This window comes from Podarcis erhardii (assembly GCF_964252035.2).
Source record: "Podarcis erhardii genome assembly, chromosome: 13".
Lineage (NCBI taxonomy): Eukaryota > Metazoa > Chordata > Lepidosauria > Squamata > Lacertidae > Podarcis > Podarcis erhardii.
This window is the reverse complement of record NC_138502.1, coordinates 41,165,104-41,237,192: the sequence shown is the minus strand read 5'-3', so window position 1 is coordinate 41,237,192 and position 72,089 is coordinate 41,165,104. Positions and strand designations below refer to the sequence as shown.

At 45.6% G+C, this 72,089-nt stretch overlaps 1 protein-coding gene across 1 annotated transcript; it reads right to left on the bottom strand.

Moving 5' to 3' along the window:
* Positions 1-48,247: 48,247 nt before the first annotated feature.
* Positions 48,248-64,704, bottom strand: LOC309328223 (amphiregulin-like). The gene is made up of 6 exons (XM_081838283.1): positions 64,458-64,704; positions 61,805-61,984; positions 56,375-56,552; positions 54,065-54,214; positions 51,353-51,452; positions 48,248-49,161 (listed from the first exon to the last, which is right to left on the bottom strand). Exons 1-5 carry the CDS (start codon positions 64,501-64,503, stop codon positions 51,365-51,367), a joined length of 642 nt encoding a protein of 213 aa, XP_081694409.1. The 5' UTR covers positions 64,504-64,704; the 3' UTR covers positions 48,248-49,161; positions 51,353-51,364.
* Between the last annotated feature and the right edge of the window lie 7,385 nt (positions 64,705-72,089).

Here is a 72,089-nt window from a genome sequence, read left to right as displayed (position 1 = left end):
GGCCTTTTCACCTGCTGTTTTATTGTTGGTATATTCATAGAATCACAGAATTGTAGAGTTGGAAGGGACAACAAGGATCAAGCCCCTGCAATACAGAAATCTTTTGCCCGCCATGGGGCTTTAAGCTATGACTCTGAGATTATTCTGCAGCATGTTCTGGGCACAATATCAGTGCACCAACAGCAGATTTATTCCGCTTTAGTTCTGTGATGCCTCTGCGATGATACCACGTTATTGCTGTCTGCAACGGCTATAGTGTAACAAAAGCAGGGTGTCGCAGGACACCCCCCCCGAATCATTCAGTTTGTACTAACTTCACACACACACACACACACACACAGACAGACACACACACCATACGCTACGCTTCTGTTATAAATTCATAGAAAATCAACCATACATCGGATCTGCACTGTTCCACTTTTATTTTACTCCATGAAGGAAGGACTACAAAATGGGGAAGGTTTGATACAGGCCAGCCATAATCCCTTGAGCATACCAGCACATCCACAGGAGCCCTGCCCAGTTGCTATGCCAACCCTGATGTTCCTAGACAGAAGACCATCAAGATCACAAAGAACTTGCATGTGGGAGTGGATTCAGCACGGACTGGAACAAAGGACAATGGTCAGCTCTTCCCTCTGGAGACAGGAAACTGCAAGCTCCCCTTTGTCACCTGGAAAGTACTCATGGGGAGGGGGGAAAGGAGGGACCAGCCAGGTGACAAGACACTCAGGTTACCACCACAACTCCTCCCTCTTTAAAAAAAAAAAAAATATTTATTAAGAGTTTAAAGATTACAAAAAGAAAGAAAAAGAATTAAACAAATCAATATAATACAAAAACAAAAACAAAAACAAAAACACTACATAAAACATTGAATTAACAAGACAAAACAAGAACAATTAAAAACACTTCCAATATTTTCAATCTTAACTTTCATTCACTTGTTTCATTGACTTCCTCACACCTCCCTTTTTGTATTCCACTTCAATTAACTGTTTCAGCAATTCCTTTCCATCTTCCTCTGTTTTCTGTCCTGTAATTAATCTTAACATAGTCTAACCTTGTTTTTTCCCCTTTAATACATTAACAATCTATCTGTACCTAGTTCCTTATAACATTTCTGCCAAAGCCATATAACTTCATTCCACCATTTTTCTAAAGCTCATTAATTTTACAATATTTCTGTAAATAATCTTTAATTTTTTTCCGATTTTCTTCCACCGACTTTTCTCCCTGGTCTCGGATTCTGCCAGTCATTTCCGCCAATTCCATATAGTCCATCAGCTTCATCTGCCATTCTTCCCGGGTGGGTAAATCTTGTGTCTTCCAATACTTCACGATGAGTATTCTTGCTGCTGTTGTTGCATACATAAAGAAAGTTCTGTCCTTCTTTGGCATCAATTGGCCAACCATGCCCAGGAGAAAGGCCTCTGGTTTCTTCAAAAAGGTATATTTAAATACCTTTTTCATTTCATTATATATCATCTCCCAGAATGTCTTAATCCTTGGGCATGTCCACCAAAGGTGAAAGAATGTACCTTCAATCTCTTTACATTTCCAACATTTATTATCGGGCAAATGATAAATTTTTGCAAGCTTGACTGGTGTCAAGTACCACCTGTAAATCATTTTCATTATATTCTCTCTTAAGGCATTACATGCCGTAAACTTCATACCTGTGGTCCATAACTTTTCCCAGTCAGCCATCATAATGTTATGTCCAACATCTTGTGCCCATTTAATCATAACAGATTTAACCATTTCATCCTGTGTATTCCATTTCAACAGCAAGTTATACATTCTTGACAAATTCTTAATTTTGGGATCTAACAATTCTGTTTCCAATTTTCCAGTGTTTTCAAGAAGCAGCCATTCTTTCAGCCAGCAAAAAGCGGCTGATTCATAGTAAAGTTTAAGGTCTGGCAGGGCAAATCCACCTCTTTCTTTAGCATCAGTTAATATCTTAAATTTTATTCGAGGCTTCTTGCCCTGCCAGACAAATCTGGAAATATCTCTCTGCCACTTCTTGAAACAATCCATCTTGTCTATAATTTGCAATGTTTGAAACAAGAACAACATCCTTGGCAATACATTCATTTTTATCGCAGCAATTCGACCTAACAATGATAGCTTAAAATTTGACCATATTTCTAAGTCCTTTTTCACTTCAATCCAACATTTTTCATAATTATCCTTAAACAGATTCACATTCTTGACAGTCATGTTAACCCCTAAATATTTCACTTTCTTGACCAATGTTAATCCTGTCTCCTCCTGGAACTTCTCTCTCTCATTCACAGTTAATTTTTTCTCTAAAACCTTAGTTTTCATTTTGTTTAACTTAAAACCTGCTACCTGTCCAAATTCTTGAATCAGTTCCAGTACCCTTTTAGTACTAGATTCTGGCTCCTGTAAAGTCAATACTAGGTCATCAGCAAATGCTTTCAGTTTATACTGTTTAGCTCCCACTTGTATACCTTTAATCAATTGGTCCTTTCTAATCATATTTAGCAAAACCTCCAGGACCGATATAAAAAGCAGTGGAGAGATTGGGCAACCTTGTCGTGTTCCTTTCTCAATCTTAAACTCTTCTGTAACTACATTGTTCACAATTAATTTTGCTTTTTGTTCTGAATAAATTGCACCTATACCATTTTCAAAACCTTGACCTACCCCCATCCCCTGTAAATTCTTCTTCATAAAACTCCAAGAAATATTATCGAAAGCTTTCTCCGCGTCCACAAATATCAAAACTGCCTTAGTATTAATATTCACTTGTAGTTTTTCTAAAATGTTAATTATGTTCCTCATATTGTCAGACAGATGTCTGCCCGGGAGAAAGCCCGCTTGGTCTTTATGAATTTCTTCTACTAACACCTTTTTTAATCTTTTAGCCAAAATATCTGCAAAAAAATTGTAATCCACATTAAGCAGCGATATGGAGCGGTAATTATTAAGCTGTGTCTTTTCAGTCTCTGTTTTTGGTATAAGTGTAATATAGGCTTCCTTCCACGACTCTGGTGCCCCTTTCCCTTCCAATATTTCATTACAGACTTGCTTCAATGGTTGTATTAGCCATTCTTTCAAAGATCTATAATATCTTGAAGTCAAACCATCCGGTCCTGGAGAATTACCCAATTGCATGTTCTGTATGGCCCCTTCCACTTCCTGATCCGTTATTTTATAATTCAACATTAACTTATTTTCTTGAGAGATTTTCTGTAGACCATTTGTTTTCAAAAATCGATCAGTGTCCATTTCTTTCTGCTTCTCCTGTGCATAAAGTTGTTTAAAATACCTCTGGAAGCACTTCCTGATCTCCACTGGGTTCTGTATATTTTTTCCTCCCACTTCCAAATTCGTAATAGTATTAAGTTTTTGTCTTTTTTTATTTGCCAGGCCAACAATTTCCCACACTTATTTGCTGATTCAAATGTCTTTTGTCTAAACTGTTTAATCTTCCATTCTATCTCTTGATTCATCAATTTCATATATTGTACTTGATATAACTTTATCTCTTTCAGGATCTCCTGTGATTTTGGTTTTGCTCTCAGTTTCTTCTCTCCTTCCTTTATTTTCTCCAGGATTTTATCATTTTTCTCATTTTGTGTTCTCTTCTTAATTGCATTCTGTTGTATCAAAAATCCTCTCATAACTGTAGTGTTCATATTTATCTCAAAATAGTCTCTCAAGGTTTTTTGGGCCTTCTTGGTTACTTCTTCATTCCTAAACAAAGTATCATTCATCCTCCATCTAAAGGAACCAATTGGCGTCAATTTCATCTCCATCTTCACAGGATTATGGTCAGAGCAAGTTTTGGGGCATATCTCCACCTTGCTAGTCTTTGGAACCAGACCTCTAGTTATCCAAATTTGGTCAATTCTTGTCTGTGTCATTTTAGCTTCAGAGAAAAAAGTTCCCTCTCTTCCCAAAGGATTCTTCATTCTCCAAATATCAACTAAATCCATATTTTCAGTCATGTCAAAAAAAGTTTTTGGTAGTCTACCATCTTTGGTGACTACCTGTCACTGTGCCTTATCCATATTTGTAGACACCACTCCATTCATGTCTCCCATCAAAATCATATTGTAATCCATATAGTCCATTAGAGTCTCATGTAACTTCTTAAAAAATTCCGATTTTCCTTCATTTGGTGCATAGATACCTACTATCAAAAATTTTTCTCCTTGTGATTGAATTTCAATTGCAACAAATCTTCCTTGTTCATCTTTAAACATAAATTTCAGGGAGAGGCTCTCCTTTGCATAAAGTACTACTCCTCTTTTTTTAAACTTTATCCGATAAAATAAATTCATGGCCCAATCTTTTATTGCTCAATATCTTCCTGTGTAGCCTTATCACATGTGTTTCTTGTAGACAAATCAAGTCCAAATGTTCTTTTTTCAATAAATGAAAGACTCTCCGCCTTTTTTCCGGGGAGTTCCAACTCAATACTTGCAACACCATGGTGTGATTACTCTGATTTTCCTCCAACTGCACCCAATGCTTGCTCTTCTTCTGTTGGTGGTGTTGGTGTCACATTCACTGGGGGATCCAGTCCAAAGGAAAATGTGGATATATCCAATATTCCCTTATTTGATGATCTTCTGTCCAATGCTCTTTGCTCTAGTCCTCTGTCTGGAGATCTTCTATCCAATGCTTCTGGCTCTTTCCCAAGTCCCTTCTGGAGATCTTCTTCGTATTTATCCAAAAACTTTACTTTATCTTCTACTGATCTTATTTTTGTCTTCCTTCCTTTGAAACTGAAAGATAGACCTTGGGGAAACTCCCACCTGAAGATAATTTTATTCCTTCTCAGCAGGTCAACCAAATCTCTATAGTTGGACCTAAGATCCAAAAGATGTTTCGGGACGTCTTTAAAAATTTCCACTCTTGACTGTTGTACTTCTAAAGTCTTCTGATAGTGCCAACCCAAAATTCTATCTCTCTCTTCTTTAGTTCGGAGGGTGATCAAACACTCTTATTCTACTCTTTTCTCCCCCCCCTCCAAGTCTGAAGGCACTCACAATTCTGAATTCCTCTTCCTCCAAGTCCAAATCCCAACAATCAGCAAATTCCTGCGTGAGAAATTCTATCAAACTGTCCTTCTCCAGTTCAGGTACAGCTCTAATCCTCAAATTTGTCTGTTTTTCTTTGAGCTCAATCATAGAAAGCGTCAGCTTGTGGTCTTCAAGTTGCCTCTGTAGATCTGGGACCCTCTCTGCCTCCAGTTGTGTTACTTTATCTTCTACAACAGCAACTTTTCCCCTAGCTTCCTCTGCGGTCTGTCGGATCAAAGTAGATTCCTGTATCAATTTCTGGATGGTTTCTGTATTAGTATTCACCTTTTGTCCCAAATTATTTATACTTTCTGTATTTAAATCAATTTTAATAGTTGCAGCATCCACTTTCGTATTTGTCGCGTCTGCTTTCTTGTTAAGCTGTTCCAATGCGTCATTAATCTTGCCCAATGCAGCCGCTAATGCTTCTTCTGTTGACATTCCTCTTGATTTAGAATGTACTGATGCAGCCGCTGAGGAAGCAGGGGGACGTGTTGTTGAGGCTCTCCTAGGTTGCTGTCAAGACTTCCCAGACCTTGTTGTTTTTTCTGGGATTGACTGGTCTATCTTTCCCTTTCCATCTGCCACAACACTTAAAGAATTCAAGTTCAGTCCCACAGTCCCACAGTTTTTATCTAACAGCTGGGAATTACCTAACCCAGCTCCTGTGACAGTTTCAAAAACTTCCTCTAGAGGGAAACAGTTGCAATTTGTAACAGTCCGTAATGTCCCCTTTTAAAATGCAGTTCAAGCAGTAAAGTTAGTTAGTTTCAGTTTTCAGTTACTTTTTAAAATCAGACGGAGACAGTCAAAACAATGTATCTCTCTTATTTGGCAAACTGTCAATGAACGTTCTATTTGCAGTGAATAAACATTTCAAAGCACGTCAATCTTACTGGCAGCCCGTTTCCAGGTTCAGAGTGGTAGTGTTTTAACTTCCTTCACTCTCTCCTGCAGGCATATATGATCCAACACTTCCCCCCTCTTCTCCTGCTTCCAAGGGGGGTTAGATTTTTTTACTGATGGAAATTTAGTCCTTTAGAGTAGGCTTTCCAAGACTTTAGCTTGCAGCCTCTTTGCTTCAGTCTCTTTACAAAAGGGGAAGACGGACTTCCTGTTTTGAACCTCCACCGTTCGATGCCAAATTAAGACGTTTTAAAAATCCAATTCTTCACTCTACTCACGGGTAGTTGCTTTGAAATCAAATTGTCCACAGGAAAATGTCAGCGCTCTCCGGCAACAGCTGTGCAGCTTCGCTCCGTGAAGAAAGCAGTCAGTTCGAAGCACCGCGCCGCTCACCCTGCGTTGCTCCGGATCCCCGAAACTGGGTTTCCCCGTGAGTAGGGGAGGCGCAGAAGGTGCCAGCCAAATCCCACGTTCACAGGCTTCACCCGCCTGTGATTTATAGTGGGTCTCCGCCTTCGCCATGGCGGCCAGACCCAAATTTCCATGAAGCAAATTCCTCCCAGTCAGAGGAATTCCGCCATTGCCGATGGCGCTAACCCGGAAGTCCACAACTCCTCCTTGTGATGTAGTCTTAGGGGTGTAGTTTGGGGGGGGATTAGTAACTAATAAAAGTTGGGGTCTTCTTTTGTTCTGGGCTTCCATTTTGCTTCATCTTGTTGCGGGTGGGAGTCCTGTCATGACAGTATTCAATAAAGGCCAAGCCTACAGGCTGCTGTTTTGCTCCAAGTTATCCTGGTTGGTGTCTTTGTTTTTGTCCAAGGGAGCCCTCGGATTTTTCTGTTAACAAGGGCAAAAATGAACCAGAACATTTCTGATATTAAAAGTTGTGGATTTCAGCAGGAAGTTACGGGATGTGCACTGACTGGATACAAAGCAGCGTGACCAGTATTGAAAGCAGGACTGCATACAACCACCCCAAACAAGTCTTTGGGGTTTGTCTTTTTTTGTTTCTGTAGTACATCCTTATACATTTTTTAAAATCCACATGTACCAAATCATAGAATCATAGAATCATAGAGTTGGAAGAGACCACAAGGGCCATCGAGTCCAACCCCCTGCCAAGCAGGAAGCACCATCAGAGCACTCCTGACATATGGTTGTCAAGCCTCTGTTTAAAGACCTCCAAAGAAGGAATAGAATCATAGAATAAAAATCCCCTCCCTGGAATTTCAAGATTGAAAACGCTTTTGCATGGAATGGCAAACAATTTGCAGGCATTATATTTTGGAATACTGCTTTTCAAATAAAAGATCCTGGGTGGGGAATGAAAGATGGGGAAATGTCATGAAAGGATAGGTCTTGCCACAACAGAAGCTAAAAATCCCTTGTTGGGAAAACTGGGATTAGGTAAGGCAGACAAAGAGAGGAATCAGCTGTTGTGAACAACAGGAGCGCATGGTTCACAGAACTGGTGAGAAAATCCTCCTCCTTCTGTTTCCTAGAAGTTTCTTCAGGAGTCAGGTTACACCATGGCCAGCCAATCGGGAGCCAATGTGATGCTCCACAAAGGAATCTTCTTCTGAGACAAGCTGGGCATTGAGACAAGCAAGAGGCAAGGTGAGGGAAACAATCAATACATCAGCCTCTATGGAGCCATCCAGTTTACTTACCCAGGCAAATGGGATGGCTCCACAGAGGCTTACATCATGTATTGCATACATCTTGGCCACATTAACCGTGAAACAGACAGACTAAAAAAATTTGCAGGATACAGAGGTCGGTTAGAAAAGAGAACAGACAAACTCTGCTGCCCTGGTTCTCTTAGGAAAATAACTTTGAGCTCAAATGTACCGTATTTTTCGCTCCATAAGGCACACCTAGTTTTTAGAGGGGGAATTCAAGAAAAAATATATTATTTAAAGGGAGCACTGAGCAGAGCCTGTATGCATCCCAGGCTCTGCTCAGCGCTCCCTTTCATGAGCCGCGTGGAGCGTGTGTGTGGCTCTTGGGGGCTTTTCTACGAGGAGGGAGAAGGGACTGACGTGGCCGCCAAAGGACCCGGATGAGATGGGCAGCCTGGCGTGGCCTACGAATTGCTGAGGAGCCTTGAGAGGAGAGCGAGGGCAACCATCAAGAAAGCAGTTCAGAGAGAGGTGGAGGCAGAGGCACGGGCAGGTGTTCCAAGGGCTAACCATAGAGGGGGAAAGCGGAGGAAGGACCACAAGTGCTTCTCCCATAGATTTGTAGTGGTAGACTAGCATACATGGTCTGATCTGCGGGTTTACTTCAGGCGCTATTCCCCCCCCTTCCTCCCGCCCCGCCTGATGGAACTGAGAGCTGCAGATGGAGCGCGAGAGAAAAGATACAGAACTGCAGCAGCATCTTCGTAGCTTGGACTTCGCTTTGCTCGAAAAGTAGTTGCTGCTTGTAGTTATTTACAATTGCAGTGTTTCATCGGCTGGTGTCTTGAGCAGCAACCTCTGGAAACGAAGGGCTAAAAACCGGTGCTGCTCTCCCAAATTATCTGGCCAACCTTTTAACTTCGTATTTCAGCTGGTTGACTAAAATCCCTTATTTTGGCTGCCGATCCCTTATTTTCGAGGCTGCTGGTCCCTTATTTTCAAATCTGTAAGTTGACAGCTATGGCTCCGTGCCCTCCTTGAGTGCTTTCGCCTGGCTGAACTGTGTCCTTGAACCGTGATAATGCCTCTTGCATGTATGGAGAGAGGGAGGAGATGCACGTCTGACATTTGCATGGCTGCAGTGCATCCATTTGCTCAAGGCGTTGAGACGCGCCCTTTGCTCCTCCCCCTTTTCCTTGGAAAAGTTGTCCATGAGGTAATGTGGGCCTTGGAAAAAAAAGTTCTCCACCCCTGGTCTTGGCAATAGAGGGATGTTTCCCCAAAGTCCTGACTCAGGTTTGGTTCTAGAGATGAAAGATTTGCATACAATGAAATGGCAAGGATCCCCAGAGATGTCTCTGTTTTGTGATGGAATTATAAGCCGGTGACTCGTTTGTCTAGCCAGCTAATAACTGTAATTAGTGCAAGAGGTAACAAGGCGGACCTTAGGTATTAGATATTTCATGAGCATGAAGGACATTTTATGGGGAGACAATTATGAAGAAAATGCTGGCTCCCTGGAAGGAATTCTGGGTTAGACATGATAGGCTCTAAAACTATCCTGAATGTTGTTATTCTGTTCTTCAACCAAGAGGTTTTCAGAATGAGTGGCTAATAGGAATGCAAAAACAGCAAAGGAACAATAAGATCATTAATTAAGAACAACTATAGCAGTGTTATTTTTTACTGTTGTTAGCCGCTCTGAGCCCAGCTTCGGCTGGGGAGGGTGGGATATAAATAAATTATTATTATTATTATTATTATTATTATTATTATTATTATTTAAGATTGCCAGAAGAAATCAACAATCAGATATGCAGATGGCACAAGCTTGATGGCAGAAAGTGAGGAGGAATTAAAGAACCTGTTAATGAGGGTGAAAGAGGAGAGCGCAAAATATGGTCTGAAGCTCAACATCAAAAAAACGAAGATCATGCCACTGGGCCCATCACCTCCTGGCAAATAGAAGGGGAAGAAATGGAGGCAGTGAGAGATTTTACTTTGTTGGGCTCCATGATCACTGCAGATGGTGACAGTAGTCACGAAATTAAAAGACGCCTGCTTCTTGGGAGAAAAGCAATGACAAACCTAGACAGCATCTTAAAAAGCAGAGACATTACCTTGCCAACAAAGGTCCGTATAGTTAAAGCTATGGTTTTCCCAGTCGTGATGTATGGAAGGGAGAGCTGGACCATAAAGAAGGCTGATTGCCGAAGAATGGATGCTTTTGAATTATGGTGCTGGAGGAGACTCTTGAGAGTCCCATGGACTGCAAGAAGATCAAACCTCTCCATTCTGAAGGAAATCAGCCCTGAGTGCTCACTGGAAGGACAGATCCTGAAGCTGAGGCTCCGATACTTTGGCCACCTCGTGAGAAGAGAAGACTCCCTGGAAAAGACCCTGATGTTGGGAAAGATGGAGGGCACAAGGAGAAGGGGACGACAGAGGACGAGATGGTTGGACAGTGTTCTCGAAGCTACAAACATGAGTCTGACCAAACTGCAGGAGGCAGTGGAAGACAGGAGTGCCTGGCGTGCTCTGGTCCAGGGGGTCACGAAGAGTCAGACACGACTAAACGACTAAACAACAACAATGCAATAACAACAGCCTAAAAACATAGAATTTCAAAGAGAGTCTTTCCAGTGTTTCGGCAATGTCCTTTTCAAGGAAATGACATCGTAGTGAAACAGAGGGTGCACATCCTCCTTTGTCTGGTGAGGGAAATCTTAGAGAGGTTGAAATTTCATGTGGCTAGATCTCAGTGAGGAGGATTTCCCTCCCTGCTGTCAAAAGACTTGTGTTTCACATTCACTACTACCCAAAGGATTATGTAAGACCAAGAGCTAAATGTTTCTGGTTGGTTAGCACACCTTCCCTCACCACTGTTCTCAGACTGCAAAACTTTCTTCAATTCCCAGAAGCTACTCCCTTTGGCACGACTTCCTCAATTATACTATGGGCAAAGACTCAGTTCCTAGAAGCCCTGCTGAGCTGACTACAAAAATCCCGCATCGTGTAAGGACTTTCTCTCATCCTCTTTTCTCTGGTGAGCATGAATGCAAGCAGGTTTTTAGAATGATTTCTAGAAAGCCCATATCAAGCAGATCTGGTGTTTGGATGGTATAGGTATAATTCAGAAATCAAAAGCAGCATCGGGGGGAAAAGATGTTTGATGGTTTAGCATCTGTGAACGACGTAACTAAAGATGATGCAATAATGTAACTTCATACCTGAACTTGCTCCCTATGATGGTTCACAAAGGAGATCCTAACAATCTGTCTAAATTACAGGGGTCAGCAACCTTTTTCAGCTGTGGGCCGTTCCACTGTCCCTCAGACCATGTGGTGGGTCGGACTATATATATATATATATATATATATATGGGGGAAAATGAACGAATTCCTAAACCAGAAATGCATTTTCAATAAAAGCACACATTCTACTCATGTAAAAAACACCATGCAGGCCCCACAAATAACCCAGAGATGCATTTTAAATGAAAGCACACATTCTACTCATGTAAAAACACGCTGATTCCCGGACCGTCCACGAGCTGGATTTAGAAGGCAATTGGGCCGCATATGGCCCACGGTCCTTAGGTTGCCTACCCCTGGTCTAAAAGCAAACTCTGGAAGTATGTGGGCTTTCCTGGAGAAAGCAGAGGACCAAAAGAGAGAAAAGAGGAAAGAATGGATGAACCCTGTGTCAAGAGAAATTGAGGCCATTGGTAAAACCTCAGCGCCTAGGACTTGCCGATCGCATGGTCGGCGGTTCGAATCCCCGCGGCGGGGTGCGCTCCCGTCGTTCGGCCCCAGCGCCTGCCCACCTAGCAGTTCGAAAGCACCCCCAGGTGCAAGTAGATAAATAGGGACCGCTTACCAGCGGGAAGGTAAATGGCGTTTCCGTGTGCTGCGCTGGCTCGCCAGATGCAGCTTGTCACGCTGGCCATGTGACCTGGAAGTGTCTGCGGACAGCGCTGGCTCCTGGCCTCTAGAGTGAGATGAGCGCAAAACCCTAGAGTCTGTCAAGACTGGCCTGTACGGGCAGGGGTACCTTTACCTTTACTATCAGCAAGTTTAGGTGAACCCCAACATTTGCAGAAGTACAATTTAAATAGAACTTAAGGGAACAACCCCCCAAACACAGCCTAATGAAGACCAGGCATGCTTAGACCTCAGGGAATGTTGAAAATTAACAAATGAGGGTGGAGGAAGCCTGAAGCAGGGCATAACCAGTTGCCTGAAACCCTGAACAAAAGTATGTGAGGGTATGCTGCAACATTTTGTTGCAGGTCCCACTTGTTGCCTTGAATTACGCCTTTTCCATCGTTAGGTCCATGGAATGGGATCTCAGTGTGACTAGGACACTTCATGTCCTCCATGCAAAACAAAAATCGCTGCCCATCACTGGCAACTCTCTCGCACAAATGTGTCATATAGCAGGGGTCAGCAAACTTTTTCAGCAGGGGGCCGGTCCACTGTCCCTCAGACCTTGTGGGGGGCCAGACTATATTTTGAAAGAAAAGAAAAGAACGAAATCCTGTGCCCCACAAATAACCCAGAAATGCATTTTAAAGAAAAGCACACATTCCACTCATGTAAAAACATGCTGATTCCCAGACTGTCCGTGGGCCGGATTGAGAAGGAGATTGGGCTGGATCCGGCCCCTGGGCCTTAGTTTGCCTACCCCTGTCATACAGCATTGAGAACTGGCTTATATAAATAGACATTGAATCCATTTTATATTATTTGTCCACTGACCCACTGCCTTGCGGGACATCTTCCAGAGAAGAAAAAGCTAAACCCTACACAAACTACCCAAAGGAGTCTCAAAGCGGCTAACATTCTCCTTTCCCTTCCTCCCCCACAACAAACACTCTGTGAGGTGAGTGAGGCGGAGAGACTTCAGAGAAGTGTGACTAGCCCAAGGTCCCCCAGCAGCTGCATGTGGAGGAGCGGGGAAGCGAACCCGGTTCACCAGATTACGAGTCCACTGCTCTTAACCACTACACCACATTGGGGAGGTTACTTCAGTGACACTAATGCATCAGTTTGACTTCACCCCGGGAGATACACTCCATTGTCTCTCGAGACAGACAGATGCCAACAACAACAATGCGATCTTAGTTTCACTAGTCAATGCTATCTAATTAAGTTTCTTCAGTTTACTGATGCAAGCTCTTTGTAATACGACTGGGGATGTCTTCTGGATAATCCGTTTCACTGTTTATTCAGCAAAACATGAGGCCAAAACATCTGGCAGGATCCAGCTAAAAGGGTGTTCTAGAGTCAAGGACAAAAGTGCAGCTGTGAGATGTGCTGCTCTGTGCAGCTGGAAAAAGAATAAAGAACAACAACACACCCAGAGCCTGAGAACCTTATTGAAATGCGAATTGTGACCCAATTGACTTTTGCTCTGATTCAGTGGCAGACAGTGGCATAACGCAGGTTGCCAGCTCTTCAGGCCCCACAGAGGGAGGGGAGGGCAGGAAACGGATGGAGTGTGCCTGCACATTCAACTGCCTAACAGCGTCCACATCACCCAGGAGATCACGGTCACAGAGATAATAAAAGAAGGGTCATTCCATTGTGTGGAGAGGTCACTTCCTGGTTTGCATGGAGAAGCCAATTTTAATGGAGACCAGTAATGGAAGCAAGCAGCTGTATTGAGGCAGTACCGGGTGTTGAATTTTTCCACCCCTAACAATTTTGCGCCTGGAGCAACCGCCCCCTTGCTCCCCATGCTACTCCACTGGTAGTAAAGATTGGGTTTCCCTGGGGGAAAGTGGAGGGACAAACAGAAGCCTGGCTGATACCGGAAGTGAGAGCTGGACCATAAAGAAGGCTGGTCGCCAAAGAATTGATGCTTTTGAATTATGATGCTGGAGGAGACTCTTGAGAGTCCCATGGACTGCAAGAAGATCAAACCTCTCCATTCTGAAGGAAATCAGCCCTGAGTGCTCACTGGAAGGACAGATCGTGAAGCTGAGGCTCTAATACTTTGGCCACCTCATGAGAAGAGAAGACTCCCTGGAAGAGACCCTGATGTTGGGAAAGACGGAGTGCACAAGGAGAAGGGGACTGCAGAAGACGAGATGGTTGAGCAGTGTTCTCGAAGCTACCAGCATGAGTTTGACCAAACTGTGGGAGGCAGTGGAAGACATGAGTGCCTGGCGTGCTCTGGTCCATGGGGTCACGAAGAGTCGGACACGACTAAACGACTAAACACCAACATTTATGGGGCCGGGTGTTTGATGGGAAGGTGGGGAATTGGACTACGGAAGATTGGAGAGGAAGAAAGGTACCACCGCTACAATAAAACAAGAGCCTACTGGATCAGGCCAATGGCCCTTGTAGTCTAGCATCCTATTCTCACAGTGGCCAACTGCTAACCAAAGAGTGGCAGCGGTCCACCACCTTTTTACCATGTGGCAAAAAGTTTGACGTTCGTGTACAGCTGTGCGTTGATGTGCCAACAGACAGTGCTTTGAACTTTTGTGCCAAAGCAACAAAAGCAACTTCTTAAAAAGGCAAAGGGCAGCTGAGGACCGGCGGCAGGGGGCCCACACTTCAGGAAAGGGAATGTCAGAGGTGTGAGCAGGTCAGGCAAGAAGGGAGCAGAAAAATGCGAAGTGATACGTCATCCGCCATGCCACTGCCTGCGTCACAGAGCACTGCACCGAAGGGAAGACAATAGAGCTACGCCACAGAGCCAAGGGTTGTGCTACAATCCCGTTGGAATCCCAAACAGCTGCCTCTCCACCCCTCAAAAAGGAGCGTTTGGAAAATACCAAAGTTAATTGGATTGAAGTCAGGGTTTGCAAGTACGTTTGAGAATTATGAACATAGTAGATCTGACTCCCGAACCAAGTGATTTTGTGTTTTGGCGACATTACTAGCCATCATTTGTTATAAGCTGTTCAGGGTTGCTTCCCACCCCTCCCCAAAGAAAGTAATGAAGCAATATATTCAATTAATTAAAATACTACAGAGGATCGGTTAAAGGCAAGGCTCTAATAATATATCCCAGACAGGGATGGATATTTATTTTGAGAAACTTTCAGGATTTCCACCTTTTCATATTTTCAGTACAGTGGTACCTCCAGTTGTGAACGGGATCCGTTCCAGAGGTCTGGCTGGATCCCGAGGTTTCCTTAACCCGAAGATCACTGCTCTGCACATGCGTGCGGCGGTAGACTGCTTCTGCGCATGCGCACGCGACGAAACCTGGTCCGATATTTCCGGGTTTGCCGCTTTCATTACATGAAGTTTATGTAACCAGAGGGTTACGTAAGCCGAGGTGCTACTGTAATTGCCATTATGGTTTTAAAATTCAAATCTACTGCGCCTCATACATTTCTAGACGTAAAGATCCTAACAATTTAAAATGTGTCAAATACCTACTCAGAAGTGAGTCCCATTGATTTAAATGGACCTGATCCATAGCTAATTGTGCATCCTAGGATTGCTGGATCCACTCTTGGTTTTGCCCCTAATCTTCAAATGCAGGGAAAGTCCTCAACTCATAGAAGGGCTTGAACCCCATCGGCTACCCTCACCTAGTTTAGCTGGCCAGTCGAAACCATTCCCAGGGTGTGGCTGCTGTCGCATGGTGACAGCTTCTAGGAGTCACAGGTGAGAGCTGAGTGCAGGGTAGGGGCCAAGGATGGAAAAACTACTCCATAAGGAGCACAATGTGTTCCTGACCAGAGGCATTGCCCCTCTCCTAATACGCCATGCACCCTAGTCATTATGACTAGGTATTTTATATAACAACAACAACAACAACAACAACAACAGCAACAATTTTTATTATTTACACCCCACCCAGCCACTCTGGGCTACTCTCAACAGAATAGTAGTAGTAGTAGCAGTAGTAATAATAATAGTAATAATAATAATAATAATAATAATAGTGATAAAACATCAAACATTAAAAACTTCTCTAAACAGGGCTGCCTTCAGATGTCTTCTAAAAGTCAGATAGTTGTTTCTTTCCTTGACATCTGATGGGAGGGCATTCCACAGGGCAGGTGCCACTACTGAGAAGGCTCTCTGCCTGGTTCCTTGTAACCTCACTTCTCACAGGGAGGGAACCGCCAGAAGGCCCTGGGAGATCGACCTCAGGGCACAATGATAGGGGTGGAGACGCTCCTTCAGGTATACTGGACTGAGGCCGTTTAGGGATTTAAAGGTCAGCATCAACACTTTGAATTGTGCTTGGAAACGTACTGGGAGCCAACGTAGGTCTTTCAGGTCCGGTGTTATGTGGTCTTGGCAGCCAGTCCCAGTCACCAGTCAAGCTGCCGCATTCTGGATTAGTTGTAGTTTCCAGGTCACCTTCAAAGGTAGCCCCACATAGAACGCATTTCAGTAGTCCAAGCGGGAGATAACCAGAGCATGCACCACTCTGGTGAGACAGTCCGTGGGCAGGTAGGTCTCAGCCTGTGTACCAGATGGAGCTGGTAGACAGCTGCCCTGAACACAGAATTAACCTGCGCCTGGTCCTTCAGGGGCACAGTTACCCCATTCAGGACCAGTGAACACGAGTCACGATGGAAGAACAGTGGGAGAGGACTATTGCCCTGCTTGTGGGTTTCGGGTTGTTCTAGGTAAGCCTTTGCTCTGATCCCGCAGGTCTCTTCTTATGACCCTCCCAACACAAAGAAGAACTTCAAAGGGAACCACTTTGGGCAGCAGCGGAAAGGGTTAAATTCCCACCCCTGCCTGCTGTGATCCTAGTAATTATCAGCCCACCTTTCCTTGAGGCTGCTATCTGCATTAAAAAAACAAACGCAAACACCAAGCAGGTTAAGTACAAAGAGGCATTTGACATCGCCTCTAATTTAGCCCTAAAGCTGCGTGTCTATACACTCTACCCAGAAGGAAGTTGACAGTTCAGTATCAAGTGGAAAAGCGCTTGGAGGGAGTGTAGCCATCTTGGTTGTATGAAGAGGTTGGCAAAGGGTGTGTGGAAAGTCATTTGAGTCCATGGGAGGTGATAGCATGAGTCACTGAGGGTGGGAAATTTGTTCTGGGTGGTTTGCGAAGATGAGCGAGGGGAGGCAGACGTGGGCTTATTTATGGTGTGGACTGTTTGCCGCACTTTCTTTTCGCAGCTGTCAATGAGGTGCAGCAGCAATGGCCAGGCTTCAAAGTGGGGGGCGGGGGGGGGGGAGATGAGAAAGCTTTGGGGAACTGCTGTTATATGACTCCACACAGGGCCGGATTTAGGTTTGATGAGGCCCTAAGCTACTGAAGTAATGGGGCCCTTTATATGTCCATCTGTCCTTTGTCAACAACAAATTGTCACTGGTTTTTTGCGTTGAACATATGCTATATGGACGTGGGTGGCGCTGTGGTCTAAACAACTGAGCCCCTTGGGCTTGCCGATCAGAAGGTTGGCGGTTCGAATCCCCACGATGGGGTGAGCTCCTGTTGCTCGGTCCCAGCTCTGGCCAACCTAACAGTTTGAAAGTACACCTAAAAGTACAAGTAGATAAATAGGTACCACTCCGGCGGGAAGGTAAACGGTGTTTCCGTGCCCTGTTTTGGTTCGCCAGAAGTGGCTTAGTCATGCTGGCCATATGGCCCGGAAAAACTGTCTCTGGACAAACGCCGGCTGCCTCGGCCTGTAAAGCAAGATGAGCGCCGCAACCCCAGAGTTGTCTGTGACTGGGCTTAACTGTCAGGGGTCCTTTACCTTTAATTTATGGACCTAGTAGGTATCTAAAGCCATTTGCACATAACAAAATACGTATTTTATCAAAGTACAGTGGTGCCCCGCAAGACGAACGCCTTGCAAGACGGAAAACCCGCTAGACGAAAGGGTTTTCCGTTTTGGAGGCGCTTCGCAAAACGAATTTCCCTATGGGCTTGCTTCGCAAGACGAAAATGTCTTGCGAGTTCCTGCGTGTTTCCCCCCCTTTCCCCCCCTTTTCCTAAGCCGCTAAGCCACTTATCAGCTGATCTGCTGATAAGCCGCTTAACAGCTGATCGCTAAAAGCCGCTAAACCGCTAATAGCGCTAATCTGCTAAGTTGTCAATGGGCTTGCTTCGCAAGACGAAAAAACCGCTATACGAAGAGCCTCACGGAACGGATTAATTTCGCCTTGTGAGGCACCACTGTAATTGTTGAACTGAAATACAATTAAGAAGAAGTCTATTAATAGTGAAATACAATTGAGAAGAAGGGACACAGGTGGTGTTGTGGGTTAAACCACAGAGCCTAGGACTTGCCAAGCTCTAACTTAAAATGATTTTTTTTATTCATAACAAACTTAATAATGCAAACACATTGGCATTTGGCAATAACAAAGGTTCCTTTAGAAACACATTTTACAAAGACTCATAATTTTTTTGGGGGGGGGGGCCAAGAGAGTGGGGCCCTAAGCTATAGCTTGTTTAGCTTATACATAAATCCGGCACTGAGTCCCCACACCACATGGGCGCCCTTTGAAATTCATACTTCCGACCCATCCTGCAATGCAATTCTCCAGCCACCAGATGTGTGCAAAAATGCTCAGGCCGAGCTAGAGTACGCACAAAACGCATATATCGGTGAAGAAATAAATGGAAAATGCACTTTGCAAAAGGAAAATATGCTTTGCAAAAATGTGTACTTTGGGCAACATTGCATACAAAAAAGTGTGCTCTCTGAGAAATTTGCAGTAAAAGCCTGATGCATTTTCATGAGGACATAATAATAATAATAACAATAACAACAACAATAATAATAGCAAACTGATGTGGAAATGTGGAGAAGGGAATTGGTTTGGAAAATCAATCAAAATTGACAGTTTTACACATCGCTAGGCCCAAGTGCCCAGCTCAGAATTGTTCAAAGTGAATTGTTGAGGAAGGATGGTGGGGTTGTACATGCATGCACAGTTTCAGCAACTAATTTCTGGGTGGTTTTTTTCCCATTTGGGGGGCCTTATTTTGAAGGACCTCCACTTCTGCGGACCTCTTTATTTGTAGGTGTTCTCCAAGATGATAGGGACGGTACCACCGTAGCTCAATATTAGAGGGAACGATGGTGAGAATTCCCATATTTTTCACTCTATAAGACGCACCAGACCACAAGACGCACCTAGTTTTTGGAGGAGGAAAACAAGAAAAAAATATTCTGAATCTCAGAAGCCAGAATAGCAAGAGGGATCGCTGTGCAGTGAAAGCAGCAATCCCTGTTGCTGTTCTGGCTTCTGGGATAGCTGCGCAGCCTGCATTCGCTCCATAACACGCACACACATTTCCCCTTACTTTTTAGGAGGGAAAAAGTGAGTCTTATAGAGCAAAAAATTCGGTAAATGTTGATTCTGATTACCTGGCAATGATGTATCTAAAATAACCTTGGGTGCACGCATTCAGAATGAAGAGAAGTTAGATATTTGCTTTCCTTAAATAATCCTTTTGTTGGCTCAAAGCACTAAATGCAACTGTTACAACAGAACACCTCGACAAGCTTTTTTAGGCTGCTTATTAGAGGAATGCGAGAACAAAGGGAGTGCTCGCAAGAACAGCCTGTTCAAAATGTTGTAATGGAAGCAGCACCCAATGTTATATCGAAAGAAGGGAAAGGGCGATTATATGATTTACCCGGGGAAAGAACAAATATAAGACATGAATCAAGCTGGAATGAGGAATGTGAGTGGCGTTGGCAACCAAACATGTAACTATGTACTCGCACAGGAAAATAAAGCCATCATTTCTCCAGAAGAAAAGGTCTGTGCTGAGCTTGAGTGATGGAGATGAGATGAAAAGGATTAAGGCTGAAACCTATACACGCCTACCTGGGAGTAAGTAGTGTTGTTGAACTTAATGAGGCTGTATGAGGAATGAGAAATGAGAATCCAGGCAGCAGAGGAAACTTCATATTAATATGCCAACAAAGCAGGTGGTGGAAAATCACTTGCAAGGTTTAAGGTGCTTCCAGACTAGGACTGGGCGATATCTGGTTTTCAACATTGCGATACAGCACTAGCTAAACATTGCGATAGAACGATATCTCATGATGTCTGAAATAAGGATGGAGCTATGTAGAGGCACTGGCTGGCTTCACAGTTTCCCCCTCACTGTGATTTTTGCACACACACACACACACACACACACACACACACATCATGATTCGCGATATACTGCTGGGTCAAAACTTATGAAACCAATACCACGGTATGGACTGGTTTTGGATGATATACAGTGGTGTCTTGGTTCTCAAATGCCTTGGTATTCAAACAACTTGGAACCCAAACACTGCAAACCCAGAAGTAAGTGTTCCGGTTTGCAAACATTTTTGGAAGCCGAAGACGCTCTGTTTTGAGTGTTACGCTTCCATTTTGAGTGCCACACTTCCGTTTTGAGTGCTACACTTCCATTTTGAGTGTTCGCTGAGGTCTGTTTTTTCTATTTATTTTGCGTTTTTGTTTTTGCAGCTTTTTTGTTTTGTTTTTGGGACTGTGTGGAACCCAGTTCAGCTACTGATTGATTGATTGTGCGACTGCAGTACCTTGTTTATTGCTTTAATTTTATGGATCAATGGTCCCATTAGATAGTAAAATTCATGTTAAATGGCTGTTTTAGGGGTTGTTTTTAAAAGTCTGGAACGGATTGATCCACTTTACATTAGTTTCAATGGGAAAGCGTGCCTTGGTTTTGGAACGTTTTGGTTTTGGAACGGACTTCCGGAATGGATTAAGTTTGAGAACAAAGGTACCACTGTATCAATATATCACCCAGCCCTATTCCAGATGGAGGGTTTTCGCACTGCCCACTCATTGCTCTCCTACAGTGAGCTATATGGGCTGCGTTCACACGGCGGTTTATTCCGTTTCCCTAGCTGCTAGCTTCTGCATTATATTTGAGGCTTCCACGCAATGTAAAAGCTGCTTCTTGAAATCTAACAGAGTAACTAGACAGCATCTTAAAAAGCAGAGACATCACCTTGCCAACAAAGGTCCGTATAGTTCAAGCTATGGTTTTCCCAGTAGTGATGTATGGAAGTGAGAGCTGGACCATAAAGAAGGCTGATCGCTGAAGAATTGATGCTTTTGATTTCTGGTGCTGGAGAAGACTCTTGAGAGTCCCATGGACTGCAAGAAGATCAAACCTATCCATTCTTAAGGAAATCAGCCCTGAGTGCTCACTGGAAGGACAGATCCTGAAGCTGAGGCTCCAGTACTTTGGCCACCTCATGAGAAGAGAAGACACCCTGGAAAAGACCCTGATGTTGGGAAAGATTGAGGGCACAAGGAGAAGGGGACGACGGAGGACAAGATGGTTGGACAATGTTCTCGAAGCTACTAGCATGAGTTTGACCAAACTGCAGGAGGCAATGGAAGACAAGAGTGCCTGGTGTGCTCTGGTCCAAGGGGTCACGAAGAGTCGGACACGACTAAACGACAACAACAACATAATGCAAGTTTAGTGTTCATTTCCCTGTTACTTGCTTCCAGGAAAAATTCATCTGCAAGCCAGGAAACCAAGAAAATCTCAGGAGTTTTGTGTAGGGCTGTGCACCAGATTTGGCTAAGGCCCTGCAGGTTGTGGGGCACCCCCCGCCGCATCCCAGGCTCTCTGCTGTTGAGGGGAGATGAAAATCCTGCAGGGTCTGAGTGAGGTTCTGTCAATGGCATCACCCCCAACAAGAGGTAGACACTATTTCAGGCTTAAGCAGTTTCAAATCCAGTTTAAACTCCAGAGTGGGTGAGCTCAGACTGAACAAAAGGCAGCCAGCTCTCTTTCATTTGAGACCTAGGCTGGGTAGGATAGTGGAAATTATTGAAGTCTGAGTAGAAGTTCTCAAAAGCCTCCAGCCTATGGAGCTTAAATGATAAATACCGTATTTTTCACTCTATAAGACACACTTTTTCCCTCCTAAAAAGTAAGGGGAAATGTGTGTGCGTTTTATGGAGCGAATGCAGGCTGTGCGGCTATCCCAGAAGTCAGAACAGCGAGAGGGATCGCTGCGCAGTGCTCCCTCTTGCAGTTCTAGCTTCTGGCTTAGCTCCTCTGTCCCTTCCCCCACCTCCTGGAAAAGCCCCCAAGAGCCGCGCTCCCTTTAAAGAGCTGCGCGAAGTGTGTGCGCGGCTCTTGGGGGCTTTTCCCCGAGGAGGGAGAAGGGCAGCCCATCAGGGACAGGCTCATCTGCCTCTGAGCTGCGACCTCCCTCAAACTGCTGTTGTAAATCTAAACTGCCTTCCTCTTCCTCCTCCCTGCAGGGGTCAGGCTGGGTAGGCAGTCTCCCCCATTCCTCCTTTTTTTATTTTTAAAGATATTTATTAAAGTTTTGAAAAAAAGATTACAAAATAAGAAAAAGAAGAAAGAAAAAAGAAGAAAAAAAGAAAAATACAAAGTACCAAAAAAATAAAAACAGTTAAAAACAAATCAATCTCTTCATATCTTGTCTTTCATTTGCTTGTTTCCCTGACCTCCTCACACCTCCCTTTTTTGTATTCCAGTTCAGTTAGTTAATTCAGCAAATCCTTTCCCTCCTTGTTTTTATCTTAATCCTTTACCTTGATGTATTATAACTTTACATTCTCACCTAATAACAATCCATTTTTACATACTCCTTTATAACATTGCTGCTAAAACCACTTAACTTCATTCCGACATCATTCTAACATTCATTAATTTTGCAGTATTTATGTAAGTAGTCTTTAAATTTCTTCCAATCTTCTTCCACCGACTCTTCTCCCTGGTCTCGGATTCTGCCAGTCATTTCCGCCAGTTCCGTATAGTCCATGACCTTCATCTGCCATTCTTCCAATTCCTCCTCTGCCCAGACCCTGACATTAAGGCTCTTCCTCTTTAAGGAGAAAGAACTTCCACCACTGAAATAGCTTAATCCCTTTATACCATCACTGGGCACCATCATAGTCACCTGCAGTCCCTTAGGTGAGCTGATCTCTGGTTGGTAGAATGCAGAGGGCATAGGAGCCAACTCCTAGGGGCTGATGTTCATTGGTCCGCTCCAATAAAATATTTGAGGGGGCCATCCCCTGCCAAAGTTGCTGTTCATTGCTATTCAAATGGGGTGTGTTCCCTGTGTCTTGTGATCAGTTATGTGGGGCATCCCCAATATTTTATTCAAGTTTGCACTCCTTGCAGAGTGGGAGGCTAATCTATTATTAGCTAATTCCTTTGAGAAGATGGCTGCTTTATGTAACCTTCATGTGTAAATACATTTGTGTATATAGGTGTGTGTCTTTGTCTTATCTCCCTGCACCCAGCAACCTCCTGCATTTGTTAATCACGTTTAATTATACGCCTTGTTTCCATAATTAAATTGCGTTCAAAGGCATTAATAGGCTGAATAAAGCAACAGTCATAGAATCACAGAATTGTAGAGTTGGAAGGAACCATGAGGGGAACCATAGGTGTTTTTATTAACAATTTATTGATTTTCCAAAGTTAATAAAAAATAAAAACAATACAAACAACAATACAAAAACAAAACAAAACAAATTGACTTCCCTCTAGTCCCTTCCTTGGTTCCATTATTTATCAACGTACTGCGTGTCCATTGCTCAGTTTAAAATCTTATTTAAATTACTTATTATCCATTCATAACAAAATTACAAGGAATTCTAAAACCCTGCTAATGTATTAACCTGTGTACAATGCTTCTGTATATATGCAATAAACATCTTCCATTCTTCCTTAAATTTGTTGTCGTCTCTTCCTCTTAATTTCATTGTCAGTTTTGCCATTTCAGCATATTCCATTAGTTTAATTTTCCAATCTTCTTTCTCTGGGACACCTTCTTCTTTCCAGTATTTTGCTAATAATGTCCGTGCAGTTGTAGTCGCATACATAAATAAATTCTTTTGTGAGTTTGGTAGACCCACTCCTATAATATCTAATAGGAAAGCTTCTGGGGTTTTTTTTAAACAAAGGTTATTTTAAACATCTTCTTCATTTCATTATAAATCATTTCCCAATATTTCTTTATGATTTTGCAATCCCACCACATATGGGAAAATGTCCCTTCTGTAATTTTACATTTCCAACAGTAAAATAACACAACAATTGTTTAATACAACACTCACTCATTCAGTAAAAACTTGAACAGTACCAATGCAAAAGCAATACACAATATAACTACATTTCAAAAGGCTGATGATTGTGTTGACTGGAATTGTCTGACGTATACATTAGATAATTTTGGATTCGGCTCTCATCTTGTTTGATGGGTTAATCTGATATATACAAAGCCACAAACTCTATGCATGCTAAATGATAGTTCCTTAAGGAACAGTGGAAGTTGTAGTCTGGGAACCTAAAGTTGAATAACACATTTAGAGATACTAGGCAAGGATGTCCCTTCTCCTTTTGTTTGCTTAACTTACACCTAGAACCGTTGCAATAGCAATTAGGGAAAACAGGATTACAGTTGTAATCCTATAACCTATTTACTGGGAATAAACTCCATGAAACTCAGTGGGACATAATTCTGAATATACATCCTTAAGATTGTGCAGTTAAGGAGTTACATATAAGTATGTGATGCTAGGGACGTGGATGGCACTGTGGGTTAAACCGCAAGAGCCTAGGACTTGCTGATCAGAAGGTTGGCGGTTCGAATCCCTGTGACGGGGTGAGCTCCTGTTGCTCGGTCCCTGCTCCTGCCAACCTAGCAGTTCGAAAGGACGTCAAAGTGCAAGTAGATAAATAGGTACCGCTCTGGCGGGAAGGTCAACAGCGTTTCCGTGCGCTGCTCTAGTTTGCCAGAAGTGGCTTAGTCATGCTGGCCACATGACCCGGAAGCTGCACGCCAGCTCCCTCGGTCAGTAAAGCGAGATGAGCGCCGCAACCCCAGAGTCGGTCACAACTGGACCTAATGGTCAGGGGTCCCTTTACCTTTACCTTTTTATGTGATGCTAAGACAAGATGGTTTGCAAATCACATTGCGCTAACAGTTTCAGAATCTCAGAGTCATTAACCGAAGTCCCTAAAATCACTGAAGGTTTTAGCAAGGTATCTTGGTTACAAGATTTATCCTGTGATAACCAAACCTTTAGCTATCTCCTGCAGCAAAATGTGTTCAAAATGCATATGTTAGGAGGGAAAATGACCGAGAAGCATACCAAAATGAAAATGTGAGGGGAAGAATGCAGACAAAACACACATATTAAAATGTGCATTTTTTAAAAAAATCCACCAAAAATGGGACAGGACAGACCTGTGGCTGAATTCATGTGAAACTGATATGAAACAAAAATGAGTTGATTCATCCATCCCAAGCGAGGTGCTAAGTACCCTCTCCAACTTTAAGGAGAGAATCCATGTTGCTTGTCTCTTCAGGTCCTATATCAGGTGCTAAGCATCTTGTTGGTTGAGTGAAGAAAGCACCTTAACCTTGTCCCAGTTACAGGTGGCCAAGTGAGATTCTTCCCAAGTTAAACCTCTGTAGTGCTGACTGTATCCCATTTTCTTTGATAAAGGGTTAATGGTTGGGCGTGTATTCATATCCTAGGTAACAAGAGTGCCTAAAAGGAGTTACCTTATTTTGTTCTCTTTAATGATTCACTCCTTTGGAGTGTGTTGATGCCTCTGCATTTTGGCTAGCAAGGAGAAGCAACTGTATCCTGTCAGTGGCGTAGTGTGGGGGGTGTAGGGGGTGCCGGCCGCACCGGCCACAACATCTGGGGGGGCGCTTGCACTCACAGCTCTCTGCCCCTACTAAAATCCACGGGTTAAGGGGCACAAATTACTTGCCTTGCCCCAGGTGCTGACAACCCACGCTACGCCACTGTATCCTGTAACTGTGGGGTTGATAGAGACCTGTGAAATATTATCTGCGCTTGTCTTGCTGTGGAGAGAGAGAGAGAGAGGAACCAAAATAGGAAGCACAATTCCAAAAACCGACCAAAGACCATCTCAGTCATGCCACCATGCTGCACACCAGCCTTTTTTGGCCTTCCATATGTTTGGGACTACATCTGTGTTTCTTTAACATCCACCCTAGCAACCTGAATCTTGCTTTGAGGACGCACAACCACTTTTCCAGGGATTTGGCCCAAAATGGGGAGCAGAACTCTGTTGGAGCAATTGCAAAGCCCAGAGTCTTCTGCAGGTATTGCTGCACATTCACAAGTTCCAGCCCCCCAGTGTCACCTGCTCCATCCTGAAGAACTTCAGGGAGCTGAGTGGCAGTGATGGAGGTAATATGAGATGTTTCTTTCCTTGTGGTCCTGCCCCCAAATATTCTTGTACCTTTGGTCACTTGTGCCCTTGGCAAGCAGCTGTATTGGCGTCCCTCTCCTAGAAAAAAATCACTTTGCCTCAGTAGCCACATTAGAAATTACTATATGTTATGTACTGAGTTGAATAGGATCCAAAATGAAGCAGTCTGATTGGTCCTAGAACAATAGGATCCAAAATGCAGCAGTCTGATTGGTCTGCAGGACAATGCAGCAGTATGATTGGTCTGCAGGAGCCACCCAATCCAGCTCCAGGTGGATGTGAATCCACAACCTGATTGGCCTACAGGAGAATTCCGGAATTAGCCAATCATGTGCAGCCAATTGTGTAAATAATGTATATAAGGCAGATACTTTGGGGGAACTTTCATTCCTCCTCCCACTATGAGCTGAATAAAGAGCATGAAATCCACTCTCGACTCCGAGTATATTTCACTATATTTTAAGCAGCCCAAGTACTCCAAGCATCCAGAGTGAGGGCAAAGCGAGGAGGAAGGGTGAAAAAATCCACATGCCTTTTTGTTGCGGTGTGAGAAGGAGGAGAAGCTTCCCTCACATTTTATCTCTCTATGACATATAAGTCATACACTCCATAGTCTGATAGGTGGGGTGGCTCCACCTTTTTTTTTGACAGTTCCAGGGAATCTTCATCCAGTATCAACGCTCAGTCAGGGCCAGGCTGCCGATACGATACGATACGATACGATACGATACGATACGATACGATACAATACGATAATCTTTATTGTCATTGTCCCATACAGAACAACAAACTGAAAAAAATCTACATCAGACATTCGAAAACCAACAAGCCTGCTATCCCAGCCTGGTTAACCCCCTAAAAACTCTGACACCCCATAATTAAATACAATATACTCCCGCAGAGACTACCTTACACTGCGTTTAAAACCAAAATCGCATTTGGATAAAAACTGTTTCTCAGGCGGCTAATCCTAGTCTTTATAACCCTGTACCAGAAGGCAGAAGCCGAAAGAGATCAATTCCGGGTTGGGCACTATCCTGCACTATCTCTGCAGCTTTCTTATGGCACTTGGAAGCATAGATTTGATCCAAGGTAGGAAGAGTGCACCCAATTATTCTCTCCACAGTCTTTACAACCCTGGACATCATTGCTTTTCCCCTGACCGTGCAGGTGAGGCAGCCGCCTCAGGGGGCAGATCCAGCCTCTGAGGAGTGGGCGGTTTGCTGTCATAGCTGTTGCAGTCTCCTGCCTGCCCACCACCTCTCTGGTCTCCATTTAGCGGGGTGTGGGAGGGGCGGAGAACTTCAGAAGAGGTGGAAGAGGCAGACATGACATTGTCCATTTTGCCTCGAGTGGCAAAATGTCCCAGGGGGCCTTGCCTTCTCTTCCTTGACCTGTGTGTGGTCCAGTTTGTCCTCCGAGGACCCTGGTGCTAGGTCAAGGCTAGGCAGAACAGAACAGAACGTGTATCTGAGTTTGCTCATTTCCTTCTCCCTCCCAAACCATTTCCCTTTTGTGTACTTTCAGTCTGTTAGCCTAAGGGCAGGGACTGTGCTGTTTGGACTGACCTTTCAGCTGCTGTGGGAGGTTTTAAATAGGTAAATAAACAAATTCCTCCAGAGAAATTGTAACTCTCAACATCTGGATATCTTAGATGTTGGGTTTCATGCAGCTCTTGTTTTTCTTTTAAGTGATCGTGAGTTATGTGGTCAAATGCAAGATCTAATTGCTGAGCTGCATTTGGATTTTAAAAATAGCTTTATGGCGGGCTATGTTTATGCTTCACAGCTATCTGGTGATACTGATCTTTATTGGTTTCCAAAAGAATCAAGCTAAAGTAGGCAGAATGGTACCTGGCTGGCAGGTAGATAGACTTTTCACATACTTTTCACTTTACTAGTCATCTGAACTCTGTCTTAGAAGAAAACAATGACAAACATTTTGGAGGCGCAAAATGCAATGTGTTTTGTAGGGATGTGAAAAACATGCAGCAAAAATTGTGTGGAAATATAGGCCATCAAACCTATGAAAGGTTCCATTCCATTGAGTTCTAAAAGCTCTCCCCGAACTCTCCCACTTCTCTAGCACAGAGATAGGTCACATGTTTGGCTGGTCATAAGATGATTTACTTACAAAAGTCATCAAAGGTTAGATTCATGTGCTTTTCCATACAGCAGTCAGAAACGATGCACAGGCAGTCAACATGTTGCTTAGTTCCAAAAGCAAAAGTTCCTAAACTATTGGTGTGTGTGGGGGGGGGGGGAACGCTCATTTCAGACCCCATTCTGGCCTGAAACCAAAGAGGCTGGTAAAAGCCATGCTCAGAGCTCCTTATATACCAAAGTCCACATGGAGAGAGAGAGAGAGGTAACAAAGGCTTGTGGATCCATTTCCTCTCAAGGCGGGAAGTGATGACAGGTTAAGCCTGACAGGACAGCTTACTGTATGGCTTCACTGCTTCATGCGTGAATTAGATCTCAAACATGTAGAGTTATACGAGGTTGGTACCCTAGAGAAGTTAGGCCTGAATTCTGTTCCAGGTTAATGGGCTGTCAGTTATGTTCTTGGCCCAATTCAAAATAGATGTTGACCCAAAAGTACTTCTGGTAGTACGGTAAAAAGGTAAAGAACCCCTGGGCAGTTAAATCCAGTCAAAGGCGACTATGGGGTGTGGTGCTCATCTCACTTTTCAGGCCAAGGGAGCTGGCGTTTGTCCGCAGACAGCTTTCCGGGTCATGTGGCCAGCAGGACTAAACCGCTACTGATGCACAGAAGACCGTGATGAGTGCCAGAGCGCACGCAAATGCCATTTACCTTCCTGCCGCAGTGGTACCTATTTATCTTCTTGCACTGGCTTGCTTTTGGACTGCTAGGTTGGCAGGAGCAGAGACAGAGCAACGAGAGCTCATCCCCTCACACGGATTCAAATCGCTGACCTTCAGATTGGCAAGCCCAAGAGGCTCAGTGGTTTAGTTGTACAGTGGTACCTTGGGTTAATTCGTTCCGGAGGTCTGTACTTAACCTGAAACTGTTCTTAACCTGAAGCACCACTTTAGCTAATGGGGCCTCCTGCTGCCGCTGCACCGCCGGAGCACGATTTCTGTTCTCATCCTGAAGCAAAGTTCTTAACCTGAAGCACTATTTCTGGGTTAGTGGAGTCTGCAACCTGAAGCGTATGTAACCTGAGGTACCACTGTACTTCAGACACATGGAAGCGGAGCAGAAAGATGTTACTTTTTAGCCACCAGACGGCAGTGCAGAGCACTCTGCGAAGACAGCAGTTGGCTTGGATGTGCCACAAGACTCATCATTGTTTTTCTACCTCCGTAGAAGTCACTTGTCTGAAGGAGTTTCTCCACCCCCATCATTTTGCCCAGACACTGAGGTCCAGCGCCGAGGACCTTCTGGCGGTTCCTTCGCTGTGAGAAGCCAAGTTACAGGGAACCAGGCAGAGGGCCTTCTTGGTAGTGGCACCTGCCCTGTGGAACATCCTCCCACCAGATGTCAAGGAAATAAACAACTACCAGACTTTTAGAAGATTTCTGAAGGCAGCCCTGTTTAGGGAAGCTTTTAATGTTTGATGCATTACTGTATTTTAATATTTTGTTGGAAGCCGCCCAGAGTGGATGGGTGGGGTATAATTAATTAATTAATAATAATAATAATAATAATAATAATTGTCATGACATACATTCTGATGCGCATCTCTGTAGCTAAAACAGCATTCAATATGTTCAAGACTGATGTGGCATGTCTGGCTCAAATCTGCTCATCAGGGGGGCGTGGGGGGGAAATGAAGGTACAGGACTGTGCCACCAAATTGTCCTTGCTGCTGAAATGCAATTGAGAATTGCATGATTATGATTATGATTATGATTATGATTATGATTATGATTATGATTATGATTATGATTATGATTGATTATGATTATGATTATGATTATGATTATGATTATGATTTTGATTATGATTACACCACCTTTTGCCCTGATGGGGCTCAAGGCAGTTTACAGATTAAAATTGCTAAAAACGAAAGAAAAAGCAATCATGGAAAAGCAATGACACTGACATAGAATTAGAACTATAATTCTATGGTACCTTGGGTTACAGATGCTTCAGGTTACAGACACTTCAGTTTACAGACTCTGCTAACCCAGAAATAGTACCTCGGGTTAAGAACTTTGATTCAGGATGAGAACAGAAATCACATGACAGTGGTGCGGCAGGAGCGGGAGGCTCCGTTAGCTAAAGTGTTACCTTAGGTTAAGAACAGTTTCAGGTTAAGAACGGACCTCCAGAACGAATTAAGATCTTAACCCGAGGTACCACTGTACATATATAAAATCTGTTTAAAACATACAAATAATGACAATTTTTTAAAAATATGCATGGCATCAGCCCTTTCGCTAAAAGCAGTCAGTTACCAGAAGCCTGTTGGAACAAGGTCTTCAGCTGCTGGCGGAAAGACAATAAGGAGGGAGCCAGTCTGGCTTCTCTAGGGAGGGAGTGGGTGCAGCCACCACCAAGAAGGCCCTGTCCCGTGTTCCCACCATGGCTGAGGTTGTTGCCCACATGCTGGTGCCCTTGTGCGGTGTAACGACAGGCACAGAGCATGGAGTAGCTTGTCATTGCTCAATGGCTGCTCCTGATGCCATTGATGAAGCATGGTGAGCTGTTCACTGAGAAGGCTTCTTGGGGTGACAGCCACCATGGTGTTTTCCTTTCAAATCACTCTTTATATCTCGTTGAAGTTTCATATAATGGTCTTTTTATAATATGGTTTAAAAGTCTCAATGTACTCCTATCTTGTCATACCAAAGGTATGCATGCCACCCATGTCTGTTTCCGAACCCCTCCAGATCTAGTATATGTGTGTTCTCCAAGCTAAACCATTCTTTCAGCCATGTTATACATGCAGCTTCATAATATATTTTAAGATCGGGTAATGAGAAGCCTCCTCTTTCCTTTTTATCAGTTAAGAGTTTAAATTTTATTCTAGGCTTCTTCCCCTGCCATACAAACCTAGAAATCATTTTTTGCCACTCAACAATCTGATTGCCTGTAACAATCAGAATGATTTGAAATAAAAGAGCATCTTAGGTAAGACACTCATTTTAATAGCTGCTATCCTGAGGGGACCACAGTCTTATGGCAAGTCTTTGAACAACTGTACCCACTGACAAGGAGGGCTGTGGACCAGATTGGTTCAAATCCCAAACTGAATTGGGCTCATTTGAGGGGATCTGGGCACTGGGCACTCCAGGTGGTCACCTGGAGTGATCTGGGGCTGTTATGGGCTGTAGGGTGGGGGGGGGGAGAAGGAGAGGCAGGCAACCCCGATGTTCTCACCAAAAGGTGAAGTTGAACCCAGCAGGACTGAATCCTCTGATCACCAGATGATGATCAGAGCAGGAGCCAAACTTGGAGGAGCCAATATTATTATTTTTTAAATATTTTTATTAATTTTTACAAAACAAAATTATAAAGAAGACATCCACTTTATCACCAATACAAACTTTTTGGACTTCCACCAGCTCCTCTGAGTGGAGGAGCCAATTTTGCAGGCTGGCAAACACTGCTTAATTTTTTTTCTATTTGGAGTTCAGTATTTTGGAGAAGATGACAGGGTTTTTGTTTTGTTTTTTTAAAGTGAAGGATTAATATGAGAGAGAGAGAGAGAGAGAGAGAGAGAGAGAGAGAGAGAGAGAGAGAGAAGTTACTGGGCAGGTTCCTCAGGAATTCCTTATGGGACCCGACTTATAAATATTTTAATTAATAGCCTTGGCATCAAAGCCATGAGTGTGTTAATGAAATTTCCTGATGCCACAAAGTTGGCAGCTATCATCAAAACAGATGAAGATCCCAATACAGGAGGAACTGGATAACCTTGTTGCCTTGCCCGCTCGGAAAGGAAGTGAAACTGAAGAAACATGAGATGACGATGCATTTCAGGACTAAAACTTCAAAAATTGCCACGAGTTGAAGGATCGCGGGAATGATGGAGGAGAGGGGAGAGGGAAGAAGACTGGAAGCAGGTTCAATTGGAGAGACTTAGTGCATGCAAAGGTAAAGGTAAAGGGACCCCTGACCATTAGGTCGAGTTGCAGACGACTCTGTGGTTGTGGCGCTCATCTCGCTTTATTGGCCAAGGGAGCCGGCGTACAGCTTCCGGGTCATGTGGCCAGCATGACTAAGCTGCTTCTGGCAAACCAGAGCAGCGCACGGAAACACCATTTACCTTCCCGCTGGAGCAGTACCTATTTATCTACTTGCACTTAGACGTGCTTTCGAACTGCTAGGTTGGCAGGAGCAGGGACTGAGTGACAGGAGCTCACCCCGTTGCGGGGATTCGAACCACCGACCTTCTGATTGGCAAGTCCTAGGCTCTGTGGTTTAACCCACAGCGCCACCTGCATCACTTAGTGTATGTACGCATTGCCAATTATTCTGTGACCAGGGCACTCCCACTGTTTGTTTTTGGAGCCGCACACACATTTTGGGGAAATGGGGTGGGAAGAAAAGATTGTTGTGTTCATCATTGCTTCTATTGATCTTCTGTAGGATACTCTGGAAGTCCTTTTGGCTGGAGGGTGAGGTAAAAAAATTACACACACAAAGAGCTAGCTTCATACAATGGAACAACAGGATTGTAAAATTCCAGCCTGCGTAAGCACCAAACATTTAAAGCAACCCCCCTCCCCAAGAATATTGGGAACTGTTGTTTACCCCTCACAGAGCTGCAATTCCCAGTACCCTTAGCAAACTACGTTTCCCTTTGATGGGAAAATGTGCTGTACGCAACTTTTTTCTCAATACAAAGAAGCCTGAGAAATAACATGCACACACACATTAGCAGGAGGAGAGAAAGGAAAGATGCAACAAACAGGGGGAAAAACCTGAGGGTTGGTACCTTCTCAAAAGAGCAGGCAGAAGGATCTTTTATTTCAGAACCTAGTGCAAAGTACCATGGTCCTGAGATTAAAGATAAAGCTTCTTCCCATTCCATAAGAGTTTTTGGCATCTGTCTGTCTCAAGAGACAATGGAGTGCACCTCCAGGGGTGAAGTGAAAACATTACAGAATCATAGCGACTGCTGTGGCTTCAGAGACCCATAACTCGTAATTGCTGTATTTCCACATTGGTTTTGCTGTGACCTTCCCAGGGTGCAAGCCTGGGTGGGGTGTATGGAGGTCCTGGGCTACCCAGACAACATGACCCCAATTCTTGGCCTCCCTGGTGTGGTCCAAAGGAAAGCAGAGCAATACAGTGGTACCTCGGGTTAAGAACTTAATTCGTTCCAGAGATCCGTTCTTCACCTGAAAATGTTTTTAACCTGAAGCACCACTTTAGCCAATGGGGCCTCCTGCTGCTGCCACGCCGCCAGAGCACGATTTCTGTTCTCATCCTGAAGCAAAGTTCTTAACCCGAGGTACTATTTCTGGGTTAGCGGAGTCTGTAACCTGAAGCATATGTAACCTGAGGTACCACTGCAATACCCAAAACCACCTTTTTTGTGTATGGCCATGTTCCCATGGAGCATTTAAACCTCAGGTAGATCCTGTAGCTGCCATATGTTGATGGACTCGAAATCCCATCATCCCAGAGCTCTGGCTGAAGCTGATGGGAACTGGAGCCCAACAAAACCTACAGCAGTGGTGGGGAACCTGTGGCTCTAATTGGGGCCCTAAGGCCTCTCCATTTGACCCAGGCAGGGGCAGAGGAAGAGGGGGGGCAGGGGGCGGTCAGCCCCGGATTGCACCACTGAGGGGGGTGACAAAATGCCAGGTGGCCCTCATCGCGGGGCCTACAGTGCCCGAGCCACGCGTCTCTCTTGTGAGTGCTGTGGTGGCTTGGGTGCCCGCAGAACATCTTGCCCTGGCTCACCCCGCCCCACAGGCGGCTGGCCCTGCCCCTGGGCGCAGGGCACACACACCACCCCAGGAGCCTGATCCGCTTGCTCCACCGCTGGACCCAGGAAGCCATTTGGTGCAAACCATGCCCATAGGCCAATCACCTTGATATCCCATGGCATCCTATGATGTCACTGAACAGGATATACCAAGAGCTCTGGCCAAAAGTTTCAATACAAGGAATAATTCCTACTCGAGAGTTGAAAAGAAAAACGTGTATATTCTGCTAAGAATAACAGTTTTAAACTAATAGTAAATTTAAACACAACGTATAAGTGCGACAATAATGTAGTTTCAAATATGCAATGATATAGTATAAAGGTACATAAAATACCAGTACACAACAATTGTTTTATACAAGTCTCAATGGCAGTCAAAAAGAGTCCATATTATATAAAGTCAGAATAAAGAATCAAATAGGGCCAAAAAGAAGTATCCGGAGTATGAATTAGATGTACGACTCAGTAGTGGTGACCAGGACAGGGCCCTGTTTCGGAGTAAATGCCTTCTTCAGCTGGTAATATCAAATAATATGTCAAAATAGATCAAGGTTCTCCAATACCATAAATCATAAATATAATAAAGTATGTACATTCTAAGGTGTATTAACACATATCATGATATTTGGTTCCATACCTCGGTTTTTTAAAGAATATAAATCTGTTGGAAGTCTGTATAATTCAATTCTTTTGTGTTTCTTTTTCCAACATGCGTCTGGAAAGGAGAATTTACAAGAGTTATTATTTCCAGTCAAATTGTTTGTGAAAAACGGACATCAGATGAGTGTTTTCTCACCTTAGATAAATGAATCCAAATTTTCTTGCGTTTCTCTGTGCGTTTTCTATTAGGGAGTGAGATCATTGTCTTATATGTGTGTCTGTGGGGGAGGAGGTTAGGCTCTCCCTTCTTAAAGGTGTAAACAGAGAAGAGATATAAAGTTCAAGGTCATCTGTAGTGGTTTTTTAAAGAAAAGAATTATAGTCTTGATGTCAGGCATAGGACAGTTAAAGGGATTTCTTACTCTTATTGGTGCTAAACGTACAGTGGTACCTCGGGTTACAGATGCCTCAGGTTACACTCTTCAGGTTACAGACTCTGCTAACCCAGAAATAGTACCTCGGGTTAAGAACAGATGAGAACAGAAATCGTGCTCTGTCGGCGTGGCAGCAGCGGGAAGCCCCGTTAGCTAAAGTCGTGCTTCAGGTTAAGAACAGTTTCAGGTTAAGAACGGACCTCTGGAATGAATTAAGTACTTAACCCGAGGTACTACTGTACTAGGAAGCAGCGTAAAAGTTTATGTAAGAAATGGACATGGTTTATTTGGGCTAGATGTTCACTCATACTAAGTCCCTAAATGAACTCACTCAGGCAATAAATATCGCACATGTAATCCAATACAATTTTTGTTCTTCTAGTTCTTTACATCGAGAGTTTATGAGCTATGATCTCACATATGTACAGTCTGTATCCTCCAACTCAGGACTTAAAGACAGCTGTGCTCCCAAAGGTTCTTGCCGCTTGCAGACTGACCTGAGTTGAACTCAAATTATGAGTGGAGAAATCTTCTCTCACCTGCCTCAGGGAATTTGACCTCAGGACAGAGCAGCGAGTCCCACAGTAAAGCACGTATGTGCACACAGAGAGACACATACACAACACACATAAAAAGCATGAACACGGGGCAAAATAACCTCTGAAGAAAAAACACTCCGGTATGACTTTTGTGAAAACAAAGGTTATTCAGAATGCTGTCTGATGAACTACCACCAGCTAGGTTTAACATTCTCTAGAATAGCTGCATGCATTTTTTTCAGCAATTCAATGCAAATTTCTTCTAATAAACACAGTTTCCATGCAGTTTTTACGTGTGGGGGGGGGAATAGAATTGCTGCGACCCACACGTGTGGGGTGAATAACAAAAGAATCGGCTGGTTGTCTGGATTAAAAAATGGGGCTTAAAACTCCTGCAAGAGAGAGTCCCCGGTAGCAGAGTTTAAACTCACGAAGTCGAGCAGCACAGTGAAGCGTTAGGAATCCAGGTTTTTAAACCTTCTGCATATCCCATTTAGTCTGCTTGCCAAACTCTCCCCTCTTCCTATCCCTCTTGCAATGAACAGACCACACACAGGTAAGGCAGTTTAAAATGATTTACTTACAAAATGTTCCAAAGGTTTGGTTCATGCATTTATCCAAGCAGCAGCAAGGCAAACACAGGCAGAATATTCTTGGGTAGAAAATACAGAAAGATAGCTTCAAACCTGGGCTGTAAGCTTACTTAGGCATCCCTTCCTTGGACAGTTACATGGCACAGAGAGAGAGAGAGAGAGAGAGAGAGAGAGAGGGAAAGTGGAAAGCTTTCCTTCCCTTCTCTCTGGAGCAGAGTGGGGTGACCTAGCTGAGTCTACGAACACAGCTCTATTGTTTTAACCTTCACGCACTAACTATGCCTGCTGGTTGTGTTTGATTTCAATCTCCCACAGTTTTGACTACTGTACTCTTTTTTGCACTTTATTCTAATATACTTCATATTTATTTATCTTTACATACATACATACTAATTATTATGCAGAATTTGCCTGAATTTTCGAATTTTTTTGTGGGAGAACTGCATCACAAAATTTGGCTAAGTGTGAATTTCAAAAGATGGCTGTATTTCGGTTCTTGTGTCTCAGAATGTGTGGATTTGATAGATTCACCATCAAATGAGAACTGAATTGAATTCCCTCCCCCACAACCCTATGCACAAGTATCCCATTGCATACCTGATAAGCTGAGCCTTTGCAACGTTCCACGCGAACACCTGTAAAGACTCCAGCGTTTATGCATTGCCAATGTTTGAGGGTGCTTGCAAGCAACTCTCACAACTTGCTCCTCCTTTTCCTGTACCAAGGCTCTAAAATATTAAATTTTGGGTAGAACAAGAATGTGATGGAGACCTGGCAGAGTGTCTTTTCCTGCTACGGAGTCTGGGTTTTGCAATACAGTGATGACAATGATGATGATGATGATGATGATGATGATAATAATAATAATAATAATAATAATAATAATTTTTATTTATACCTCACCCTCCCCAGCCTAGGCCGGGCTAAGGGCAGCTAACTAGCAATAATAAAAACAAGTTGAATGAATACAAATTAAAAACACGATTAAAATACAACAATTAAAATATTGAAACATTAAAATATTAAAATGCAGCCTCTTCACAGGGGGAGAAAGGAAAAAGAAAAAAGAAAGAGGGGGAGGGAATCAAACTGGCTCCAAGCCAAAGGCCAGGCAGAACAACTCTGTCTTACAGGCCCTGAGGAAAGAAATCAGATCCTGCAGGGCCCTGGTCTCATGAGGCAGAGCGTTCCACCAGACCGGAGCCAGTGTTGAAAAGGCCCTGGCTCTGGTTGAAGCCAATCTAACTTCCTTAGGGCCCGGGACCACTAGGGTGTTGTTATTTATGGACCTTGAGGCTCTCCGTGGGGCATACCAGGAGAGGCGGTCCTGTAGGTACGAGGGTCCTAGGCCGTGAAGGGCTTTAAAGGTCAAAACCAGCACCTTAAATCTGACCCTGTACTCCACCAGGAGCCAGCGCAGCTGGAAAAGCACTGGGTGAATATGCTCCCATGGCAGAGACCCCGTGAGGAGCCTCGCTGCAGCATTCTGCACCCGCCAGAGTTTCTGGGACAGCTTCAAGGGCAGCCCCGCATAGAGGGAACTACAGTAGTCAAGCCTGGAGGTGACCGTCGCATGGATCACTGTGGCCAGATATGACTGGACACCCAACTCCCATCAGTCCCAGCCAGCATGGCCAAAGGCCAGTGATGACAGGAATAATCGTCTGGCAACATCTGGGCAACCTCCCGGTTTCCACCCAGAAATAGATCAAGGGTTTGGTTCTCCAGCCCTGCATAGGGGTTGATAAGAAAAAAGGAATGACAGGAGAAATTGTTTGAATATCTTGAATTTGCAAAGATGACAGAGACAATTAGGAGACAGCGAACTCAAAGGCATAAAAAAGGGGGAATTTATAAAGAATATTTAATTAAACATTGTCCACAAATGAAAACCTGGACATGCTTTGACAAAACTCTGCAATCTGTAACTTAGATAACAAATACATGAGATAGAATAAAGAAAGAAATGGAGATAAGAAATATTGAAGCAGTGATGATGATGATGATGATAATAATAATAATAATGACCTCTCCATGAGGAGGTTGGGTTATATGGAGAAATTAAGTACAGTGGTACCTCGGGTTAAGTGTTTAATTCGTTCCGGAGGTCCGTTCTTAACCTGAAACTGTTCTTAACCTAAGGTACCACTTTAGCTAATGGGGCCTCCCACTGCCACCACGTGATTTCTGTTCTCATCCTGAAGCAAATAGTACCCGGGGTACTATTTCCGGGTTAGCGGAGTCTGTAACCTGAAGCATATGTAACCTGAGGTACCACTGTAATTGTGAATTAAGAAAAATACTTGAATAATACAACTCTTCTTTAGGAATTTAAGGATTTATATATATTTGTTTAATTGGTAACCTTTTGTTTCTTCTGCATCTTATTTGGAATATATAATTTTTACCATATTAAAAAAAAAATCAATAAAAAGCATTTTTTTAAAAGACTGCTCACTTTTCACAGTGAGCGGCGTTGCGGCCAGGCATCCTGGTTCCTGTAGTGACCCGGCTCAGGGGATTGCTAACCCCGGCCGCATTACCCCCACCCGGCCAGCGGGGGGCGTGGCTGCAAGTAATTTAAACCGCGTTGGGTAAGCCTTTGTTTAAGGGAGGAGCGGTTGTAGCCTCTGCCTGCCCCTCCTCAATAAGGGTATACTGTTAAAGGGATCTGGGTGTGTGGATCCTGTCTGATGCCTGGACATGGGCTAGGGCAATGCCACAACCCCAACGGCGACCCCTCAGGGTGCCCCTATTTGATGTAAGGCGCTGTGGGTTAAACCACAGAGCCTGGGACTTGCCGATCAGAAGGTCGGCGGTTCGAATCCCCGCAACGGGGTGAGCTCCCGTTGCTCGGTGCCTGTTCCTGCCAACCTAGCAGTTTGAAAGCACGTCAAAGTGCAAGTAGATAAATAGGTACTGCTCCAGCGGGAAGGTAAACGGCGTTTCCGTGCGCTACTCTGGTTCGCCGGAAGCTGGTCACGACTGGACCTAATGGGCAGGAGTCAAGATATAGTCTGGTTTCACGCAATGCCTAAGCCAAAACGCTCACATCTGTAACCAATACAGTTGTGGCCTGTTTCAGCCCATAATCCTAAATACTTGTGTCAGTGTTTTTATTAATCAATGGGGAACTGGGGGGCACGAAGCCTTGACATGCATTAAACAGAACTATATACAGTGGTACCTCGGGTTAAGAGCTTAACTCGTTCTGGAGGTCTGTTCTTAACCTGAAACTGTTCTTAACCTGAAGCACCACTTTAGCTAATGGGGCCTCCTGCTGGTGCTGCGCCGCTGGAGCACAATTTCTGTACTCATCCTGAAGCAAAGTTCTTAACCCGAGGTACTATTTCTTGGTTAGCGGAGTCTGTAACCTGAAGCGTATGTAACCTGAAGCGTACGTAACCCGAGATACTACTGTACTCCTGATCTCTCTGGTGGAATCTTCTGTTGGTTTGGCCTGCAGACCTCTGGAAGCCTTGGTCAACCTCTGGGATGTAGAAAATGGTCTATGGAGTGAGGAAACATGTGTCTATCTAGATGTTGCTGGACTCCAACATCCATCATCTCTAATGGCTCTGCTGCCTGGGGGCTAGTGAGAGTTGCCGTCCGACAACACCTAGAGGACCACAGACACTCTACCCAAAGCCTGGAGTCTGTTGACACAACAGAATGATTTCTCCTAGACATTCTCACCTGCTAGGAAGAGTCTAACCAGAGTCCTTAGTTTATCAAAGGATTGACGCCGATGAAACAGCTCAGAAAGAAGGGCAGAGGCCGTTTTAGGGTAGGGCAATTGGTTCAGCCGTGGTGGGCTCTGTGCTGAAGGGAGCACCACAACAATGCTGTAGATTGGGGCGTGAGAAGCCAGGGGTGCCAAATGTTAGCATCGCACAGGGTGCTGCTGAAATTTGAGAGCCCAAGTCCGCCATTGTTAAGGGTGCTGCTGATGAAAGCCTCATGTTGAAATTGAATAAACATTGCGTACACGAATAGTTTGTAATCTTCCTTTTTTAATTCATCCCCTGTTATCCCTAGCAAAAATGCTTCTGGTTTCTTTGGGAAAGTGTATTTAAATAGTTTTTTTTCATTTCGTTATATATCATGTCCCAATATTTTTTCATTTTTTCACACGTCCACCACATGTATGATTACAGGAAGGAAGATTACAAACTATTCACGTACGCAACGACCACCGCTAGAATCTTAGTGGCTCAGAAATGGAAATCCCAAGAAATCCCAACTTTAATGGAGTAGCAGACAAAAACGTTTGAATACATAGAATTGGTGAAATTGACTTATAAGATTCGGAACCAAAAAGAAGCAAAGTTCGAAAAGGATTGGAGTAAATTTATTGAATATATACGGAGTAATTGTAAGAATTTAAAAACTGTAGCAAGATTAATGTAAATCTTGTGATGTGGATGGAGTGTAAATAAGAAACGGTAAGAAAAGATTTGAGATATGAAAACTGTTGAAGGGATGGAAGGAAGTCCGGGGACAATAAGGCGCAGGGTAAATAAGAAGACATACAATTTTTTGAATGTAAGAGTATTTGTTTTATTTGTTGTTGTTACCAAAAAGCAATAAAAAGTATTGGGGGGGGGGAATTGAATAAACGTGGGCTACAAGCTCGTTTTGCTGCATCTGTAAACCTTGCCTCTCTTCCTGTAGTCGGCCCCCTTCTCAACCGGGTCTTAAACTTGAACATTACTGGCCTCCACAGTCATTTGCGGACTCACCGTTAAGCAGTGGTGTAGCATGGGTTGTCAGCACCCGGGGCAGGGCAAGTAATTTGCGCCCCCTAACCCGTGGATTTGCGCCCCCTAACCCATGGATTTGCGCCCCCTAACCCTAACCCCCAGATGTTGCGCCCGGTGCGGCCAGCCCCCCCTGCACCCCCCACGCTACGCCACTGCCGTTAAGACCGTGTTCATGAAAGACAATCTTTCTTGGCTATGAGTGCTCGCCAAAGAAGTAGAGAACCGCTGCCCATTTTCAACCAGGGATCTCCTCTTTTCTGCCCCCAATCCAATTTTATGCTCAACCCCCCCCCCCCAGAAGGATAGAGTGATAATACTGAGTTTATCCTGGGGGGCATTTCAGCAAAGTTGTCCCAGATTTGCTAGAAAGCATGTGAGCTTGTGGTATGTTGCAGCTGTGCGGTCAAAATTATAGGCTTTAGCCAGAAAGACATTTCCGAGACCCTAATTTTTTATTATTTTTTTCCCATTTTTTTTATTGGTTTTCCAAATTATAGCAAACAAAACAAGAACATCAAAAGCAAGCAAGCAAGCAAACAAACAAACAAACAAACAAACATTTATCTTAACTATAATAATTCCACTTTTGTTAACATTGTTAAGTGACTTCCTCAAATCCCCCTGGCTGAGTTTCCATAGAAATCATTGTAGCAGTTTTCCAAAACTATTTTCACATCAAATTTACTGAGTCAATTAACATCTTTCTTTCTTTTCATTTTAACTTTAAACTTCTACAACATCACATATTTAAATCCTAGGCCTATCTGTTATTCGCAAGTAATTCTATTTAGATTATCTTAACATATTGAACTACCGTATATTTCGCTCTATAGGACGCACCAGACCATAAGACGCACCTAGTTTTTGGAGGAGGAAAACAAGAAAAAACATATTCTGAATCTCAGAAGCCAGAACAACAAGAGGGATTGCTGCGCAGCAAAAGCAGCAATCCCTCTTGCTGTTCTGGCTTCTGGGATAGCTGCGCAGCCTGCATTCGCTCCATAAGACGCACACACATTTCCCCTTACTTTTTAGGAGGGAAAAAGTGAGTCTTATAGAGCAAAAAATACCGTAGATAGTCTTTGAATGTCTTCCAATCCTCTTGATACACCTCTTCCTTCTGGTCGCGGACTCTTCCGGTCAAGTCGGCTAGCTCCGAAAAATCCATCATCTTCATCTACCATTCCTTCCCTGTTGAGACCCTATTTTTTTTTTTTAACTTACAAATTGAAACAGGCTTCCTGAACCATGAAACGAGAAACCTGCGCGTAAGGGTGTGTGTATTAAGATTCACCTCCCCCCACCCCAAGGCACATTAATTACAAAAGCAATTTGGGGTGCGACTGTTCAAAAACACAAAATAAGGCTGTGTGCACATTAGCGTTGACCTCAACTGCCGTGTGCTCCCACGGATGGTGTTTGAAGCAACATGGCATTAGCCACATTCCCTCTGTTTCCTTGGTTTCTTGAGAAATACCTCGGCTTGATGGACTTTCCCTCAAACTGGTTTCTATCCAATTAGAAAACCGGAAGCCGCCGTTAAGCTGGGTGTATATTTGAAGAAAGGTGCCGCAGAGTTTTGGCACATTGGAGTTGGGCACAGGGAAACAAATCAGGCCGTGGGCATCGGGTGAAGACATCCCTGCCCTCTCTCTGGTGTGCGTAAGAAAGGGACTTGAAACCCCACGTTTGTATAGGGGTATGTAACCTTGCTGTTGTCTTTGTCCATGGAGTGTTCTTGGCAGGGATACTGGAGTGGCTTGCCGGTTCCTACTCCAGGTGGATCATGTTTGGTCAAAACTCTGCACTATGACCTGTTCATCTTGGGTGCCCTGAGAGTCCCATGGACTGCAAGAAGATCAAACCTATCCATTCTTAAGGAAATCAGCCCTGAGTGTTCACTGGAAGGACAGATCCTGAAGCTGAGGTTCCAATACTTTGGCCACTTCATGAGAAGAGAAGACTCCTTGGAAAAGACCCTGATTTTGGGAAAGATTGAAGGCACAAGGAGAAGGGGACGACAGAGGACGAGATGGTTGGACAGTGTTCTCGAAGCTACCAGCATGAGTTTGACCAAACTGCGGGAGGCAGTGGAAGACAGGAGTGCCTGGCGTGCTCTGGTCCAGGGGGTCACAAAGAGTCGAACGCGACTAAACAACTAAACAACAACAACAATGTAACCTCGCTGCATTTCAAGCTGCTAATTTTTAGATTGCTGAAAAATCCCACCGCAGTATTATTCATTGAATTTATATCCCACCATTTTTTCCTTCAAGGAACTCAAGTTGTCATACATTCCTGTCCCCATTTTACCTTACAACCTGTGAGATAGTACTGTTTTTTTCTTATGCTGCGTACACACTGTACATTTAAAGCACCCCCCCATGAGGAATCCTGGGAATTGTAGTTCTGTGAGGGTTAAATCACAATGCCCAGGATATTTGGGGGGGGGGGAGGGAGAGAAATAAGGTGCTTTAAATGTAGGTCTGTATGCCGTGTTACAGGGACGCGGGTGGTGCTGTGGGTTAAACCACAAAGCCTAGGACTTGCTGATCAGAAGGTCAGCGGTTTGAATCCCTGCGATGGGGTGAGCTCCTGTTGCTCGGTCCCTGCTCCTGCCAACCTAGCAGTTCGAAAGCACGTCAAAGTGCAAGTAGATAAATAGGTACTGCTCCAGCGGGAAGGTAAACGGCATTTCCGTGCGCTGCTCTGGTTCGCCAGAAGCAGCTTAGTCATGCTGGCCACATGACCCGGAAGCTGTACATTGGTTCCCTCGGCCAATAAAGTGAGATGAGTGCCGCAACCCCAGAGTCGGCCACGACTGGACCTAATGGTCAAGGGTCCCTTTACCTTTACCTTATGCCTAGTTACAAGAGCCCCGTCGACCTGACTTTATGCTTGGACCCTGGTCAATATTTCTCTATGACTCTTGCCTGTAGAATGTCATTAATGTGGAATGCTACCATTTCCCCCCTTACAGAAAACTGTCATTTAGGGGCAAGTCGAATAGTAAAATGCACACCACACAGAATTGTAGTTCAGTAGTGGGGTTGGTTTAGGAGGCAAACACACCGCCCCCCTCACCCTGCAATAAAGGTCAATGCAAACAACCAATTTTCCTCCCTGCTGTGGGAAACAGCAACAACAACACACACACCTGGTTCTGCAAGTTTGCAATGTGGTTTAGTTTCGACCAGCAGAAAGGCAGCCTTGGAGGCTGAATGATGACTGGCTACTGCCTCAAAGCATCACCAACAACTTTCTTCCTGCCCCCTTCCTAGGGGAGTTTTGATTTTTTTCTTTAACCTTTTTAAGAAAACAAGGTGAAGGGGAATATATGTGTCATAAAAACCGAACCACCAGGCAAACAGGCTGGAGAGGTGGAAGAATGATGGCTGATCTTGTGTTGGCTATACAGTGGTACCTCGGGTTAAGTACTTAATTCGTTCCGGAGGTCTGTTCTTAACCTGAAACTGTTCTTAACCTGAAGCACCACTTTAGCTAATGGGGCTCCTGCTGCTGCCGTGCCGCTGGCGCACGATTTCTGTCTCATCCTGAAGCAAAGTTCTTAACCCGAGGTACTATTACTGGGTTAGCAGAGTCTGTAACCTGAAGCGTATGTAACCTGAAGCGTATGTAACCTGAGGTACCACTGTACAGCAAAATGTATATTGCATATTTCATCTGTCAAGCAAGAGGTGAGAGCAGGTGGGCCTACACCATGGGGGAAGCAGTTGCTGTAATTGATCTTGAAAGGTTATGTCTACCTGGTTATCAAAACTGCATTGCTGGCTCAGACCAAGGTCCGTTAGGTGCTGTGTGCTTTATTGGACACTGGCCAGTGACTCGCTGCCTTTGAGATGTTGCCGGACTACAACTCCCATCAGCCTCAGCAGAAATAGCTAACAGTTGGGGATGTTGGGACTTGTAGTCCAGCAGCATCTTGAAGACCACACATCCCCTTCGATGCTTTAGAAAGAAAATGGCAGTGGGAACTTTGGTGCAATCCACTGTGGGTCAGTTGACCAGTTTGGAAGATGTAACCAATGATGAATTTAAGAAAAAGCAAACATACATCTTCAGAGGGTCGCCATGAATGATTCAGGCTACAGTCCACAAGTATGAAGCCATTCTATTAGAATAACTGAGTGTCATGGAGAGCAGCAACCTTAAAAGGTCGACTTCCCCACGAAGGCTACCACCCTCTATAAACAGGAGACGACCTCAAGCCAGTATGACCAAAACAGGCAAGAGGATGACAACCATTAATTCTAGATGCTATTTGTGGCTTCCTTGAGACAACCCTGTTGACACACTATAACAGGCAGCCCACATTCTGCTTTTCCTGTTCTACTTGCTCTTTCAAGAGAGGGAGGGCTGGTGTACCATTGTACAGTGTCATTCTCATGAGATGCAGGGCGGGACTAGAAGCAGTGTCAGAATAATGGCTCTGGGGAAGTTTCGCTCCGCAACGATAAAAGTCAAAATCGAGAGATGGGTTAGGTGCGATTCCTCCTCCCTAAATTGCTTCGCAATGGCAGACTGGCTGCCAGTCATGTTCTTGAGTTTATAGTGGACGTTCTCTCTCTCACACAAAATGAACCTGAGCTTTGCAAGGGCACCAACAGGGCTTCTGCAGACCCTGCCCCCCACTCATTTCCTCTGGGGCTTGCAAATCAGAACCTCTCGGGTGAATTCTGCTTTGAGTGATCTTTACATGATTTGCGAACCTACAGCTCCTCTTCCTCCGGAGTGGATTCAGCCTGGTGATCAGGAGAGGCAATCTAATTGCACAGAAATTGGCAAACCGGTGGGATCTTTAAGGAAGAGGAAACGTTATGGTGATTTGCTTGCGTCTGTTCGAAAGCTTTAGCAAAAGGTAAAGGGACCCCTGACAGATAAGTCCAGTTGTGAACGACTCTGGGATTTCGGCGCTCATCTCGCTTTACAGGCCGAGGGAACCGGCGTTTGTCCGCAGACCGTTTTTCCAGGTCATGTGGCCAGCATGACTAAGACGCTTCTGGCGCAACGGAACACAGACACCAGAGCAGTGCATGAAAACACTGTTTACTTTCCCACCGGAGTGGTACCTAATAATGTACTTGCACTTTGGGGCGTGCTTTCGACTGCTAGGTTGGCAGGAGCAGGGACCGAGCAATGGGAGCTCGCCCCGTCATGGGGATTCGAACTGCCGAACATTTGATCAAGCAAGTGGTTTAGACCACAGCGCCACCCATGTCCCGATAGCTTTAGGGTTTGCTAAAGCCTGAACAAGTTGGGAAGTCTCTCCATGGCTCCCAGGTCAGGGCTTCCACGCTTCCTCAGGCACACTGAATTAAGGGCATATCTGTACACTACAATCTGGTTTATTGACTCTGAGATCTACACCATACATTCATACCACATTTATACCACTTTAAGAGGCATGGCTCCCCCCCCCCCAAGAACCTTGGGAACTGTGGGTACCACACATAGTTACAATTCCCAGCACTCTTAAACTACAGTTCTCAGGATTCTTGGAGGGAGCTATGTGCTTTAAATGGAAGGTGTGGGTAGTTGCCTCTCTGGCCCCAGGAAACCAGGGAAGGCAAGGGAAAAGAGGAGCAGTAGGCATCTAACATGGTGGTGATGTGGTCTAAACCACAGAACCTAGGGCTTGCCAATCAGAAGGTCGGCGGTTCGAATCCCCGTGAGGGTGTGAGCTCCCATTGCTCAGTCCCTGCTCCTGCCAACCTAGCAGTTCAAAAGCATGTCAAAGTGCAAGTAGATCAATAGGTACCACTCCGGCGGGAAGGTAAACGGCATTTCCGTGCGCTGCTCTGGTTCGCCAGAAGTGGCTTAGTCATGCTGGCCACAGGACCCGGAAGCTGAATGCCGGCTCCCTCGGCCAATAAAGCGAGATGAGTGCTGCAACCCCAGAGTCGTCTGCGACTGGACCCAATGGTCAGGGGTCCCTTTATCTTTTGGCCTCTAGCACTCTTACCAAATCAGAGTCTCTAAAATTCTCTGGGAAAAGCCATGAAGAAATGAAACCAATGAAGAATTGTAGAGCATTATAATAGCCTGATTGTTATTGTGCCAGCCAGTAATTTAGGCAATCGTAATCATTCAGAATCTAGTGCCAAGTAGTATGCAAATTTGTTATGACTCAACTCGCTTATTTTCCATTTATGTAAAAAAGTTTAATAAAATAAATAGGTCATGTCAAGTTGTGCGAACATATTAAATACAGGAACACATTATTTACAATATTAAAAAACAAAACTTCTCCACGTATACATATTTACACTAATGTAAAATCAAACTGTGTCGCTCAAGTTCTCCTTTTCGGTCACAACAATCTTATACACACGCCAGTGTAACTTAAGGGTACAGTCCCTTGCAGAAGCAAATCCCAGAATGTTCAGTGGGGCTTACAGGAAATAATATATAGGACTGTAGCTTGAGTTAATTAAGATGCAGCTTTGCAGGAAGTCCTACATAACTTTACAGGAAGCATAAAGTAATAGCATGTGGTTGCAGGTTTACACACAATTAGACTGCTTAAGATATGCCATGCCACTGTTCAATGCAGGAAGATTTACATTTCTAAAAACAAAACAAAGAACTCCACTGAAGGTGGTGAGCGTTGATAAGTCTGTGTGCCAAAGCAATCCATTTCCCCCACAATTGTTGCATCAAAATATTATAAGTTGCCTTGTATGATTGCTCATCATTCACTTTTGCCATAAATGGGCATATTCTAGCATGCATTTGCCCCCATTTTCCAAAGGGTACTGAGAAGGGGCTGCTGTTACTGCATTGGCGCAAGTATTTATTCTTTACTTGAGGTGGGAGAAGGATCTAGGGCAGCGGTGGGGAACCTGTTTTCCTCCAGATGTTGATGGAATCTAACTTGCATCATTCCTGACCTTGGGCCAAGTTGGTGAGAGCTGATGAAGAGCTCCAGAAACATCAGGAGAGACACAGGAACCCCAGACCTGATCCAGGCTTCAAGGGAGAAGCAGCCAGACAACAGGGCTGACAAAACAGACTCATTTTATGACCTCTCTCATGGCAAGCTCTCCAAGGATTACGGGAACCACCAGACTGCTGATTTAGAATTCACTTCCCAACCTACTTAAATCCAGAACAATCTGTGCTTTGAGGAGAACTTCAGTAGGTGGCCTTCAGTGTTATTTCCACATCTCAGCTGTCTCGATTGTTACACAGCACAGGTTGCGAAAACAGCAGCCCTGGGCTTCTGAACACTAAAGGGACAGTTCAACGATACTCTAGTTTTGTCACACTGCAGCTGACTGGGATTTAGTGGCATAGCATGCATTGCCAGAGCCCGGGGCAAAGCAAGTATCCCCAGCACCGCCCACCAATAGGCTGGAATGAAGGGGCAATAGCTCGGCAACTTACACAAGTGGCAGCAGTGGTGCCTTGTGAGTGTCGAGCATGGCAGAGGGTGGGACAGGGGATTGGTTAGGAATGGGTCTCTTTCTAAAGCCCATGCAGAGGGCACCCTAGCGATTGGCTGTCGCCCAAATCCACTCTTCAGTCTGCCCACACAAACATTGGGAGATCTTCTGTGTGAGGGGGAGGGCACCCTATTTTTTATTTATGATGACTACTTCATTTCCCCCCCTTTTGAAATTTTGTGCCCCAAAGAATTTTGACCCCTAGTTGCCCCGCCCATGCTATGCCACTGCTGGGATTAGACAAACCCCGAGACAGCAACAACAAGCAACCCTTAGGTGAGAGATTTGCTGTGAGATGTCGGTCTTTAAAAACGTGCATTTATGAAAGAAATAAAGAAAGAAAGAAAGAAAGAAAGAAAGAAAGAAAGAAAGAAAGAAGCAGCAAACTTGGAAACAGCTCGTGCACCTCCACGGCAAGACATCCAGAACAGAAAGCAGACAGCAGTGACATTTCTGGTCTGCCACCTTTTCAGGCAGCAAGCAGGAGCCCTCAAGTTGACAACAGGTGGAGGTGGAGGAGAAGAGAGGCACACCCTGTGTAGTTTATCCCAGGCTGGGAGTCACAGAGCTTTTTAAGCAACCTGAGACTTATTTCAAAGCCTGCTCTGTTTCCCCTCCTTTCACCTCGAGGGGTGTGTGTGTGGAAGTCAGTAACAACACAAAAAAGAAGAAGAAGAATCCCATCTCTTGATGCAGGCATGAACACCTCCCTAAATTCTCCCCCTTGCACACAGACGTCTCTGTAAACTACCTGCCAATAGTTCTCTGGTGACAGATTAATGCACACACGGTCTTTGGGTCGTCTTCCGGTACTGAACAGGGTGGGGCAGGGCAGCTCTCCGGCGGCTGTGGAAACGACAGATATTGACTCCTGCAAGTGTGGCGGCATGTTTGACATCCTCTGGCAGCTGCAGAGAGGCCAAGGGTGTGCAAAAGCCCTCCTTGCGGCATCTTCCATGTTGGGCAGACAAGGTCTCAGGCTCTCAACGTGCTCCTCTGAGGTTCTGAGTTTGACCTTCTCCAACGTGCCTCCACGGAAGGGCGTGTGCCTCAGCGACAGCCTTTTCAGCTGCATCTCCTAGAAGAGGCAAGAACTGAGTAATAGCTTCAACAGGAACATCATCGTGCCAAGCTGGGAGCTACTGAAAGTGTTTCCGAAGAGTTAAAAAGCAGGATTTAGTGGGCCATGGGGACATAAAAAGAGCCTGTTGAATCAGGCCAACGGCCCATTTAGTCCAGCACCCTGTTCTCACAGTGTTGGACTAGATAATAATAATAATAATAATAATAATAATAATAATAATAATAATAAATTTTATTTATACCCTGCCCTCCCCAGCCAAGACTGGGCTCAGGGCGGCTAACTCCAAATATAAAAACAATGGATTGAAATACAGCTTAAAAAACAAGATTAAAATACAGCATCAAAACATTAAAAGGCAGCCTAATTTCAGGGGAAACTCAACCAAAAACTTTTTTGGGGATAAAAATGTCAAGTCTTCACCAAGGCTAACTATCCATACTGGTCCTACACAGGCCAGAAAAAAGCCAGGGAAGTCCCCAAATAGGAGTTCCAACACAGAAGAAGAAAGAGAAAGAGGGGGAAAGGAATCAAATTGATTCCAAGCCAAAGCCCAGGCAGAACAACTCTGTCTTACAGGCCCCGAGGAAAGAAATCAGATCCCTCAGGGCCCTGGTCTCATGAGACAAAGCGTTCCACCAGGCTGGAGCCAGTGTTGAGAATGCCCTGGCTCTGGTTGAGGCTAATCTGACTTCCTTAGGGTCCGGGACCTCTAGGGTGTTGCTATTTATGGACTTTAAGGTCCTCCGTGGGGCATACCGGGAGAGGCGGTCCAGTAGGTACAAGGGTCCTAGGCCATGAAGGAAGCCTGCGAACGACATGAGCACAACAGCACCCCGCCCCAGAAACTGGTATTCAGAGGGGTGCTGCGGTTCAGTGATGGAGCCCATGCTTTGGGTGCAAAAAGGTCCTGGGATCAGTCTCCAGTCAAGAGAAGACTCTGCCCAATGCCAGCCAGTGTAAGACAAGAAAAAAGCACACCGAGAACTCAGGCCAATGTAAATTTCAGTAGTGGGAGTGGTCCCTACTCACAAGTCAATAGTCAATAATAACAAAAACTAATCCATTCAAAAGTATATATTCTGACAAGAATTACAAACTCAAATAGAAATTACAAATTCTAACAGTGATTACAAACTCTAACTCATAAAGATATGTATAACACAATACACTCCCACTCCCACTCCCACTACTGAAACTTACATTGGCCTGAGTTCTTGGTATATTTAATAACAAGAACTCCAACTTATTTAAAGCCAGTGGAAGACAGCTCCTGGATAGATTGCGTAATTAGACAGAGCCTTCATATTGACCTGACAATAACAGCTCTGCGTCTGACAGCTCCCTAGAGAATGCCTGCAACCGTAGAGCCCGATTCTGATCTCTTGCAGGGTCCATACTTTCAAGGAAACGCTACCCACTGCATTTAACTCTGGAATGACGGACAGTGGAACTGGAAAATAGTCTGTCTCTACTCACTTCCCCCAGACCAAACAGGGCAACCACATACATTTTGCTTCGGAAGCGAGTCCCACTGTGTTTACTGCGGGCTACTGCCCGGTAGATGTGAACAGGGTGGCAGCCAAAGAGGGGGAACAGGATGGCTCAAAATGGAAGCATCATCGGTTCACACCTACAGGGCCAATTAATGTACCACGCACAATTTAGCACTTGCCCGAAAACAGACAAAATGCTGCCCCAGTGATCATTTCGGAAATACAGAATTTCAGAATTTTCTTGGCATACTATACTTTGTTGTCATTCTTATAACAGCTGCCCTGTGAGGTTGGTGGCCGGTATTAATAGGGTATGGGTGGGAATGGGCTAAGATACAGTGTTTTCCTTTAACCCACCTAGTGAACATATAGATGCGGCAAGATGGTGCTTAGTCACTATGCCATAGAAGTTCTGATACAGATGATAGGGATATATAGAAAGCCATTGGCCCATCTGGTTCAGGGGACATACTGGGCAGCTGCTCTACCCCCATGCTAAGGCACTTTTCCAAGTATGATGCATAGCCAGATTTGCAATATATTTGGGGTGTGGTTCCTCTTCTCCTGAAAGGCACTATTATCCCAAAGTGATGCTATCCCCTGTCAGTTCTATGAAGAGGGATTTTTGACTGTTTGCTTCTTGGAGAATTAAAACCTTTGGAGAAGAAAGCATATTGAGAGGCGATACTTACCTTCAGTTCCCTTTAAACATCATTGCTGGAACTTCCGTTTTCTTGCCGGAGCCTCCTCCTTTCTTCCTTTTCATCGCACACAGAACACTTTTTCCTTACCCTGTGAAGTAATAACATTGGAATCCGTCATGAAAACCGAGATTGCCCCCTCCAAAAGTATACAAAATGCCCCAAAATACAAAATACAAACTCCGGTGATCTGAAATCCAAGTGTAGTGTTGCCTATTATATCTGGAGGCAAAGCAACTTGCCTTGTGCATGGTATACCGTATTTTTTGCTCTATAAGATGCACCAGACCACAAGACGCACCTAGTTTTTGGAGGAGGAAAACAAGAAAAAAAATATTCTGGATCTCAGAAGCCAGAACAGCAAGAGGGATAGCTGCGCAGTGAAAGCAGCAATCCCTCTTGCTGTTCTGGCTTCTGGGATAGCTGCGCAGCCTGCATGCGCTCCATAAAACGCACACACATTTCCCCTTACTTTTTAGGAGGGAAAAAGTGAGTCTTATAGAGCAAAAAATACGGTAATTTTGAGGAGGCCATTGGGAAACAGAGTTTGTACTTTCAGTTTACTGTGCATTAAAATACATTAAAATACCTTGGTTTGCAAACAGTCTTGTTTGCATACATTTTGGATTACAAACATGTCAAACCCGGAAGTGAGTGTCCTGGTTTGCGAACTTTCTTTGGATTACAACCCATTTTTTTTTTTGGATTACAAACAATTTTTTTTTGGAGGCCCCATTGGCGAAAGCGCGCCTTGGGTTACAACCTGTTTTGGTTTGTGAATGGACCTCCGGAATGGATTATGGCTGTATACTAAGGTACCACTGTATACAAACCCTTTTAAGGAACTCAAGGTAGGGGGTAGAGAAGGGACTAACTGAGTACAAGCATTAATTCCTGCGAAATGTCCTACTGCTTGGGCCAAATCTGCTGCAAGGGGTGGGAAAAGAATGAGAGGGCCCTTCAGAGTAGGTGTACTGAGGTTTGTGCAACTCTCCCCACTGGGATAGGGTAAGGAAGGAATCTTTTAGAAGCCTCTGTCTAGATAACATCATGTTCTATATGAGCACCAAGGATCCGCAATCATGGAATCAGCAGAAGGTGGACTGGGCCTCTGAGGTTTCGCTTTGTGTCAACGATGAGTTCCTGATCCATTTATCTCAGCTAACCACCATCCCAGGCTGACACTTCAAGGCCCCTTCACAAACAGGTGTGGCTTCCGGCAGGCTGGTCAGCTGTTCTCAGCTTACCCTCACGAGGCTCTTGTGAAGCTAAAATGGGGAGGCAGAGAATCATGTCGGCCATCTTGAGTCCCTTGGAGGAATGTGGTATATACAGAAGCGAAACTTCGGGAGGCAGTGAATTGGCTTTGCATTTCTGTTCTTAGTTCAAGAACATTCGGCTAGTTTGCCAGCAACAGATACCATGGACAGATCCATTTGTGCATGCTTTGTATGCCTAGTAAAAAAGAACTGACGGGTACCCGCAAATGGTATCATTTGCTGGCCTCTATGGAAACTGGCTATAAACTGTTGATTTATCCTAAATTATTAGCACTGAGCTGTGAATTTTTATGGTTTCGAATGAGCCGGAATGCCCTGCCTTACTATTTGTAGATTAAACTGGGTGAGGCAGCATCTAAGGTGAATTCTTACTATGAACGATACAAAGAGCAGCAGTGCGATTGCCACTAAACCCCCTTTCCCCATGAGTGGGACATTACTTTGCTATCGCATGCAGTAAACCTATGCAGATGGCACACTTAGCCAGGCATTGGCTGGCATGGTGTGATTGAGTGATATTGCCTGAATCCCATCCGTCCTCCTATTGGGGGCCCCTCAGAGTGTGGGCCACTCCTCATGATATCACCAAAACACAAGGGTCCATGGTTTACAAATGCAACACTAGCTCATGACACCACCCCACATTGAACCCATTATCCACCCCCAACTATTTGGTGACCACCATGTACCCATTGTTTAAATTAAGCTTGTTCCAGAGCTTTACATCTTAAAGGTTAAAGTTAAAGGGTAAAGGGACCCCTGACCATTAGGTCCAGTCGTGGCCGACTCTGGGGTTGTGGCGCTCATCTCGCTTTATTGGCCGAGGGAGCCGGCATACAGCTTCCAGGTCATGTGGCCAGCATGACTAAGCCGCTTCTGGCAAACCAGAGCAGTGCATGGAAATGCCGTTTACCTTCCTGCCAGAGTGGTACCTATTTATCTACTTGCACTTTGACATGCTTTTGAACTGCTAGGTTGGCAGGAGCAGGGACTGAGCAACGGGAGCTCACCCCGTTGCGGGGGTTCGAACCGCCGACCTTCTGATCGGCAAGTCCTAGGCTCTGTGGTTTAACCCACAGCGCCACCCACATCCCATCTTAAAGGTTAGGAGGACGTAAACTTTGACCAGTTCCTGGAGACCTGAAGGACACCGTCTGCAGACTGCATTTCAATTCAAAAGTTTCTGAAATGTTGAACTTACATGAGTGTTCACCAGGTTGTTTGCTTAGACCATTGATTTGGATTACATTCATATGGCATACTTTAGGACAAACTTGTAGTGCAAACCAACATCCTATTCCTATAACACACTCAAAAAAGGACTACAGGAGAATGTGTACATAGGTGAAATATTGTGTGTGCTTCTGCCACCAATTTACTAGGTTTCTTCAACAAACCGGAGGACCGAAATTGCAGTACTTACAGCAATGTTACAATGATTGCAATGGCAGCAAAGGTGAGCAAACCAGCTGTCGACGCAAGTATTGTGGATGTGAAACTTTCGTTGCCAGCGGTAATGTGCGTCTTCAAAAACTGCTCAACGCAACGTTCGCCAAAGTAATCTGAGTGGCACCTGAAAATTAACCACACACAAAATTTAGCCGCACAGTTTTTCGAGCGCTCGCTTCAGAGTTTACACCAAGGCAAGCCATTCGGATAAGACTGCTGCAGCTCATCAGCACCACATTGTAAGTTGCTGGGGCCCAAGAAGCAAGATCTCACCATGTCCTGTTGTCAGATCCAACAGTGCTAGTGAGGAATTTTCCAGCTGTAGGCTAAGCTGCAATTAGTTTGGCTGGGACGTTCCAGGAAAAGCGTACTTCATTCTTTCTTTTAACACATGAGCAAATTACGAGTTCGGCGGCCCATTGTGCAGCTTACGAATGCCACAATCGTTTAAAACGTACATGGCAAGGACTTGCGGGCGACACAGTGAATCAATCAGAATTGCTAACAAGACAGTGAGCAAAACCATAGCTATCAACTTACAGATTTGAAAATAAGGGACCAGCAGCCTTGAAAATAAGGGATCAGCAGCCAAAATAAGGGATTTTCAGAGCACAGCTATGTTCAACTTCTGAGCCCCTCCAAGCCAAAGGCAGAAAACCCAGCCAGCAACCAAACGAAGCCTCAAGTGGTGGTTCCCACAGCGCAGCAACCCGGCAAAGGGGATGCAGCAAGGAAAACCACCGTCACCTCTCCGCTGGGAAGCGCTGAACAAAGGCGAGTCCCCAGGCAACGCGGCCAATTTGATTGGCACAAGGCATGAAAGCTCCACCCCCAGTCGTTCTTAGACTCCTTATTGGGTGAGCAACGCAGCCAAGAAACACAGTTGGAGCCTCCCTCCTCCCTGGCCGGCAGGGAGCTGCTTCCTTTGAAACCCGGGAAATTTAAGGGACATCATCAATAAGGGACAGCAGTGGGACACAGTGCTGGGATAAGGGACTTATGAGCAAACCCCACCAAAGTTTGGGTACCTTTGTCCCTGGGAACCCTCTCCTGCCATTGGGCAGCTTACATCATTAATTATGGTTCTAGATGTCTCTATACAGCCCTTGGAATTTTCCCAAGGACACACCCCTCACCAGCCTGACTTTGCACCCCAGACGTATTTGCTTGGACTAGTTATGTGCTCTCAGATTCCAGCAATACCTTTCGCCTGCCTGAATGGAAGATACGAGAGGCAGCTGTTACCGTATGCAGAAACTAGACTTCTATACAATTTTTGCCCCTCCCATTTTGGCCATTGGTCCTGCCTCCCCCCCCAACCTTTGGCCCACAAAAGGTTGCTCAGAAAGGAACCCATCCATTTCTATTCTTCTTTAGAATACATGTATAAAAACCACAGTTATTCTAACAATGGCATTGGGCTTGTTCCAATCAATGCAGAGAGCAGTCAGCAGCACCCATCTCCTGGTTTCTGTGAAACCTTTGTCCAGGAAGGCAAGGTCAGATTAAGACCTTTCAAAGCCCCAAGCACTCCAAAGATTTCGATGCCCACATATATATCCAATTCGAAATAGAAACAATGATAAACCGTGAAATACCATTTTATTTTTCGAAATGAAACAAAACCTGCAGTAAGATGGGAGATAATGTTTATTTTTGTATACTACCACTTTATTTTCTCCTGCTTTTTTCTAACTGCAGAGCCTTTGATCGGATCCTCAAAACTCACCTTAACGCAACACATCTGCCTCTATGCTTAGCAGAGATAAGGCGTCCAGCCTGCCTTGTGGCATGGTTTTCTGTTGGGATTTTTAATATACTTCAGCTGAGAAAACAAATGCTCAGCTGAGAAATTTGTGACCATTAATGTTAAAAAAAACAGCAATGGGAAATTTCTATGGTGCCCCCCTTCCCTTGATGGGCTTATTTTGCTTCATGGTTAATCCAGCCTAGCAGGTTGACTGTGGGTTGATAAGCGCTTTGTTCTCAAACTTTCTCAATAATTTAAAAAAAACGGTAAACTATTTGTCAACAGATCTGTGTTTTCTATGTTTTGCTGCCCATTTAATAACTCTGCGCTCAGGGCTGTGGGTTTAAACGCCTTCTATTTTTGTTTTTATCCTGCATTTTATTCTGTGAACCGCCCTGAGATCTTATGATGGTGGGCAGTATATAAATCGATCGATCGATCAATCAATCAATCAATCAATCAACCAACCAACCAATTCTGTGCAAAAGTCCAGAATTCAGAAGGACTGCCCTCAAAGGCCGTAGGTCAACTTACTTGCATGTGGCTTTTCGCAGATGTTCATAATATTTGCAGTCCCCATGTACACAGAAGTTTTTAAACTCTGCTTCACATGGGGTTTTCTTCATGTTTTTCTTCCCCTTGTTGTTCCCCTTTCTTTTTGGCTTCTTTTTCCCGCTCTCTGATTTTGCTGGCTTTTTAAGTTCAAATGGAACTGGAAAGGGGAAAGAGGAGAAAAAAAAAAGTGTTTATTTGCATTGACGAGTTATCTGCCCTTGCTTCAATGAGCTCAGGGTGGTATTTTAACTGCAGATTAGATCATACTGAGAGGGAAATGGGGGAAGAGGGAGGGAGATGTAGCCAAGGACAGTAGCATTTCAACCTCAGTTTCCCATTCAAACTAGTACCATATTTTTTGCTCTATAAGACTCACTTTTTCCCTCCTAAAAAGTAAGGGGAAATGTGTGTGCGTCTTATGGAGCGAATGCAGGTTGCGCAGCTATCCCAGAAGCCAGAACAGCAAGAGGCATCGCTGCTTTTGCTGCACAGCTGTAAGCTGCGTGCCTCTTGCTGTTCTGGCTTCTACCTGCATTCGCCTCCATAAGACGCACACACATTTCCCCTTACTTTTTAGGAGGAAAGTGTCTTATAGAGCAAAAATATGGTGCTGTACACCACTTTGGCTGCAAGTCCAAAGATCAACAAAGGGCCTTCATGCTAGAGACCTGCCTATAATACACAATATTCTAACAAGATAGCAATTGGGTATCCTGCTTTAAATTGAAGATGGCCCTGAAAATATTCTTGTGTGGGAGAGGTTTTAGGTGCATTTTTTAAAAACAGCAGCAGCAGCAGCAGCAGCAACAACAAAAGAAGATGAACAAAAGATGCTTATGCCTTTAGAGGAGACAACTTTGTGCCAGCAGAAACTCAAGGAACAGAGTCTAGGAAACCATGATTTATTTATTTTTATGCACTAAGGCCAAGGTGCCTGATCCAGATATTTAACTCTTGGTGTTCAGGAAGTGCTTCCCTTTCTATTTTTAGACCTAGTACATACCTCACACTCCAGAAGTAACATATGACCAGGAAAGAAGCTGACACAGATGTGAAACAATTTTTGCCTCTGCTTTTTATGTTGATGTGACACACATTTTAGAAAGTCAATGTGCAAAAGCCCTTTTAATATAGCTTCGAGTTTGATTCTCAAATGCAATAAAGCCCGAGCTAGTAATAACTGTTGTTGACTAATTTTATCATAAACATTACTGCTCAGCATGAAGGGCAAATTAAGTAGTGTCAACTAATTATGCTTAGCAAGTCTAATGAAGTGTGGTAATATGGTTAACCCCAAAGATATTTGCATTTCAGAGGGGTTCAAAGGACTGAACAGACAGCCAAGGAGGAATTCTTAAAGAGGATTTCACAGCCATCTCCCAATTTAAAGATGCATGCTTGTGGGATTCTGCTGCGGTGTGCTAATGAACATGTGCCATTAATGGACGGAAAGACATTCTTAAATCATTCCCACCCAACCCTCCAAAACATGCCTGTGAAAAAAACATCAGTTAACACACAACTGAGTTTCAGGATCACTTCCTGAATTTTCCATTTTGCTGTTACAGTGGTACCTCGGGTTAAGAACTTAATTCGTTCTGGAGGTCTGTTCTTAACCTGAAACTGTTCTTAACCTAAGGTACCACTTTAGCTAATGGGGCCTCCTGCTACCGCCGCTGCACAATTTCTGTTCTCATCCTGAAGCAAAGTTCTTAACCTGAGGTACTATTTCTGGGTTAGCGGAGTCTGTAACCTGAAGCGTCTGTAATCCGAGGTACCACTGTACTAAGAACACAAAACATAACTAGATGGCCTTTTTTGTTTTTTTAGGTCACGATCGGCAAGACTTGCTAGACTTCATGTTGTAGGTGTGTTTATTGCATTTTAATCATGCTGTTCCTCCAAGAAACTTAAGCAATGTGCATAGCTCTCCCCTCCCCCCCTTAACAGCAACTCTGAAGTACGTTGGGTCAGTCATTTTCTCTCAGCCTGAGGTAAAAAAAACCACAACCACCTAGGTGTACCTCTAAAAACGTACCATACGAATGACAAACTTGTTTAGAAGACATCATACAGAGACACTCATCAGAGAAACAGGACGGAGTGCAACTCCCTGTCAGGCACACAAACTGACACCGTAGCATCCTTTCGGCGCACATTGCTCAGCACATGACGGCTACATTGCAATTAGCATTACGAATGACACTTTGAGCCACTGCAGGTAGCTGTCAAAAGTCTTCTGCCAGCTAGGCTCCATGATCACCAAACCACATATGTTCTACCTTGGAGGTTCCTCAGCCCCAACCTGGACTACTTGAAAATTGGTGGCTCACTTATGGTTTCCTTTGGAGACTATGGAAATTTGTTGCCCATACCCCCCTCAAGCTGCTATTCATGGACACATTCCAGAGTAAGAACTTAGTTTGTTGACTGTACCTTTTAGGGGTGACAACTTGAATAAGATATTTGGGGGAGAGGGAGGTAATCCCCACCCCACATAATCAATCACATGGTGCTGTGCGTGCACACCATTCGGGCTTGGCCCCCTCAAATATTTTTGAGGGATGGCCGAAGAGACCTCAGCCCTGAGGACTGGTTCCTATGGTACCTTTATTCTGCCACGAAGGGGCCAAAGGCTTTCAAGTTGGTCAACAAACTAAGTTGAGGGACCAATGGCCTGATTCAGTACTAGGCAGCTTCAGATGTTCCTACAATGGCTTGCAAAATTCTCAACAGCCCTCCAAATGTCTCTTGCTTAAATAGTTTTATCCTGCCCCTTGACTCCACAATGGAGCCAGCAATTCCCAGAATTCTTTGGAGGCAGCCAAGACTTGTGCAACCACTATAAGTTTGCAGCGTAGCTATGCTCCTTTATTTTCTGGAACCAACAACAGTCCATTTCGAAAAAGTGCCAGCAGAGTATTGCTCCTTACCTCAAGAGTCTTAGAAATGGCATGAGCGTTAGGAAGGCAAAATATTGCTCCTAAACCAACGTTTCCTTTAAACTCAAACACAACAACGTTGTCAACTCTCAGGGTTAAAGGCTCAATTGTGAGCCAAAAATTGAGACTGCTTCTGAACCAAAGGCTGAAGGGTTTAAATCAGGCACCCCCAAACTCGGCCCTCCAGATGTTTTGGGACTACAACTCCCATCATCCCTAGCTAACAGGACCAGTGGTCAGGGATGATGGGAATTGTAGTCCTAAAACATCTGGAGGGCTGAGTTTGGGGATGCCTCGTTGAAATGCATTGGCTCAGCAGCAGAATGCAAACACATTGGGGGCAGTGTACGGCAGAAAAATTCACTCTTGGTGAATTCCAGTTCAAACATCTGCACTTCCCAGAATAATGTACAGATGGGAATTTTGTTATCTATTATCTGCTGAAGTTCTTGAGTGTTACAGCCCAGTTCTTGGCTCAAAAAAGAATAAAAATATATTTGAAGAGTATGTACTTGGTTAGGAAATGTGTTTTGAAATGTATAATTAAATACAAGTTTCAGAGATTATTATTTTAATGAACTTATGGCCAAGCAGATGCAAAAGTAGTATGAACCAGAAGCAGCCCAGATCACCTACCATATAACAGAATAAATAGCTTATGCTTGGAGTTTGACAGAAATTTAAAGCTCTATTTACATAGATGCTGCCATCCCAAAACTTAATTGCAACTATGCACTGGGAAAGCTTATCAGATTGATACCCAGGTTTCACTAATTAAATAATATTCCAAATAACTCTCGCCCACAGCGGTTGCAGGAGAACTGCAACCCAAGATATGATCACATTGTTCAGATTTTGAAAACCTCAAATTTAAAAGGTTTAGTAATATTAAAGGAAGGAAATCCTACTAGGCTGTGGTAGTGCAGGGCAAGTTTCTACTTAGCCTCATACTTACTTGGTGTGACTTATGGGAAAATATGTCTAAGGCCCATAGTTGCTACATTATAGGGTAATTAACTTACAGCAGTGTAAATTAATGCCAACTGGTGAGTGAAAAGCAGAATTATTGAGTTTGACAGTGCTTTTTCTGGGGGGATGCAGGAGTATGGATACCCCTAAATGTTTTGAGAATCTTTGTACTTTTGTCCATTTACTGTCTTTATTTTTCCCAATTTGAACTATAAAATGGTGATTTTCTTGAGTCAAAATAAGAGTACCCCTAAACACTTTTTTTCAAAGAAAAAAAGCACTGGAATTTGAGTGTTATATTATTCTGTGGAGACAATGAAAACTTGAATTTGAAGGAGGGAGAAATTGAAATCCATTCATTTCTTCCTGTCCTCAAAACTTTGGTTAATAATAGTAATATTTCTCTCTTTTCTTTTACACGATGGGATACCTGACAAAATGTAGGAGCCCCTTGCAATTAAGGTAAAGGACCTCTGGATGGTTAGATCCAGTCAAAGGCAACTATGGGGTTGCAGCGTTCATCTCGCTTTCAGGCCGAAGGAGCCAGCGTTTGTCCACAGACAGTTTTCCAGGTCATGTGGTCAGCAGGACTAAACCAATTTTGGCTCAACGGGACACCGTGACGGAAACCAGAGCACATGGAAACACCGTTTATCTTCCCGCCGGAGCGGTACCTATTTATCTACTTGCACTTTGACGTGACTTAGAACTGCTAGGTTGGCAGGAGCAGGGACTGAACAATAGGAGCTCACCCCGTCGCGGGGATTCGAACCGCTGACCTTCTGATCAGCAAGCCCAAGAGGCTCAGTGGTTTAGACCACAGCACCACCTGCGTCCCTAGGACCTCTCCTAACATCTTGCTAATAGATAGTTGAGCCCAGCTACAAGTGCTTGGATCATAGGAAGAAGAACCAACAAAGATGCAGAGCATTCGTGGGACCCTTAAGCTTGCATGCAGGGACGTGGGTGGCGCTGTGGGTTAAACCACAGAACCTAGGACTTGCCGATCAGAAGGTCGGCGGTTCGAATCCCCGCGATGGGGTGAGCTTCCGTTGCTCGGTCCCTGCTCCTGCCAACCTAGCAGTTCAAAAGCACGTCACAGTGCAAGTAGCTAAATAGGTACCTCTCCGGCGGGAAGGTAAACGGCGTTTCCGTGCGCTGCTCTGGTTTGCCAGAAGCGGCTTAGTCATGCTGGCCACACAACCCGGAAGCTGTACGCCGGCTCCCTTGGCCAATAAAGTGAGATGAGTGCCGCAACCCCAGAGTCAGCCACGACTGGACCTAATGGTCAAGGGTCCCTTTACCCTTTAAAGCTTGCATGCTGTTGTAATCAAAGTTGGCCAACTAAAAACTCTCTCCTAAATTTCCTTGCAGAAGACACACGTCAGTAACCTTTTTGCACAAAACCCACCCCATCCCGGCAGCAGGCTCATCTCCACGTGGCCCACAGCCAAGGACGAAAGATCTCTCCACAGGCAAAAGCTCAACTTTGACATACCTGTAGCTGAATCACCTACAAGGAATTGAGGTGCCATTGCCACCTCTTCCTCTTCAGTCTCTTCGTAGTCAACTCCCGAGGAAAACACCCCAGTTGCAGGTGTATTAAGCGTCCTCAGGACGGGCATGTTTTGCTCTTGTTCTGTCACATTTAGCCCTGATCCAGCGGCATGCTGGCACACTGCAAGAGAGAAATGAGACAAATCAGGATGCCATTCTTTCTAGTCAGCCAAAACCAGCAGAGAGGTGTTTACCTGAAAGTTACATTAGGCAGCTATTACTTATGTAGTCTTATGCAGCCGTGAGTCACCCGAGAAGCAGCTCTCAGCTTTTCTAATGAGCGAATGCATTTATACTTCCCCGGTATTTTAAAAATGCCTCCCAAGTTTTGGGTTGCTATGCTCCGCTTGACAAAATCAGTGCGCCGCTTACGAGAAACAGATTCTCCACTATAGGCACAAGTCCATGGCTACAATGACTCTGAACTTGGAGGGAAACCCCACTCCTATTAAAAGGACTTACTTGATTCAAAACGACTTACTTCTGAGAATATCTGGTTTGGGGGATGGCGTGCAAACATGATTACCATTGCATCTAAGCCATAGATTTCTCCCATCATTCTAAGGATGGCACATTGGATGTTAATGTCCAAGAATCATGGAACTGTAGAGTTGGAAGGATCATGTAGTCCCATCCCCTGCAATGCAGAAATTTGCAGGTGTCCCATGTAGGGAATCAAACCTGCAACCTCGGCCCTATCAGTACCATGCTCTTAGCAACTGAGCTATCCAGTGTGTCCTGAGATGAAGATTCTCGGGCATCCGGTGACCAAGACAAACAAGCCGCCATTGCGCAGAGCAGTGACAGTTGCTGACATTAGCCGCATCTTAGACTAACACAGTGGGTTTGGACCAAAACACCTGCGCAGGCAATTACTATAGGAGGAACTCCCAATCAGCCTAATCCCATATTACCTACTCATTATCCCTTTCAGGGATAACCAACACGGGACCCTCCAGATTTTGCTGGACTGCAACCCCATCGTTCCTGACCCCGTCATTGGGGCTGATGGAAGCTGCAGTCTACAACATCTGGAGTATACAAAGGTGGCTGCCCCCTGCTTCCAGGTCAGACAGAAATTACAGTTGAGAGGGAATGCACCTTTCTAGAAGGGGGGTAACTCTGCATTGTGGCTGCAAGCCTATAAGCACTTTGCTCAGAGGAAGTCCCATAGTGGGACTTACTCAGTTGTAAGTATGTTATAAAGACCATAAGCCACATAATTCTTTAACCCCTTTGTTATTTGAACCACAGCCATCTACAATGCAGAAACAGGAATACTGGCCTATAGTTGTTGCTATAAGAGGTGCTATATGAATTCTAAGCTCAAGGTGCAACGGTTAGCCCCTGACTCAGACTGGAAAGAGCTGGGTTCAAATACCCCACTCAGAGCTTCTTCAGACAACCGGTTCAATTCAGCATTCATCCTGATCTGCTTGCACAAAGTTCACACAGGGGTTACGACTATGCCCAGTCTTTTCGGAGCGTTCATTCCAAATTGTTTATGGGGTGCTTATATGACATTAAGCGTTCGCCCAGATTCACTTGCGGGGAGATACACGTCTTTCCATTAATTGTTCGTTCATTCCACACTTTTTAGTGTACCTCCCCATCATTTTCCTAAAAGTGCTTTTACAAAGTGAATTGTAGCACTAGGGCAACAGAGCACCTTAATCCACCTGAATTACAGAAACCTAAATTTCCGGCATGTGTTCCAGTTTCTGCCGACAAAACAGTGGCAGTCTGGAGGCAGCTTCTGCCAAGAAAGTCAGTAGACTGGGTGACCTTTGGACCAACTGTCCCACCTGCGGGTGAGATGGGCAACCTGTGGTCTCCCAGACATTGTCAGGCCCCAACCCCTGCCATCCCTGACCACCAAACCACCCTGGTTGGGCCTGATGGGAGCTGGCGTCCAACAACATTTGGAGACTAACAGGTGAGCTCATCCTAGACATCCTCCGAATGGTGCAGCAATGAAACTGCCATCACATTTGCAAAGCTAAGCAGGGTCTGGTCTGGTTTCAAATTGGATGGGGGACGTTGTGTGTTGAGAGATTGGACTTAGATGACCCTGGGTGGTACCTTCTTCCAGCATTACCTTTCTATGATCTATGAAGCACAGAGGGAAGGACACAGAAATGCACGAGAGATGCATGGAGGGAACAGCAGTTTAAAAAAAAAATTAAAAATAAAGGAAGCTTTAATTAAGATGTCACAAAACCAGGGAAGAACAAGTATCTAGTACGGTTAGGGAGGCCAGATCAAAAGTGTAGGGCGTGGGAAAAGGAGAGGAACCCCCCCCCCCCGCAGCCTTTCAGGTGCCTCCTGTTTCAAAACAATGGTGCTGTTCCCGTCCAACCTCCTGGAATCAGGAAGCCGTCGGGTATTGGAGCCAAGGCGTGAGAAGCGAGAGAAAATGTAGCAAGTTCCCATCGCTGTACCAGAAACGCCTCTCTCTGTGCGTCTCTCTCCAAAGCGCACCGTCTTGGGTCTGTCACCCGAAGTTAACCCCGACACCCCCACCCCACCCCACCCCACCCCAGGGTCTCATTGCCCGCCCACCCACCTGCCCCTCTTCCCGCCCTGCCGCTCACCTAAGCTCCAGAGCAGCAGCCGGAGGAGGGCGAGCGTGGCGCGCATGGAGGGCACGGGCGCGTCGTCGGGGGGCGGGCGGCTAGGCAGGCGCGCAAAGGCGGCTCCGGCTCAGAGGGACTCGACGGGCGCCTGGCGAGCTGCGAGCGCCGTGCGGCAACCCTGCTCCATCCCTGCCGAGAGATATATATGCGGTGGAGGCAGGCAGGCAGGCAGGCCGGTCGGACGCAGCTCGACGTCAGGCGGGTGGGGAAAAGGTACAGGAGCGCCTCCGGAGACGCCACCCAGGTGCGCGCGGCGCAAAGAGCGAGCAGGGCGCGGAGGCGGAGCGGGCGCGGAGAGGCGGCGAGGCGGGCCAAGAGGTGATTCAGCCGCGGCTCACGAGCTGCTACCGGCTTCCCCACGAGCCCGGAGAGAAGGAGCTCCGGCCGGATCCCCGGGGGGCAGAAAGAAAGGCGCGGGGTCCCCCCGGGGACACTCTCCTGCGCGCCTGCTCTGGCATTCAGAAACTCCATGTTGCGCTCAGGCCCAAGCGCCACCAAAAGTGCTATACACCTGCTCAGCTTCTGCTCAGTCCTTCCCAAGACTTTGGGGGCATGTCAAGGCAGCTTCTGAGGGTCTGCAAGCCACACTCAAAGAATGCGCCGGGTGGGCCGCTTACACATTGCCAAAGGAAAAAAGTGAGAATCTCCCAGCGCTTCCCCAAAATGACACCCATTCCCAAACTGTTCAATATTTCAAAGTCTCAAAGTGGCGTACGGAAATATTAGGTACCATCGCTAGTTTTGAAAAATAATAATAATAACAGAAAATATATTCTGTTGTTGGCAGAGGCAGTGTTGCAACTATAACGTAGTGCACAGGCAGGACAAAAGGTGGGAAATTTTGGCCTCGCATGGGGTGCCACTGAAATTTGAAAGACCCAAGTCCGCCCCTGGTTGTTGGCGTCTGTCTGTCTTGAGAGGCATCAGAAGAGTGTGCCATTGGAGGCGACGTCAGACCGCTGGAGAGTTACAGCGCCTGCTGTGGCTGTAGAGACTGATACGGGAGAGATATGTTTTATTGCAGGTGGGGCATCCGGTTGTGCTGCTGCAGGTGTGCCGGCTGGTGTTCCTTCTCTCTGCTTTTGTCCCAGCGGCCATTCCTCCTCTGGTCACTACTGTGGACACACAACCCGACAGTCTCCAGGCACTGTGGTAATGCGCTAGGGAGTTCCACAGGGCGTGGTTAATGTTGCCAGCCTTCATGTCCCGTCTGCAGGCATCTTTGCAACGCGGAGTTGGTCTGCCAACTGGCCTGGTGCCTGAAGCCAGCTCCGTTGGGGGTCCTACCACCATAGGCGCCGACTCCATGGGGCCTGAGGGGGCCCGAGCCCCCTCAAAAATTCGTTTGGGGGGGCTCAGCCCCCCCAATAATTTAAGAAAATTATTAGTTATATTATGCTTTGTAAAATCACAAAATTATGTTGGTATTTTTTATTTTCCTTGTTTGACGATAGTTACCTTTTAAAATACATTCAGTAATGAGTTAAAACAAAGCCACTCCCGATCTCGACCCATCAACAATTTCGCGGGGCGGGCCCTCACAGGTTCACTTAAGGTTGGGGCAGCCCGGGGCTCGCCCCTTTCGTTCCCCCAGCAGCAGCGGTTTGGAGGTCTTGGGCCCCCCCAATATTTTTTATAAGTTGGTATGGGCCCCCGCCCCCCCAATATTTTTTATAAGTCGGCGCCCCTGCCTACCACCTTCCATTCTGTGGAGACGACCAAGCCAGCGTAGACCATCACTGAGACAGGAGTGCAAGCATGCTGAGAATGTAGGCTTGGGAGAGCACGTCTTTGGAATTGTGTCCTGCCATGTGATGCCCCAAATCTTTCTGACATGGCGCATATGGCTTGCTCCTGGTGGGTGTAAGTTGCCCATGGCTCACTACCATAAGGTAGCGTCCTCGACATGCAAACCTGGTCAGTGGCGTAGCGTGGGTTGTCAGCACCCGGGGCAAGGCAAGTAATTTGCGCCCCCTAACCCAGGGCAAGGCGAGTAATTTGCGCCCCCTAACCCGGGGCAAGGCAAGTAATTTGAGCCACTAACCCCTAACCTGCCGCCGCTGCCAGCTTCTTCTTGCTGCTGCCTGGGCTGGTCGGGTGTGGTTCTCTCCCGCGCTCAGCGCTGCGCTGGGCGGCCGCTGCACTGTCCCTCCCCCAGATAGTCCCTCCCTCCCTTGCTCTCTCTCCGCTCTGCACCGCAACGCACGCCTGGCACCCTCCCCCTCCGCAGTGGGCGGCGACCCAGCAGCTCGGATTGGATTCGCACAGCCAGGACTGCAGTGAGAGAGAGTGAGTGAGCCAGGTAGGGGCAGAGAGCTGCGAGTGCGAGCGCACCCCCCCCCAAATGTTGCGCCCGGTGCGGCTGGCCCCCCCTGCACCCCCACGCTACGCCACTGAACCTGGTAGACCTTCGTCTTCGTAATGGTTGTTAGCACCTCCCATTTCCTTTTGGAGAGACGAGCCATTACTGTAGCTGCCTTGCCGAGATCACATCTTACTATACTGAGCAGGTGACCTGTGTCTCTGCTCAGTGTGCAATGTCGATGGCGAAGTTCAAGGCTATCTACTCCCTAGTTAGGTTTTATTTTTGTTTAATATTTATTATTACAGTGGTACCTCGGGTTACAGATGCTTCAGGTTACAGACTCTGCTAACCCAGAAATAGTACCTTGGGTTAAGAACTTTGCTTCAGGATGAGAACAGAAATCGCACAGCAGCAGCGCGGTGGTGGCGGGAGGCCCCATTAGCTAAAGTGGTACCTCAGGTTAAGAACAATTTCAGGTAAGGAACGGACCTCCAGAACGAATTAAGTTCTTAACCTGAGGTACCACTGTATTTGTCTTTGGACAAGGTAAAGGTAGAGGACCCCTGACAGTTAAGTCCAGTCGCAAACGACTCTGGGGTTGCGGCACTTATCTCGCTTTACAGGCTGAGGGATCCGGCGTTTTTCCGCAGACAGTTTTTCCGGATCATGTGGCCAGCATGACTAAGCCGCTTCTGGTGCAACGGAACACCGAAACCAGAGCAGCGCATGGAAACGCCGTTTACCTTCCTGCTGCAGTGGTACCTATTTATCTACCTGCACTTTTGGGGGGGGGGTGTTTTTGAACTGCTAGGTTGGCAGGAGCTGGAACCATGCAACAGGATCTCACTCCGTCGTGAGGATTCGAACCGCGGACCTTCTGATTGGTAAGCTCAAGAGGCTCAGTGGTTTAGACCACAGTGCCACCTGTGTCCTACAGTGCCAGAGGGCTGCCCTCTGTAAAGGAGGACACTAAAAGGTAAAGGTAAAGATACCCCTGCCCGTACGGGCCAGTCATGACCGACTCTAGGGTTGTGCGCTCATCTCACTCAAGAGGCCGGGAGCTGGCGCCGTCCGAAGACACTTCCTCGTCACGTGGCCAGCGTGACGAAGCTGCACTGGTGAGCCAGCACCCGTGCTGCACACGGAAATGCCGTTTACCTTCCCGCTATAAAGTGGTACCTATTTATCTACTTGCACTTAGGGGTGCTTTCGGACTGCTAGGTGGGCAGGAGCTGGGACCGAACGACGGGAGCTCACCCCGCCGCTGGGATTCGAATCGCCGACCTTACGATCAGCAAGTCCTAGGCACTGAGGTTTTACCCACAGCGCCACCCGCGTCCCTAAAGGAGGACACTAGGCTACCCTAACTATGAGGGCTGTGAATGAAACCCACAAGTTGCAATCCCTAGTCTCCCCCCTGATTTTAGTCAAACTGTGCCCCCTGTAGTCGGTGGGCATCAAGGCCTGCTCTGTGTTTGAGGAGCCCCTGGCAAAATGGTGACTGCTACCCCTCGCTCCCTCGGCATTGTTGCTCTGCAGTGGGCAGTAGCAACTGAACAGAGTTGTTCAACAGGTGGCTGTGAACCACCTGCGTTGTCCCAGCATAGAGTTGCATATCGTGGGGAATTTAAAATTGTGGACGGCTCACTGTTGCCTAACACCACTGCTCTAAAGCTAAAGGGACCCTTGACCATTAGGTCCAGTCGTGACCGACTCTGGGGTTGCGGCGCTCATCTCGCTTTACTGGCCGAGGGAGCCGGCGTACCAGAGCAGTGCATGGAAACGCTGTTTACCTTCCCACCGGAGCGGTACCTTTTTATCTACTTGCACTTTGATGTGCTTTCGAACTGCTAGGTTGGCAGGAGCAGGGACAGAGCAACGGGAGCTCACCCTGTTGCGGGGATTCGAACCGCCAACCTTCTGATCGGCAAGTCCTAGTCTCGGTGTTTTAACCCATAGCGCCACCCGCGTCCCAACACCATCGCTCTAGGTAAGATTAAACAAGGCAAATTGGGTTCATACCAAGCTCAGGTAGCAGTAACACCAATGCCTAAGCAACCAGTTAAAGATACTGGGTGCTGGCCACTGGGTGATGGTAAGCCCCTTTGGACCCTCATGCAATCTGAGCACTGAAGACGCAGGAAACTCTTACTTTTTAAAAACTTCCTTTGCCCAACTTACTCATGCCATTCCCATTTGGATTTCAGAGTTCAATGGAACGAGTTCACAATGCTTTTCTCAGGAAGATACTGGGTTGATTATCCTGTGTGAAGACAGAGGCGTACCCAGGGCCCCTTGCGCCCTTGGCAAGGAGCTGTATTGGCACCCCTCCTCCCTGCTAAAAAAATCACTTTACTGCAATAACCACATTAGAAATTACTACATTTTACATGCGGGTGGCGCTGCTGTGGATTAAACCACAGAGCCTAGGACTTGCCGATCAGAAGGTCAGCAGTTTGAATCCCCGTGACGGGGTGAGGTCCCGTTGCTCGGTCCCTGCTTCTGCCAACCTAGTAGTTCGAAAGCACGTCCAAGTGCAAGTAGATAAATAGGTACCGCTCTGGCGGGAAGGTAAATGGCATTTCCGTGTGCTGCTCTGGTTCGCCAGAAGCGGCTTAGTCATGCTGGCCACATGACCTGGAAGTTGTATTTCGTCAAAGGCATCGCCAGGGCAAACAACAAGGATGGTTTGTGTCAAGCACTGGCAGGACGCTGGAACCTGACTCGGGATAGGGGGCAGTGTTTTGTGTGGCGCTGTGGGTTAAACCACAGAGCCTAGGACTTGCCAATCAGAAGGTCAGCGGTTTGAATCCCCGCGACGGGGTGAGCTCCCGTTGCTCGGTCCCTGCTCCTGCCCACCTAGCAGTTCGAAAGCACGTCAAAGTGCAAGTAGATAAATAGGTACCGCTCCGGCGGGAAGTTAAACGGGATTTCCGTGCGCTGCTCTGGTTCGCCAGAAGTGGCTTAGTCATGCTGGCCACATGACCCGGAAGCTGCACGCCGGCTCCCTCGGCCAATAAAGCGAGATGAGCGCCGCAACCCCAGAGTCGGCCACGACTGGACCTAATGGTCAGGGGTCCCTTTACCTTTACCTATGCCAGCCAGGAGGCAAGAATCAGAGGCAGGGTAAGCTTCAGAGTTGGAGGGTGGAGCACAGGATGGGTCGGAAGAAGGGGAGGAAGAGGCAGGTCAGGCAGGGGAAGGGCCAGGGGTTTCCACTCTCTCCTGCATCACTATCTCGCAGTACCAGGAGGGGAGTGAAAAGGGAGGAGCAGAGGACATTGCCACGCAGGCAGGACACGGGTGGTGTTGTGGTCTAAACCAATGAGTCCTGGGGTCTTGCGGATCGGAAGGTCGGCGGTTCGAATCCCCGCGACGGAGTGAGCTCCCGTTGCTCTGTCCCAGCTCCTGTCAACCTAACAGTTCGAAAACACGCCAGTGCAAGTAGATAAATAGGTACCGCTCTGGCGGGAAGGTAAACGGCGTTTCCATGTGCTCTGGTTTCCGTCACAGTGTCCCGTTGCGGCAGAAGCGGTTTAGTCCTGCTGGCCACATGACCTGGAAAGCTGTCTGTGGACAAACGCTGGCTCCCTCGGCCTGAAAGTGAGGTGAGCACCACAACCCCATAGTCACCTTTGACTGGACTTAACCGTCCAGGGGTCCTTTACCTTTACCTTTTACCTAGTCTTTGGCTGCATGCACGCAGCCTGGCAGAAGAAGGTACATAAACTGGTGGAAGGGGAGTGTCTCCTGTTCCTTCAACTGCTCCATAGAGCACGGACCTGGGAACAGCTGCCTCGCTCTTAGATTGGTGTGGAGTAGCAATTGTAAGTATTATCTTTGACAATAAAGCATTAACTCTCTGCCATGTGCATTCCTTTAGCTGAGAGGTGACTCCCTGCCTCATTCCCCTTCAGAAATTGAACACTAGAAACTGCTGATTATTAACCATCACCATAAAGCATAGAGTAGGGGTCAGCAAACTTTTTCAGCAGGGGGCCGGTCCACTGTCCCTCAGACCTTGTGGGGGGCTGGATTATATTTTTTGGGGGGAAATGAACGAATTCCTATGTTCCACAAATAACCCAGAGATGCATTTTAAATAAAAGCACACATTCTACTCATGTAAAAACACCAGGCAGGCCTTGGACCGTCCACAGGCCGGATTTAGAAGGCGGTTGGGCCAGATCCAGCCCCCAGGCCTTAGTTTGCCTACCCATGGCATAGAGTAACTTGCTCCCGAGTGAGTGGAAATGACCCAAAGCTCATCTTTAGTAATAGCACCATTCCACATTGTTAACCTGCATCCTTGTTCACACAAGCTCCCATACATGGAAGTGTACCATCGACAGAGACGACAATTCCGAGATTATGGCTGTAGAGTGTGTGCCACAGGGATGTCACCTTGCTCATCAACTCCAGGAGGGAAATGGAGATGGAATGTTGGCTCCGGTTTAGATGTAAAATAAAGGTTTGTATTTTTACATAACCTAGTAAGGTAAAGGGACCCCTGACCATTAGGTCCAGTCATGGCTAACTCTGGGGTTGCTGTGCTCATCTCGCTTTACTGGTCGAGGCAGCCGGTGTACAGCTTCCAAGTCATGTGGCCAGCATGACTAAGCCGCTTCTGGAGAACCAGAGCAACACACGGAAACACCGTTTACCTTCCCGCCGGAGTGGTACCTATTTATCTACTTGCGCTTTGATGTGCTTTCGAACTGCTAGGTTGGCAGGAGCAGGGACCGAGCAACGGGAGCTCACCCCGTCGCGGGGATTCAAACTGCCGACCTTCTGATCGGCAAGTCCTAGGCTCAGTGGTTTAACCCACAGCGCCACCCACCTCCCCTTACATAACCTAGGCATTTATTATTGTTGTTTCAATTCATTGCCCACCCTTCACTCTAAGGAGCCCACCGCAGGCTGCAACAATTTAAAACACAATTTAAAAACAGCTTGGAACAAATTATTCACAAGAATAAGGTTGGTCATAAAAACGAGGCTGCTTGGTACAATGTGCAGGCAAGGCTTGGTTTCACATACCTGCTTGGATTAGACTGCAGCTGAACCAACCACAGCACCTCCAGACTGTCACTATTTTGCAGGAGGGGTTCCAGACGGACACCATAACTTTAGGTCGATGCAGTTAAGGTGCATTTAAAGCACTCTTGGCAACCTTAGTGCCACAAATCCAGATGAAATCTGGAAGCACAAAGCAAGCACGAAGATGTATGAGAAGACTTTTGCAACAGAGAGTAGCAAGTCAGGCAAACTGATTGTCACAGCTT

Excerpts from the sequence above, each read along its gene's own strand:
- LOC309328223 (XM_081838283.1), bottom strand. The coding sequence starts at position 64,503 with ATGCGCGCCACGCTCGCCCTCCTCCGGCTGCTGCTCTGGAGCTTAG. Across the intron at positions 61,985-64,457 it reads GCTGCTGCTCTGGAGCTTAG|TGTGCCAGCATGCCGCTGGA; the intron begins GTGAGCGGCAGG and ends TCTCTCTTGCAG. Across the intron at positions 51,453-54,064 it reads GCAATCATTGTAACATTGCT|GGTAAGGAAAAAGTGTTCTG; the intron begins GTAAGTACTGCA and ends ATTACTTCACAG.